The 72,089-nt window shown below is 39.8% G+C and overlaps 2 protein-coding genes across 3 annotated transcripts; both read left to right on the top strand.

Moving 5' to 3' along the window:
• Positions 1-150: 150 nt before the first annotated feature.
• GPR78 (G protein-coupled receptor 78) lies at positions 151-7,685 on the top strand. 2 transcript variants are annotated; one of them, XM_072336471.1, is made up of 3 exons: positions 151-1,670; positions 2,035-2,148; positions 5,671-7,685. In XM_072336471.1, the coding sequence occupies exons 1-3, from the start codon at positions 1,003-1,005 to the stop codon at positions 5,906-5,908; spliced, it is 1,020 nt and encodes a 339-aa protein (XP_072192572.1). In that variant the 5' UTR covers positions 151-1,002; the 3' UTR covers positions 5,909-7,685. The 2 variants fall into 2 exon arrangements, with proteins under 2 accessions (XP_072192572.1, XP_072192573.1); XM_072336472.1 differs by lacking the exon at positions 2,035-2,148 and having other exon boundaries at positions 431-1,670.
• A 17,313-nt stretch (positions 7,686-24,998) lies between these two features.
• CPZ (carboxypeptidase Z) lies at positions 24,999-59,002 on the top strand. The gene is made up of 11 exons (XM_072335387.1): positions 24,999-25,257; positions 37,442-37,465; positions 38,732-39,106; positions 39,927-40,139; positions 41,583-41,779; positions 42,735-42,896; positions 48,218-48,376; positions 51,594-51,729; positions 52,747-52,886; positions 56,052-56,151; positions 57,957-59,002. Exons 1-11 carry the CDS (start codon positions 25,170-25,172, stop codon positions 58,304-58,306), a joined length of 1,944 nt encoding a protein of 647 aa, XP_072191488.1. The 5' UTR covers positions 24,999-25,169; the 3' UTR covers positions 58,307-59,002.
• The last annotated feature ends 13,087 nt before the right edge of the window (positions 59,003-72,089 follow it).

The raw sequence follows: 72,089 nt of genomic DNA, 5'->3' as shown, positions 1-72,089 counted from the left end.
CTTTCAAAGAGTCTGAGTTGCCAAAGTGAAGTCTCTAGCTAAGCAACTTCCTTCCTGTTTTGCCGGCTGGTGGGAATGGTGTGAATATACCAAAGGGAAGCTGGAATTCCTCAAGGTGCTGTGAAGTAAAAGGCAAAAGAACACAGAGCAAGTAATCAGAGGGAAGGAAGGAACGTTCCAAGGTGCACAGACTCTAGCTTTGCTACTGGTTCCAGCATTGCCGGATACAGCTGGTGCACTTAGGGTGTGTCTCAGCACAGTACAGCGATTAAACTACCAGCAACTCGCTGTCAGCTTTGATCTTTCCTGAGCTGCGCATTAGCAGAAAGTTGGGTTTCCTGTTGCTCTCTCCTGCGGTCCGGGAGTGGATCAGACCGACTTCGCGATCCCTGCCTGAGCCTGTGCCTCGCAGCTGCTCGTCTGCGCATGAGTCGCCGCGGGAGGCTCCGCGGCTGGAGTATTTCAGGGGCTGGGCACCGGGGTAAGATGCTCAGTGCCTGAAGGAGGGGAGCGCACTGGCGGACCATGGCCATCACGCCGGCTTGAGAGGGACCCCAACCTACCGCCTGAACGACGGGAGCGCTGTCGTCGTCTCAGCTCCCGCTTCAGCACCGCGGACAGCGCACCTTGAGCTCCGTTACCGGCTTCGGCTCAGAGGCGCCGGCTCCCGCTGACCCCGCTCCCGATCCCGGGCTTCCCCGACTGCGGACCCGCTGCCCCTCTCCGCTTCCCCTCTCGCTATCAGCGTACCCCTGTCCGCTCCCCGGCAGCTCTTGCCCCCTCTTCCTCGGCCAGCTCCCAGCCCGCACCGCTGGCTCCTCTCTCCCCACTCGTCTCCTCGCTGCCCCTCTCGTCGCACCCCGCTGCCCCCGGCTCATCTCTCCGCTCCTCCGGCTCCACTCCCCCGGCAACATGCGCGGGCGGCTGCGGGCGGTGGCTGCGGTGCCGGCTCGGATGTCCCCTTCCTCCTGCCTTCGCCCACTCCATGCGACCCGCTAAGAGATGGACTTGGCAGGCGTGCTGCTGGCGTTGCTCCTCGTGTTGGTGCTGGTCGTGTCTCTGCTCTCCAACCTCCTGGTGCTGCTATGCTTCGTCTACAGTACGGAGATCCGCAAGCAGGTCGCCGGGGTTTTCCTGGTGAACTTATCCTTTTGCAACCTGCTCCTTACCATCCTGAACATGCCTTTCACCCTGCTGGGAATCCTAAGGAACCAGCAACCCCTTGGGGGCTGCATCTGCAAAGCGGTGGGTTTCCTGGAAACTTTCCTGACTTCCAACACGATGCTGAGCATGGCAGCACTCAGCATAGACAAGTGGATTGCTGTGGTGTTCCCCTTGAGCTACACCAGCAAGATGCGGTATAAGGACGCTGTGATACTCATGGGCTACTCGTGGCTCCACTCTCTCACCTTTCCCTTGGTGTCCTTGTTTTACTCGTGGGTAGATTACAACAGCGTTTATGCCTCTTGCACCTTGCTCCTGAAGGAAGAGACAGAGCGAAGAAGGTTTACAGTGTTCACAATCGTCTTTCACTCCACCAGTTTCATGCTGTCTCTGGTGATCTTATGTTTCACCTATTTAAAGGTGCTGAAAGTTGCCCGGTTCCACTGCAAGCGGATAGACATTATAACCATGCAGACTCTGGTTTTGCTGGTGGATATCCACCCCAGGTAATTCTTGCCTTTTCATATCCACCATCCCGGGGTTCTTGCAGTAGGTACTCTTGTGCAGAGCATTGCCCTGTCTTCCCAGCACCCCTTCCTGTGCTCCTTCCCAGCAAACCCTCCTGGCTCTATCTACAGCATACAGTGACAGCAGACATGCTGTGCATCTGTAGCCTGCACCATTTAAATGTCAGTCCCAGGTAGCAGGCACCCGTTTTGATGTAAATGTCACTCTGAGATCCAAGGAGCCAAGACTGCCCTGCCATGCCCTACTCCAGCACTGGGAGCAATCCTTCCCCTCTCCACCAGGCTCAGCTGTTCCCTCCTAGCTCCTTTCCTTAACCCCTCAGCTGCTCTTTTCCTTTTGCAGTGTGAAGCAGCGCTGTCTCAATGAGCAGAAAAGAAGGAGACAACGGGCTACCAAGAAAATCAGTATTTTTATAGGGTCATTCGTGATCTGTTTTGGTCCTTACATTATCACCAGGTCAGTATCTCCTGCTGGGGTGGATGAGGGGACTGTCTGAGACATCAAAGTGCCCTCTGATTATTAGGTGCTGGTGTGGTGGGGCTGGGAAAGTCTACAACTAATTTTGGACTGGCAGAGCCTGCTGGAGATGTGGGGCCATCAGAACACACACACTCGTACAAGCTCACACACATTCACATGCTGCTGCCCCTACAGCTTTGCACTCCCTGGCAGCTTCTGTCTCTACTTTTCCACACTGCAACCAGGTCTGGGTGCCTCTGCCAAGAGCAAGAGGCTTTTAGGATGAGTACCAGGAATTAATTACATGCCACTGGGAAATGAAAGCAGTTTAAAACATTCAACACCCTTCCCTCTTAGCATAACCTAAGCAATAGAGAGAAAGGCAGATCACTTTCCCTGATTAGCTCAGGTTCTAAAAAAGCACCAGGCCAAAGCCTGCAACTATTAGAAGTTGGGGTGACATAATTTAAATTTATCCAGGCTGATAATTTGGCAGATAAGCTTCATGTCTGGAAACATTAATGTCTGTGAATTTATTACTAATTATGAATCTTGGCCTTGTGATGTGGGAGTTAGCTTCCAGGAAAACCAATAATTAGTCTTTAAGAATGTATAGAAAACACTATGCTTCTTAGCTGGCCAGTTATTTGCATCCACTCTGGTGATCTGTGCCTTTTAGAATAGTCGGATGTCATTCTTATTCTCTACTTGTAAGGTCTTTGTACAATATGTGGTTATTATTTTTAAAGACTGAATATATCAGTGAGTTGGAAGTGAACGTAACTGTAACAAATTGCAGGCCCTCAGGATTTAGTCTTTGGTCTCTAAAATAAATGGGCTGAAAATTTCACAAACTACTGCTATTATTATTATTATTATTATTACTATTATAGTCACCATTCAATGGTGTTTTCAATACACTTTCTAAAAGAACAGATTTCTGACTAGGGAGATGCACTACTCTTTGCAATACCACACTGATGAAAGCTTTCTCAAATTTGTTTCCAAGTTGTCATGGTCTCCATTCACACCAGCTTACAGAATTTGGCCACTCTGGTCTCAGACAGGCATATAAATGTTGGTCATTTATGATCACGGTTGTTGTCCTTTTCTTACATGGCCAGTGGGACAAATAGAAGCCAGTACACAAACATGACAATTATTTTTAACCTTTAGGGTGACATTTCAGTCTCCATTTAGGTGTTAAAATGGTCTGCATTTTTTCTGCAGTTGAAAGGATTATTACAAATACTAACATTACATCGCAGAGTTAAAATGTTAACTGATCATTATTTAGTACATTCTGAGTCATTTTCTATTCATTTTTACCATAAGCGGGATATAATTTTATTGAACAAAGTGGATTTTGCCATCTCCACTCCATTTGAACTGTGCCAGTCTCAGCAAATTCCAGTATCACATTTTTCAGGATGGAGATGCTTCTTATAAACTTCTCAAATTATTCCTTCAAAGGTTGTAAAGTAAAAGCCACTTCCTTGCTCAGACCTCACATTTGGAAAAGGTGAGATGGATCATTTTCCTTGTGTGACAAATGAGTACAACTTGTGTCAATAAGACTGAGGATTGGTTTATGGGATGCATGTCTCAAGGTACACTCAAAATGACCAAAAGTTTCAGTAAACACAAAATGGGAAGCATCTGAGGACATCCTGGAAGCTCTTTGACCCAAAAGCAAAACAATATCCAGGCTGCACAGGATTAAAAGCAATAGCAAAAATGCTGGAGGACTTGCTCTATCAGTTCTCCATTCTTACCTATTTTTAGCAGGGTTGTGTTAAACTAATCTCAGTGATGGCAGTAGCTGAGATCTTCATTGTATGCTTGCTTTTTGGCCTGGTGACTCAGGTTGTGCTATGAGCTCAGCTTATTTCAGAGATGTGAATGAGATTTTGATTGTTAGCAATGTATTCATCTGTTCACTAAAAGCCTGCAGATTAATTTAATCTTTGCTGTCATGTTACTGAAATCAAGAAAATTATATGAAGATACATTCAGATTGATATTTATAAGGCTGACTTATTTAGTTTAGGCCTTTTATCTTGTTAAATTCTGAGTGATGTTTTTCTTCTGCGAGCTTCAAGGCAATTACATTTGGGCCCATAAAACGTTAAAAGGGACACATAACAATACAACCAGGTATACTGAACTACAGGATGGGATAAACTAAAAACCAACAACAACAATAGAAAACAACAAACAAACAAACAAACAGCAAGTGCCTTTTATTGTACGTTTATTTATTCCTCACATTCTATGTCTTATACATTCATTTCTTGGTTCAGCGTCTGTTTTGAATTTGCTGGAATTTTCCAACAAGCTTCAAACAGAAGAACAGAAGTAATCTGATTCTGAAATGCACTTGCTGCAGGAGTTGTTTTATTATCTCAAAAGAGAATGTCTCCTGATAAAGTTCAACTGCTTGTTGCAAGGTTCAGTCCTAGTGCCGCAAAGTCAGCTTTTCTATACAGGGGGATCTGAGAAACATCAAAGTTGAGCACCCTGTGAGGTGGAGGCTCTGCACATTGGGAAGAGGCCAAAAGGTTCTTCAAGCCTGGAAAAAACATCTGAGCTTGCGTTTTGAAATTGTGATGTCTTAGGGTATAGAAAAGAGTTGTTTTATCTCATGTTGTTTTCTTGCTGTTGTTTTTCCTTCTTGAATAAATATAACATAGCATATCCTTGAACATCCAAGATACTTCACAGAAGATGTATAGACAATCTTACCCTGTTCCTTCCACCTCTGTGTAGAGTTAGCCCTACATAGATGTCTGTATACCAGACACTTGCTGGCATAGTCTGAGGGTTTGTTCTCACCTCCAAGGAAAAAAATATTTAGCCTGGTTTCAGTTTCTCTACTTGTGATTAATGCACCTCTCTCAGCTGAGGTGCTGAGGCCACTAATCATCTATAAAGCACAGGCCAGGAGACGCAGGCCTGGAGACAGCTGACTGGTCATATAATGATGATAAAAATGTTGTCACCTTGTTTTCTTTGGCAAAACTAACAGTTAGCCAACTGCACACAGAAATTTTTGCAGGTAAGTAAACACTACAGAGCATGCTTACCTCAAATCTCCATGTAGGTTGGAAGACATGATAGTATGTAAAGGAGACCCCTAGTTTTCAGGAGCAACAGACAGATGCCATGAGTATTTTGACCACTGTCACTTACCAACACAAACCTCCATATTCAGAAAGAGTGGTAATAAACTGAAGTACTTTGTTATGTCTGTTTCATGGAAGCATTAACACTGAAAATGTAATTTTCCCCTAATTTCAAAGAAGGAATTTCTATTGTTTCCCAGTGGCTTTGTTAAGATAGTTCCCTTTGCCTTTATTGAAGCGAAGGAATTAATAAGTACAGAGTGCTTTTCCTGCAGGAACCTTGTGTTGTAAGAAAATAAGTGTTACTTTAATGTTTCATGAGGCATGATTTGAGCACTGGGCTCAGTGTGAATATAACACTCAAGTGTTTCCATCTCTCTTTAATGTTTAACAGGTTGATAGAGCTCCTTCCTTTTGTTACCATAAACTACTACTGGGGAATTATAAGCAAGTGCCTCACCTACAGTAAGGCTGCATCAGATCCATTTGTTTACTCACTTTTACGTCAACAGTACAAAAAAGTTCTGATCAACATCGTCAATAGGATACTTAAAAGAGATCTGTATCCATCGTCGGGGTACAACAGCTCTCTTGACACCGAAAATGATTACTGCTTGCACAGAACAAACTAACAACATGACAAGCACTCCCCTCCAAGTGAAACAGGAGATTGCCAGTGCTGGAAAGCTGCCTTTGCCCTCTCATGCTGACAGTGGTGACAGTGCCTCCAGGGGGTGGGAGCTGCATTAATGCAATGCACTTCTTTGTGGACTTTCCCAAAAGGCTCTTTCCTGGTCTGCTGCTAGTGAGATGTATGGCAAAGCCTGGTCCCTGATGGAATGGAGTAGGCTTGAGGGCTCTAAGGGAGCCTTTGGAGGCTTTAGAGAAGCTGAGAAGGAGTCTTTAATGTTTCAAGGCTGAAGACTTGATATTTCTCAGAGTGTTCCATACCAGAGGTGACAGCCCACCATCTCCTGGGCACACAAGAATCCCTGGCTTAGAAGACAAGGTTCAGAATCCTTTGTGCTGCGCATGCCCCTTGGCAGTCCTGGATCTGCCTTGTTAGTTTTGAATATTAAAAAATATGTCTTTTAATTGGTTTATTGTATTGGTGCCTCAAGTGATTGATATGGGTCAGCACTTTGAATCTGAAATTGTTATTGTTATTATTCTTTATTATCAGGCATCATGATTGTAACATAGCCTTTAGGAAGTGGTACATATATTCAGTATGCCAGTATTCTATCAAGCATAACCAAAGTCCACGTATCTGAGTTACTACTATTTAGCACTTCAGTGGTATGTGATTACAATAAATGCAGCAACAGTAACAAAGACATATATGGAGTTTAGTTAAATAGCACTGTAGTTACATCACTGAGCTAATCCTATTCAAACAAGCTTTTATTCAAGATAGCAAAAATGAGAAAAGATCAGTTAGATGGTAGAAACAACAGCTGTCACTGTGGTCAAGGAAAATTACTTCAGAAGATATAGAAGAAGAGGATACAATATGTTAATTCTTTTTAAGGAACATAAGATGTGTAAAATACTCCATGCATTTACTATATTTGGTGGATTGTAATAATATTGTATAATCTTTTATTTTCTATTGATCAATTAATCTGATTATTTTAACTAATACAAAGAGATGTCTAAGAAATATTATAACAAACCTGCTGCCAAATGCCCAGAAACACAAGGCTGCTTTATTATTATATGTATTTTTCTCATTTATTTATTTTTAAAACTAAACAGGCTTTGGAAAATAAAGTGTAGGAATTATTTTTGAATGATATTCCTTTGATGATATAAGACACAAATAAAAATATTCTATAGCATTCAATAAGTTACTATTTTCTAATCTAGTACATGAGGGGAAAATTAAATCAATTCTAAAATATATTTTAAGAAAAAAAAAAGACAGTAAAGAATACTTATTTTTTATGTAACAGTAAACTCGACCCGATTAAACACTGAGAAGTTTCTTCCTGGTCAAACTAATTATATAAGCATGTGATTAGGCACAAATATAATTTCATTTGAAGATAATGGCTCTGTTCCCATGCCAAAAATTAAGTAGATGCTCACCTGTTTTGTAAAATAAGTGTCTGAGTGGTCATGGAGAAAGGGTGGTTGACATACAGAAGAAGAACACCTTACTGCCAACCTAATGAAGTCAAGGAAAGGTGGTTCTGCATAACAAATACTGTGTTCTCTTATCTCCTGCCTTTCTGATGCTATTACTTTTTTAGCTTTTTTCTTTTTTTCGTTATGCAAGTACCTTAGGCCTTCATGCTTTGCATCTATAGATCTGCCTGTGTTTAAATTGAATGTACTATAATGGTTTTGTCTTCTTAGTAAAGTATTTGTACTCTCTCCAATTTTGTGTAAATACAATATTTCCCGAAAAAAAAAAAAAAAAATGTTGTGAGTGTAATCTTTCCAGTTTTACTATCTTCCTGTTGCCTCCACATGCCTCCCTACTCCATCACACTGCTACATACCTGATGCTTCCCTCTTTCATGTCAACTTTAACACTAGGATCAAACACCTCTGCAAAAATATCTGTTCTTTTAGAGACAGTTTTTTGCCAAAAGTTTTGGTAGTCTACAGTAATTCCTCATGAGGAAATATGAGTTCAGTGATACCTAAAATTTTTAGCTAATCTTTGGTTTTCTGAACACTTCTTTCACTTTAAGAAAGGAATATGTCACATAAAGACACTGCCAAGACACACAAATGATAAAAGCCTTTCTTCTTCAGCATCAACAAACAAACAAGACGGTGAAAATGTAATAATTAAATTTTAAAGCTATTATAGCGATAAACTTCTAAAGCACTTAAACTAAAGCCACATTTTAAAGGTATAAACCTGAAATAAGCCTTGAGAAGAGAAGGCTCCAAAGAAACCTGTTAACAGCCTTTGGGAATTTAAACGGGGGCTATAAGATAGAAGAGGACAGACTCTTTATAAGGGTCTGTTGAGACAGAACAAAGGGAAGTGGTCTGATACTAAAAGAGGGGAGACTTAGACTGGATATAAGAAAAAAAAGATAGAGGCATTGGCACAGATTACCCAGAGAGGTGATGGATACCCTATCTCTAGAGACATTCAAGTTCAGACTGGATGAACCTCTGAATGCCTGATGAACCTTTCCCTGTCCCTGTTCATTGATGGAGAGTTGGAATAGATGACCTTTAAGATTCCCTTTCAACTCAATCAATTCTATGATAGTAAAGCTGCAGCATCTGCTGATAAATTAATTAACAAAGCTGATTTGTGTTAGTTTAGGTTGTTGGCATACACACAGTCTACAATACAACTGAGTCTTGCAAAGCACTGAACATTTCTGGAGGTGCTTATGTCCAACTGAAGAACAAAAAGATCTTAAGTCTGTGTTGGGTATTGCAGAATGTCTTTTATATTTAGTTTCCACAAAGAATTATGAGGCTGAGGTCTACAGTATGTTCCAGAATAAAATAAAAGGCATCTGAAGCTAAGGAAATGTGAGAAGAGCTGTAGTTCTTTTTCTAGCTTTCCCTCTTAATGTTGATTTGAAGATAATTTTATGTGCATTAGCAGAAAGCACGTTCCTCTGCTCAGTATGCACATCTGGCTCTGCAGGTAAATTTTTCTTTCTTTCTTCTGCTTGCCACCTTCTCTCTGCTGCATTCCAGAGAAGGGCTTGCTCTCCTTTCCTTACTGATTACAAAGCATTGATTGAGAGACCTTGGTTTCCTCTTTCTGACTTCCTGATGCAAGAGAAATTCCTATTAGTTTGGTGCCCCATTCATCATGTTCTTGGTTACTCTGAGGTAGGAGGAGGTAAAGGGAAAATATATTGTGCTCCAAAGGGATTGATGTTGTGGATTTTGTCCTACTGATATTTTGGATAAAGCAGCCATCGGATACCATTGCTCTAACAGTCATGAAGAACAGAGTTGCCTCTCCAAAGATAACAGGAATTTATTGTTTTATTATTGTATTTGCTTAGATCTATTTTGTATTGCAGGTAAACTCTGAGACTGTCAATGAGGCTGAGGTTTTGAGTCAGTAGGAATGAAGCAGCACTTAAACTGATTCCCAAAACATGTAGGCATGATCTGGATCCCAGTCTGCTCAGTCATAGCAAGATGGATGTTCCTCACTTTAAGTGCAATACGAAAACTGGTTCTCTTGGACTGCATGAAACTGAGAACTTATGTGACTCTGAGATGAGCTGGTGACAAAGATCTCAGGTCTGTTAAATTTTACTCCATAGTTTCTTTAACCCCACTGCAGAGCAGGCAAGTTCTTCCTGGATAAATAAATACCTAACAAACATTTCCAAATAATGTTCAGAATTCAGTAATTACTGAAAATGTATTTACTTTATAAATAATTTATAGATACTCACATATTTTATTATGTAATTGTGATTCTGAACTAAATTTCAGAGCTAATGTTAGGATTATTACGTAATCAAACACGTGATAATCAAACATCTTTCACAACTTCTTATAGGAATACTAATCTTGGTCCTCGTGACTGTGGGTTGCAAGCTTTTTGAGAAATTCAGCAGCATTGACTGTTGTCGGACAAGATGTTCAAACTCACCCTGTAAAGTGCTTAAATATATATATGTTTATACTTACAGAGAATGGAAACATTCTGCATAAGCAGCAAGGCTTGACTAGATCACATGATGGGCATATTTTATGCTTATGCATTTAAGTCTTTGGAAGTTATTTTGTTTGTTTTCCCAAAATAATTATGTGCCACTCTGCATGCAGAACTGAACAAGCAACTCTGTCCCAAAAGCACATAGCATATTTTGAGATTGTGGATTGCAAATATCTCGTTTAGCCTAGTTCAGGAGGACACCTGGTTTGTAAGAGGTGTTAATTACACGAGTAAATTAGAGATTCTGTTTGTTTTTTTTTTTTTTATTTTTGGAAAGGAGATCCAATTAATATTTAATGGCTCCACTGGAGACACAGCAGAGTTGACCTTAAGAAAGGTTGTAAATATATGAGCAACTCTCTCTGCCAGAAGCTTTGGAGAGTGAAATGTCACCTAGCAAAATATGTGCAAACACCTTCTTGGAGCTGAAGTTGCTTCTCTCTGTGGGTTATAGATGTCAAGCAGGCTAAGTAACCGCCCCCATTTCTGCATATGCCTGATTCTTTTCTCTCTACCAGGAAGTTGTTTATTTTTTTCTCCAGGACATGTAGGTGCATGAAGGTCTCTAAGGCTGCATAATGAAAAGAGCAGAGAATACCTAGTTTCCTTAAAGTGAGAAATAAATAAAATGTGAGTCACTCCCATCTAGGCTTCTCATAGATTCCATGCAAATGAAACATATTGCAAAGCATGTGCGTTAAATGTCACAAGGTTCATACAGTGAAAGGTACTTCTGAGTGACGAGAACTTTGCTCACTCAGTGAAGCTTTTTAGACTGCTTTCAGAAATGCTATGAACATTAACCAAAGCTTCTTCATCTTCAAAGCCTTTGAAGCTGTCCCTCACCACATCCTTCTCTCTGAATTGGAGAGGTGTAGATTTGAAGGATGGACTGTTTGGTGGATTAAGAATCAGTTGGCAAGACACAGCCAAAGGGCTGTAATCAATGGTTCTGTGTCAGGGTGGAGGCCAGTCACAAATGGTGTCCTTCAGGGTTTGGTCTTGGGACCAGTGCTCTTTAACATCTTTATCAATGACAAAGACAATGGAATTGAATTCACCCTCAGCAAGTTTGCAGATGACACCAAGCTGAGTGGTGCAGTCAATACACTGGAGGGGAGGGAAGTCATCCAGAGAGACCTGGATAGGCTGGAGAACTGGGCCCATGTGAACCTATGAGGTTCACAAGGCCAAGCACAAGGTGCTGTGCTTGGGCTGGGGCAATCCCAGGTGTTTATACAGACTGGGAGAGGAACTCCTTGAGAGCAGCCCTGAGGACTTGGGGCTCCTGGGGGATGGGAAGATGGACATGAACCAGCAGTGTGCACTTGCAGCCCAGAAGGCTAACTGTGTTCTGGGCTGCACTGAAAGAGGAGTGGCCAGCAAGGAGAAGGAGGTGATTGTCCCCCTCTACTCAACTCTTGTGAGGCCCCATCTGGAGAACTGCATCCACACCTGGGGCCTCCAGAACAAAATGATGCAGAGCTCTTGGAATGAGTCCAGAGGACCACTATGACGATCAGCAGGCTGGAGCATCTCTCCTACAAGGAAAGGTTGAAGGAACTAGGCTTGTTCAGCTTGGAAAAGAGGAGGCTCTAGGGAGACCTCATTGTGGCCTTCCAGTACTTAAAGGGAGCATATAAGCAGGAGGGGTGTCATAGTTTTGTGGTGCTGCTGTCAATATTCCACATTATAACATCATGTGCAGTATGGATCATCCATACTCCAGTTCCGTAGAATGGTAGCATCCCAGGTGCTCAGCTCTCGGAGAAGAACTACACATCCCAGAGGATGCCGCGGCCAGAGATAAGTCACGGGAGGAGGACATTTATAATCTCGCTCCCAGGCTGGAACTCTCTCTCTCTCTCGGACTCTCAGGGAGTGAGAAGCATTCCTGCCGTGTCGCCTAGACTTCACAGTAGGCCTCTCGGTTTTCGGGGACTCTCTCTCTTTGTTTTGTTCAATTAATTAGCCTCAATCATTGTATTCCGATATCATATTTAGTAAAATAAGTTTTCCTCCTTAGATTGCTGCCACTGTTTTATTTTCCCTTCCTTTCCGGGGCCCCGGGAGGGGAGGGGAGGCCCTACGGGGCAGCTGCCCTGTCACGGATACAGGTAAATCTAGATAATCTGTGACAGATTATTGGTGGAGAATGCGGGCAGATTGCCAGCAAAAGTGGGCATAATTTGGGCAAAAGTGGGCAAAAACTGCAAAAGCTTCTGTTTTTCCTGCTGTCCTTTTAGTTTTTTACAGAGCTACGAGTTTTTTTTTCCTTTAAGGAGCTATCTAAAGTTTACGTTTCTGCGCCTGGGAGCTTGACCTTGAAATTCCAGGCGAACTGTCAACATTCAGGAGTAGCTGTACACTCTGAGCATTGCTATCTTGCTTTCGTGAAGAAAACAAAGAGATTCTCTTGCTCTCTCAGAGCACAGCTAGCTGGCTTTGACTTTCACAGTGTCTGCTAATTACTACCAGCTATGAATCTACTCTCCATTCCAGCTGCTCTGTTTAAGGGATTGAAAGCAATTATGATCTTCTCAACATATTGGCCATTTGTCCATCCCATGATTTTTTGCTGTGGAATTATGTATATATATAACCTAATAAGGGCACTGATGGAGACACCTGCCTGGTATTTATATGTGATATGGTATAATTTGAATGTTGGCACTTACATCCCAGATGGAATGGTCAATTTTTCAAGCACTTGCTTCCCAGATGGAATAGACAATTTTACAGACACCAAGATTCTCAATCCAGTGTACAGGCTGTACTCTCAGATTGTCACACACTTTTCAATAGCTGAGTTAGTGCTCATACTCCTGGTCATGTTATTAGCATCAATGAATGTATTCCAATACATTCGTTCTATACGGAAGTCTTCTCTAAAACCAGAGAATGCTGACTGGCAGGGAATATGGAAAGGTTTAGGAAAGATCTTAGAAGCGTGGGGACCCGCAGTGTCGTGGGATTTCACTCTTGAACACCTGAGGGACCCTGAGAAATTAAGTGAGTGCTTGGGTCAGAAATCTAAGGAGGTAAACATTATTTGGGGTTTGGCTTACGCATACCGTGCTCTGTATAATACTATTCTGGAGAGAGAGAGTTTCCGATCTGAGATTCAAGCCAAAAAAGGAAAATCCCAAGTCAACTCTGATCAGTCACAGGAGGCACCAGTAACAATGTCAGTTGCCCCTGTGGAAGGCAAGAAATGGAAACGGGTGTCCATGCGTCTAGAACGAAGAGAAGGAGAAGCAGAGGAGGCAGCAGAAGAACCAGGCCCCTCGTCTGGATCGGCACCGAAAAAGGCAAAAAGAAAAACCAAGAGGCATGAAGAAGAGACTGATGATGAGGAGGAAATTACTTATCGTCGACCTCTGAAGCTGACTGAAATCCAAGGCTCAAGAAAGGAGTTTACACGGCGTCAAAATGAAGGTGTCCTTGCCTGGTTGCTTCGCTGCTGGGACAGTGGGGCCAACAGCTTGTCCCTAGATGGTAACGAAGCTCGCCAACTAGGAAGTATTGCCCAAGACCCAGGTGTCGACAGAGGAATTAGCAGAAGATCGGATGGAGATGCCACTCTCTGGGAGCGACTGTTAGAAGCCGTGAGAGAAAGGTACCCCTACAAGGATGCTTTGAAGCCTAAAATTATTAGGTGGGATACCATCCAGAAAGGTATCCAGTACCTGAGGGAAATGGCCATGATGGAAATGTTGTACAACCCTGGTCCAAACTGTATTGGAACAGGGTGGTGCTCCTGAGCACCTGCAGTACATTGATGACATTGTTGTGTGGGGTGATACAGCAGAGGAAGTTTTCACAAAAGGAGAGAAGATTATCCAAATTCTTCTACAAGCTGGTTTTGCTATTAAGCAAAGCAAAGTAAAAGGGCCTGCCCAAGAAATTCAGTTTCTAGGTATAAAGTGGCAGGATGGACGTCGTCACATCCCAACAGATGTGATTGACAAAATCACTGCCATGTCTCCACCAACTAACAAGAAAGAGACACAGTCCTTCCTGGGTGTAGTGGGCTTTTGGAGGATGCACATTCCAAACTACAGCCTCATTGTAAGCCCCCTTTATCATGTAACGCGGAAGAAGAATGAATTTGCATGGGGCCCTGAGCAGCAGCAGGCTTTTGAGCAGATAAAACAAGAGATAGCCCGTGCCGTGGCCTTGGGGCCAGTACGAACGGGACAGGATGTAAAGAACATCCTCTACACTGCTGCTGGAGAGAAAGGTCCCACTTGGAGTTTGTGGCAAAGGGCCTCAGGAGAGACCCGAGGCCGACCCCTGGGATTTTGGAGTCGAGCGTATAAGGGGTCTGAAGAGTGCTACACTCCAACTGAGAAGGAGATCTTAGCCGCATATGAGGGGGTTCGGGCTGCTTCCGAAGTAGTTGGTACTGAAACGCAGCTCCTTCTGGCACCTCGGCTACCAGTGCTGAACTGGATGTTCAAAGGACAGGTTCCCTCCACCCATCATGCTACCGATGTCACCTGGAGCAAGTGGATTACATTGATTACACAACGAGCGCGGATGGGGAACCTCAACCGTCCAGGAATTTTAGAGGTGATCATGGACTGGCCTGAAGGTAAAAGGTTTGGAACATCACCAACAGAAGAGGTGTCACGTGCTAAAGAAGCCCCACCATACAACGAGCTACCAGAAAATGAAAAGAAATATGCCCTGTTCACTGATGGATCATGTCGTATTGTAGGAAAGCATCGCAAATGGAAGGCTGCTGTGTGGAGCCCCACACGACAGGTTGCGGAGGCCACTGAAGGTAAGGGAGAATCAAGTCAGTTTGCAGAGGTAAAAGCTGTCCAGCTGGCCTTAGATGTTGCTGAACGGGAGAAGTGGCCAATGCTTTATCTTTATACTGACTCATGGATGGTGGCAAATGCCTTATGGGGGTGGTTACAGCAGTGGGAACAGAAGAACTGGCAGCGGAGGGGTAAACCTGTTTGGGCTGCTGAACTTTGGAAAGACATTGCTGCCCGAACAAAACGTATGGTTGTAAAGGTGCGTCACGTGGATGCACACATGCCCAAGAGTCGGGCTACTGAAGAACAACAAAACAACCTTCAGGTAGATAAAGCTGCCAGAATTGAGGTGGCTCAAATAGACTTGGACTGGCAAAATAAAGGTGAACTATTTCTGGCTCGATGGGCCCATGAGACCTCGGGCCATCAAGGAAGAGATGCAACATATAAGTGGGCCAGAGACCGAGGGGTGGACTTAACTATGGGCGCTATTGCACAGGTTATTCATGACTGTGAAACATGTGCCATAATTAAACAAGCCAAGAGGATGAAACCTCTCTGGGAGGAAAGGCGATGGCAAAAGTACAAATATGGGGAAGCGTGGCAGGTTGATTATATCACCTTGCCACGATCTCGCAGTGGTAAATGCTATGTGCTTACCATGGTGGAGGCAACTACTGGGTGGCTTGAAACATACGCAGTACCCCATGCTACCGCCCGAAACACCATACTGGGTCTTGAGAAACAAGTCCTGTGGCGGCATGGCACCCCAGAAAGAATTGAATCTGATAATGGGACACATTTCAAAAATTCCCTTATAAATACTTGGGCCAAAGATCATGGCATTGAATGGATTTATCATATTCCCTACCATGCACCAGCTTCTGGTAAAATTGAACGATATAATGGGTTGTTGAAAACAATGTTGAAAGCAATGGGTGGTGGAACATTTAAGCACTGGGAAAAGCACCTGGCAGAAGCCACTTGGTTGGTCAATACAAGAGGATCTGTTAATCGTGATGGTCCTAGCCAATCTAGCCCCCTACACACAATAGAAGGAGATAAGGTCCCTGTTGTACATGTAAGGAACATGTTGGGAAAAGCTGTTTGGGTCCTTCCAGCCTCCGGAAAAGGAAAACCTGTCCGTGGAACTGTTTTTGCCCAGGGACCTGGGTGCACTTGGTGGGTAATGCAGAAGGATGGGGATGTTCAATGTGTACCACAAGGGAATTTGATGCTGGGGGAGTGCAGTCAATAATTCTATGTATCTATGTATATATTTGCATGTGTAGTGTGTTTTAGTTATTATAATTATACATTTAATTATGTTACATTTAAATGTACTATTTAGCTATCATAGTTTTATATACGTGTATATATGTATATATATATTAACCATGATGTAATAATGTAGAATAAGGGGTGGAATGTCATAGTTTTGTGGTGCTGCTGTCAATATTCCACATTATAACATCATGTGCAGTATGGATCATCCATACTCCAGTTCCGTAGAATGGTAGCATCCCAGGTGCTCAGCTCTCGGAGAAGAACTACACATCCCAGAGGACGCCGCGGCCAGAGATAAGTCACGGGAGGAGGACATTTATAATCTCGCTCCCAGGCTGGAACTCTCTCTCTCTCTCGGACTCTCAGGGAGTGAGAAGCATTCCTGCCGTGTCGCCTAGACTTCACAGTAGGCCTCTCGGTTTTCGGGGACTCTCTCTCTTTGTTTTGTTCAATTAATTAGCCTCAATCATTGTATTCCGATATCATATTTAGTAAAATAAGTTTTCCTCCTTAGATTGCTGCCACTGTTTTATTTTCCCTTCCTTTCCGGGGCCCCGGGAGGGGAGGGGAGGCCCTACAGGGCAGCTGCCCTGTCACGGATACAGGTAAATCTAGATAATCTGTGACAAGGGGGTATGACTTTTTATATGGGTTAATAGTGATAGGACAAGGGGGAATTTTTTTTAAACTAATACAGGTGAGGTTAAGGTTAGATAATAGGTGGATGTTTTTCACTCAGAGGGTGGTGAAGCACTGGAACAGGTTGCATAGAGAAGCTGTGTATGCCCCGTCCCTTGGGGTGTTCTATGATTCTGAGATTCATCTCTGAGTCCATTCTACTATCAAATATAGCAAGCTGCTGAGTAGCTTACTGCAGACAATTAAAGCTTTCCAAACAATAACTAAGTACTCTCTGTGACATAACTGAATAATTTTGTTATGCATGCTTCATCCATTTCACTGAATCTTTCCATCTGCACACAACATCTACATAGATTGTGTCCAGAAAATTCAAAGTAAGCTCTCTGACGTATGTTGAAATTTCCAAATTTCCTTTTGTACACCAAATAGATTGAAATCTTGAAACAGTTCTCTAGAGCTCTGCTTCTCATGCCTAACCCTGAAGTGTCTTCAGATAACACAGTCTCTCACATTTTGACTCCTTTTTCCAGTACAAGGCTTCACACTCTTAATTGTGTTCAAGTGAAGCTTGACCCTAAGTGGCAGCCTCATTACCACTTTTTATACGCTTTTATAGTTCCTGTCTTTATGTATCCAACCACTCTGATCCCCTTTCTTGCAGCTGTCAGCCCAGAGGAACATGATGAGAATGGTTTTCTGAAACCCAGTAAATAGCTCAGTGTCCTTATTCCATGGCATGAGGCTGGATATTGGGCTAGGGTGAGCATCTCCACAAGAATATTTAAGCATGCTTTAGGTTTACTGCTTCACACTTGTTCTTATTTCTGTTAAAACAAAATGTTCATTTGCAATTCTTGGCCCATGTTTTATGAATGATTGCGTATCACACCTTATAGGTCCATTTCATAGACTGCCTTTTACTCCGAATCTTGATTTTCAGCTAATCACGCTATTTTTGTTGTTACTGATGAAGTCTGATTTAGGCATTTAAAATATCTCTTTGGGATCCTTACAAAGTAGTCCAAATACTTCATTATCTTTTTGTTCTTACTCTTCCTGGAAGGCAGGGAAGTACTAGAATGGCACTTCTTAGGAGATCTAAGGCACAGATGAAAGATCATTTAGCCAAGAAAGAGTCGTATTACTTGAAATGTACTGTGGAAGATACTTAGGTGAATAACACTTCCATCCTGAATTGTTTGTAGGTATATTGCTCAGAGTTTCTGGGACATTTAAAAATATGATTGTAGTTATGGCCAACACTGACAGTGGAGATGAATTCAAAGAAAGGTATTGCTACTTAGAATGCAAGAACAGGATCCATGCATCTGTATAGTGTGTACAAAGGATAAACAGCACTCCAGACATCTAGCAGTATCATGCAACTCTAAAAATCCTTTTTCATAAGCTTTCTTATAGCTCTTTGAGTATCCTCTCTGATGGATTGCTGGGCTTACTGAGAAGCTTACTGAGAAGGGAATACTGGATGGAAATGCAACACACTCAATGAAAGGACATATACTAGATTCCTCTGGGCTTGTTCTACAGTGGCTAAATATCTGTTATTACCCTACCAGCTTAATAACCTCTCCTTCTAGTGCTGATTCTCTCAGGTTCAGTCTTTAGAGCGTTAGTCACCTTTTGGCTTTCAATTATACATAATATGAACCAGAGAGTTGGATCACCATACCTTTTACCTTGAAATTTCACATGCTGCAGTTGCATTGATTTGATGAGTTTTGAGGGTAGCGGTTGCTTGGCAACTTGAAGCTAAACAGGTCCAGCATAGGGTCGAGTATGTAAATGGCTTTCTCTTAGCTATAGCAAGGTTTCTTGACACCCTGACATCTTTCTCACAGCAGAAAGCTGGAGGTTGGACTTGCCTCCTGGTGCAGTGTAGTTAATTCAAGGAAGAAAAAGTAGTTATTGAGAGCCATGCCTAGCAAAATGATCAGTAGGAAGACTGGGGAATTCAGCTTCTGCAGGAATTTCTCTGGATTCCTATGTGCGAAGGTATTCCATTTGTCAGGGCCTTCCTTTAAACCCGATTAATCAACATTTTGAGTCATGTCAGCATTTTAGGTGAGTCAGTTTCTCTCTTTTTCCCTAATCAAAGTTAAGCACAGAGAAATACAGATCCCAGCTGTCATAGAGAGCTCATTGTCACCACTGTGATCAGGAAACAGAAAGAATATGGCTAAGACCACTAAGGACAGTAATGACAGTAGACTGAAAGAATGAATAAAGAACTGCTCCCACGGTGTTAAGTTTGATGTGTGTGTGATGCAGCACTTTTTGTATCTGTACAAATGTACAGTTGTGTATCAGGTCTTTAACCAAGCAGCATCATAATGTTAGTATCACTACATGAATTTTCACTGACAGAGGTTTAATCTGAAATACTGCCCTTCTGAAAAGCAGGAAGAAAGATTTGACTAATTAATAGAACCAATCCCAGAGTTTAACCCATGGCTGGAATTTTTCTCACTGTAGCATACGGCTGGTATTACACACCCTGTAGCCTTTATTTTACTCCTCCTGATTGTCCTGTATTTGTTCTCTTCACAGAATCACAGAATCACAGAATGACCCGGGTTGGAAGAGATCTCACGGATCATGAAGCTCCAACCCCCTGCCTGGCAGGGCCATCAAACTTTCATGTTTACTAGATAAGGTTGCCCAGGGCCCCATCCAACCTGGCCTTAAACACCTCCAGGGACAGGGCATCCACAATGTCCCTGGGCAGCCTGTTCCAGGACCTCATCACTCTTCTAGTAAAGAACTTCCCCCTAACATCCAACCTAAACCCTCTTCACCCTTCATAACTGTAAGTTGGACTGTCCTATACAAATTACTTTTCAGAAGTACTTTACATACTTGAAACACTTGTAGACTCTTTCTGAGTATGCAATTAATCATTAGTTGGCCCAGACAAGCCCATAGCTCAAATTATTTCTCATGGTGAGTCAATGCTTAACCCCCTCATTCTATTTGTTATTTATCTCCAAATTCCTTCCAATTTGTTATTGCTTTTCCTGAAATTAAAACACTTGTGCTTTTAATATCAGTGGATGCAGAATAATGTGGCAGAAGGGTGGAAGAAAGCAATGCTGTGCTGGACTGTAGTTGAACCCTGGAATGAGTCATACAGGAAAGCCCGGAGCCAGTGACGTCCACAGATACACTTACAGGCTGCATCAAATACAGATATCCACATCTGGGAACCAATAAGTTTCTTACAAATAATTTAGGGAGCTGAGTTAGTGCATACAGGCCTGGTTGAAAGCTTGTGGTTTATACCCATGTAGACTTGGAGCAATAGGAAGAACAACTTTGAAGTCATCTTGCTTTCTCTAGAGAGGGCAGGCTGTCTGGGATGCATCTGTGGGGCTGAGTATCATACTGCTGAATGTGCTGGGTCCTGCACAATCCTGGTCTCCAAGCTGAATTCTCCACCTTTTTCAGTATTTTCATTCACCTGTTCCTTTGGACTTTGAAGATCTGCTGAGTCACCCACAAAGAACAGTTTGAACATGAAAAGTGGAGGTTAGAAATAATGTTTTTCAAAGTTTGTCTGATAAAACATAGGCCTCGCAATGGCCAGTGGTTTTATGTTCATCCAGAGAGGCTCCCTGTGGTTTCCACCACTGTTTGTAGATTCTTTGAGTGAAGAAAATGAAAACTGAAGTCCCTTACCTGTTAGAGAAGACCCCATATTTGGGGAAGTTTCTGCAGCACCATGTGGCCATGCCACTTTAAAAACCGGGAGTATTGCATACAAAACAAATCTTAAAACACTTCTAAAAATGATCATGACTCAGATTTTTAGTTAGATGTATGCTATCAATACATTAAAATGAATGTGTATTTTAGGTACCTAAATACCTTTAAAGCCATCCAGTTTTGACTACATTTTCAACCTATTTCTCCAAGCATTCTGTGATGTCTGGGATTGGATTTCTTACATTTGAATCAGGATTTCTAAATGTGAAGCTGGAAGTCTCAGAGTTTTCAATTGAATATGAACTGAAATGGATGCTGGTCCAAGTTTAGCACCCATGTTTTGTGTATTTATTTACTTTGAATTTGCTGGGTGTCTGTCTTCAAGAAATCAGGATCTGTTAAGTGTTTCCCCATCGGGTATCTGAAAACTGAAATACTCTGTCACTTTCTCAAAGCTTCCAGCACCTCTGAGAATATGCAAAGTAAACCTCGGAGGACTTCTTTAGAATGTTTTGGCATTAATGTTTTGTGAGACAAGGAAGAGAGACAAAGTGAAATGAGTCTCAAAATAGGACTGTCAAGTTCTTTTCTGGAAAAGCTGGTATTAATTTTTAATACTCCATCTGTGATCAGAAGAAAAAGACCTTTAGTTCTCAGCACAGATCTTTTTTGAGCACACTTATTTTTCCTTGTAGTCATTATATATTCAGATCTGTGATTCATGGACTTGACTTTATTATTTTTCTTGCTTAATGAGAGTCAGAAAGAGTCACCTTTGGGTCTCATCTTGAACAAAGACCACAAAAAAGAATTAGCAGCAATCCTTTTCTACTTTACATTTGGGAGTAATAAAAGATCCTTTGAGAAGATAACAGAATCCTCATGTCAGTTCTATCATTTTTAATGATAAAGCTTAAATAATGTGCCCTGACAGTGGGGTTTGGTGATTGGTGCATCCTATTTTGCACATCCTTTCCTGCATACTGGATCATATTTATTATTCTAGTTTCTTTGTGGTCTTGTTCTAACATCTGCTGCCATGCTTCCTTCCAGTTTTTGTATCACTTGGGCCTTTGATCATGGCTGAGTTTTAACTAGGCATCATTTTTTACCTGTCATCAAAAGAAACTTCTTCAGTTGTTCCATTTCTTACCACTTATTCCAAGTGAATCCAGAAATTACATGAAAGGCATATTTGAATACAGGCACGTCTTCAGTTGAACTGCCTAGGAAGACAAGGTCTCCTGTTTTAATTGCATTCCTCTGTATTATGATAGGATCAGTTCTGTGGATTACCTGGAAGTGTTACAAGGAACTAATTTTGTGGGTCACTGACTTAGTTAATCTGTGACAAGTCAGACAGAGTATGAAAACAGGCTTTAAACACCCCTGGCAGTACTTTTAATGAATTTAAATGAGTTACATTTTTTCAAGAGCACTTTTTTCTTCTTACACTCATTATATTTAATCAAGGAGGAAAGAAATATCTGTAACCATTATATTAATAGGGTAAGAAACACTCAGTGCTTGCTTTGTTTTCCAGCATATGATAAAATCTGGAGGAAAAGCATTTAGCAAATTGTGCTAAAGTGACATAAATTAAAAGAAAAGTTCAATTTTAGAGCCATTACAAGAAATTCAGCAGAAGGAGCTAAATCTAGACTGGTTCACTCCGGAGCGATCTACCAGAGGTCTGTTCTTTCTCCCCTAAAGTGCTGGTACAAATGCGGACTTGGCTGATAATGATTAAAAATAACTGTTGGAGGCTAAAGAGAATTCATGGAGTATTTGAGGCATGGAGAAAGCTTTAATCTGCAAGCCACTCTTAGGGTACAATAGAGGAGAACAAGAAAATTCATATGTGGTCTTTTTCTTTGCTCTCTTCTTCTGTCTCATCTACTGTTCTACATCCAGCAAGTGTCAATGAATGTCACAGAGTGCCATTTTTCTCCCGCACGGAGGAATTCAATTCCATGCCTTTGCTCCATACACACTTCTATGTGAGGTGCCATTTTGTCAGATTTCCCATCTGCTGCTGTATGTCACACATCAATGTGTCACACATGGGAAGATTCAGCCTCTACTGCCACATCACCAGCATCTGCTTCTGGCATCTTGTGTCAAAATAATAAAGTAGGAGGCATTACTTTTGGAGCATCCCTCATTGATAGTCCCAAAGGACATAGAAAATAAAATAAAATAAAATAAAATAAAATAAAATAAAATAAAATAAAATAAAATAAAATAAAATAAAATAAAATAAAATAAAATAAAATAAAATAAAATAAAATATTCCACAGTATTATTCTGTTTAACAATTGTGAAACTCAGACTATCCTTTGTATTCCCACAGTAAAATAGACATTTCCCTTAGCTACAAACTAACTTGCACATGTGTCAATGACATTAGGGAACAAATGTTTTTCCTTCCTTTAACTTAGCATCTAGAAGCCCTGGTGGGTCTTTCCGATGTTTCTCCTGTAGCTTAAACCACAGTCATGTAACAAGGGCGTATAAGGTCTTGCAACTACTGATAGAAAAAGGCAAAGGTCATGGGGTTTTTTGCTTGTCATTTAAGTTCTTGTGTCTTCATGGAAAGCTGATAGTTCTCTCCCTGTCTGTCCTGAGAGCAGATTCCCCTTTTAGCCCTGACTGAAGGGGAAAGGAGAAAAACAGGAGATATCTTTCTGCAATAGAAATGTAAGAATATCCTGAATGGATGTAACTACTGTAAAGTCTATTAAAACTAGATCTGGGCCCATTTTCCCTTTCACATGACATGGATGTACAAACAGATAAATTCTAACAGGAATTTCAAGAGTATCTTTCCCTTCTGCTCAACTCTATTTCTTTTTATAAGGAAGACAAAAAGATTTAAAAATAAATAAATAAATAAATAAAAATAAATACTTTTGCATGATTATATTTTGGTTTGGATACAGCTGCAGAAGGACAAAAAATAGGTTGACATCTATTCCTGTCATCAATGTTGCTGATACTCCAAGACCACTGAGTAGTTCTAAATAGTGCCAGCAAGAGATCTGAGGTGACCCATGGGAGTGAGGGTACCATGTTTCTGTTGTTTGTAGAGTGGTAGCTTTGGTCCTCAAAGCTCTGCACTGAGGCCAAGTGGTCCTGACCCACAGCAAGATTAATTAGGCTGAACATATTGCTATGACGACACAGTCTCTTCCTTGTTTCAGAGTGGACCCTCGGCTGTATCTGAGCACATCAAGTATGTCTGTGTCAGATGGGTCCTCAGAGCAGCTTGACTGCAGGTTGGTGGGGAGCTGGGCAGAGGTAAAGTACATCCTACCCTTGGACATCCTTCAGTGTTGGTTCCAGTGAGAGACCAATCATGCTGTTGTATTGTTGGAGGAAAAAGGCAGCCAAGTTATATTCTTCTCCTTAGAAGTTCATTTTTTGAACCCTAATGGGCTTTGGTGTTGTTTGCTCCCAGGAAAGCCTCTGGCAGTCTCTGGATCCAGTTGGAAATACTGGAGGCAAGAAAAACTAAGCTCCTTAATCCTTCCAGCAGCATAACCCTTCCAAATATGATGAGACATCATCTAATTTTCAAGAAGCATAGAGCTTTCTCCTGGCCTGTCAGCCTGTTTTGCGTCTTCCTCTGCATGGAGATTCAACTGATTACATTATCATACAGCACCATAACTCCCTGCCGATCCCTCTAATAGTGCTCAGCAGAAGTCAGTGCTCTGACTGTAAGGTGAGGTTCTCTGCTCCTATGTGTAAGCAGGTATTTGTCCCTAAGGGAATGTGCAATGCAAGGATAGACAGGGTTCTTTATTCAGTTTATTCTATTTTTTTTTAAGAAAAAATTAGCTTTTCCTGCTTTACATTTGAGAGGGGAAATACATACATATTTTTTTCCATGCATAGGGTTTTAAAAGAAAATTCATCTTACTAAAGTAAACTGTTCCACCGTACTTGTTTGATATGTATGCAATGCATATTTCTGTTTAAAAATAATAATAATAAAATAAGGTAAATTCAACACAGAGAAACTGCCCAGTTAAATCGTGTATTTTTCAACATATTACTTAGCTTTTGTGAAGTTATTACAGAACCACAGCTATTACAGAATCACATATACTTTTAAGAATAGGTTGAATTCTTAATCTGTTTATGTAAACTGGCTCTCATCTTAAGCAACTGGCAAGCCCAGGTGGAGCCTGGAGGAGGATTCCAATGGCTGCTTTGTGGGTTCTCATGTTTGTGTGCTCCTTGGATCCCCTATGCTGTCATATCGTGTTTTAAACTTGCAGTTTAAGCTGCTTATGAAACACCATTGCTTGGGAAGAAAGTTGCTTTTGATTACGTGTGTGTGTGCGTGTGTGTATGTGTCTTTTCCCTATGTTTTCTCCAGGCAGTCGCCCTCAGCTCAGTGTGACCGGCTTTACTGCTGCTCGCCTCTCCCTTGGGAAAACCGCTGCATGAAGACCGAAGCGAGTGTCCACGTCCCCACGATGCGAGGATTCCCTTCACCCCCACTGCTACCGAAATGACAGACCGGGCTGCACCAGGGAGACAGTCGGGAGGCAGAGGGGAGGGAGAGCTCATCCCTCCTCCCTCTCTGCCTCAAAGCCTTTTGCTTTCCAAGCTCAAATGCTAGCTGAAATCTGATGCCTGGACTGCATATGCAGTGAGACGTGGGCATGCCCTCGCAGTGCACCGATTTCCTCCGTGCCTTGGAGAGCGAGAGCCGTGCTGAGGCTCCAAGCGGAGGAACCGCTCCATCAGGCAGCGAGTGCCACATCACTGCACCGCCTGCACAAGGGCTCCAGCATGGTTCCGAGCCTGCTGCTCCTCCTCACCGGGCTGTTTAGGGCCACAGAGCCAGCACCCCGCTGTGAACCCGGCCAGGAGACCCTAGGTAAGGCTAACCACCCTAAAAGCCCCTTTTCCCCTTTTTCCTTCTCCTGGAGGTGAGCAAAGGGCTCTGATTTCAGGGCATGGAAGGTGGATGTCACCCTTCCCTAGAGATGGGGAGATGGGCTCTTCGAGAATCTGCAGATATCTCTGTGATGAAACTGGAGCTGTGCTGAGAAAGCATGGATAGAAATTAAAAAACTAAATAAAATTAAAAAAAAAAAAAAAAAAAAAGCTTGTGAAGTCAGGCAACGTAATGTTTCCCCACCATTATCTCTTAGGGCCATGTGTTTTTCTGTCAGTTTTGAGTTCCCAGTCAATAGGATCCCCTTTGGCATCTGGGGAATGCCATGGGCTCTCCTCATCTCTGGCCTTGCCTTCTAGGAATCTGGCAGTTAGATTGCACGAAGGTGAACTTTCGACCTTGTGTGTTTTTCAGCTTACTAAAATCTCCTTTCGTTCAGCTTTAGGTCACTTTTTTTTTTCATTTCTAAGTCCAAAGTATGAAAAGAATTATGAGGATTTGAGAGCTGGAGGGTGTGTCATAGCTTGCTATAAGCAATATGGAATTTGTGTAAATTGATTGGCTGGAAGGACAGATTTGCCCATTAGAATAAAGGTAAGACAGGAACACACTGCTGAATGGGTTGAAAGCTCAGTTTAGTCAACTAGTTCAGTAACTAGTTGACTAATAAATAAAATGTTGAGTATCTTTTAAAAATATGTGGTGGCTTTTCTTTACCAAATGGACTTAATTTAGATTTCTTTTATGTGAGGACTCTGCAGAGCAATTCCAGTGTAGTGACAAGCTCTATTCTAGGAAAACAGTAAAGGAGAGGAAAGCTGCTTTCAGAGAGCTCAAATTCACAATGAGTTATTTTACAGGAATACAGGAAAGGGTAAAAAACCCGAAGGTGACCTTATCGTTACCCAAGGAAGTGCAGCTATATTTTGGTTCTTAAATATAAGCCATGATCCGTTAGTGACAATGAACTGCTACACAACACAACTCATGTGCCATGCAGTGTATATAATTTGAGAGTACTGTTCCCACGAACATCAAAGTGAGGTCTACCACAGCCTGAAGGGATTTTATTTTTGGATAAAGCTGCACAAAGAGAAGTGTTGTAGACTATTTGCAGCCAATTACAGGAAGAGGCTGTGTGGTTTGCAGCATTCCCTTTCTCAGAGAGCTCTGATTCTGCTCCAGCTGAACAAAGATGTGCTGTGGGGTGTTATTAATCCTGGCAACCATAAAAGCAGGGATAATTGAGGGGTAATTGTGGCAGAATCTGTTTGCAGTTGTGGTGTCTTTAGGGGAGGGCAGGTAGTAGAAATACACCTTGCACGTGGAAGGAATGGCCCTAAAGGATGGCTGATGGCAAGGAAAGTGGGCTGTTGGGCATTAAAATATGTTGTGCAGTAACATTCTTGGACCAGGAATTAAGAGTCAACCTGTGAATCCAGAGACCTGCTAGGTTTCTTCTTCCTTTTCCAGGGAAGTAGCATCATGTCAGGCAACATGAAAACAGAGGGAACTGCAGCGCTGAACATGTTCAATATCCAGCTTCAGCTGTAGTGCTGGGTCTCTTCTTTTAGGATCCCTCACACCAAGTGTAGATTTTGGCAGAACTCTGTGTCCACAGCCACAATGCTCTAAGCTGCTGATGCAGGAGAGGAAGCTAGGGGAAGCAGTGCTGCTGCCTTCCTCTCAGCAAGGCTGGGGCTGGGTTTGGAGGATTCTCAGTAATGTTTATTCTTCTGCAACTTATTCTTTCTTTTCCAATAAGAAATCAAAACAAAGCTAAAAGTAAAAAGATCCTGATGAAATGCTGTGTGCCCTTGTGTTTAGTAAAATAAGGACATGATTACTGTCACCCTACACCAGGACTGTCACCAACATATGGCACAAGCATCAGACTGTGTGGGGATCCTCCTGATTATCAGCTGAGAACCGTGCCATGGAGAGAGGGCAGATCCACTCTCTGCTGTGTGCCATCACTACAAAGAGCCAGGAAGCTACGGACTCTCTGAGCAATAGGATGCTCTGTTGCCCTGCTGAGAGGCATCTCTTCCAGACTTTGATGTGTTTCACTGGCCATTGAGCTTGCAGTTTGCTTAAGCAAAGTATAGCTTGGCAAGTTGTCCTGAAAAGTGACCAGGCCTTGGCACAGGGAGCCAATCACATAGGTTTCTGTTTTATCTGAGCACCACATGCACTGAATACTGGTGTATTCTGGTCATAATGAGTTAAATGCAGCACTGTGAGGAAAAAAAAAAAAAAAAAAAAAAAAAAAGAAAGAAAAGAAAACAAACCATGGAGACACATGTCTCAAAGCACTGAAAGCAGCTGGCTTCCCTCACAGGGACAGGGACAGCTGGGAGCAGGTCCCACACTGAGGCTGGGTGTTGTGAGCTTCTATGTGGGCTCCAGGTGCAGCCTTCTGGGCAGGCAATGGGGCTGCGGGCTTTGGAGGAGAAAGGGGGAACAGCTAGGTTTCAGCTTCCTAGCTGAAAGGTGCTATAGAATCATAGAAACACAAGGTTGGAAAGGATCTACAGGATCATCTAGCCAACCATCCTCCCATTCCCATTATAACCACAGCTACTAAACCATATCTCATAGCTCCTCATCCACACACCTCTTAAACACTGCTAGAGTTGCTTATAGATGAAATTACATGAAGAATGCTTGTAAGAACTGGAGCTGTTGTACCTGTTTGTTTCTCATGTGCTCCCAGCCTCTTCAGGAGGGTCGCTGATCCTAACCACTAGAAGTAGGGAGTAGGAGGTAGATCACCTTGAGTGATCATTTTGTAGACATTCAGACTGAAAAAAAAAAGCATTGAATGAAGCACAGTGTTTTTCTCCTCCCCCTTCTCAGCCTTCTCATAGTTTGTCTTGTTTTACTGCAAAGTGACAAAGGGAGAAGTTATTGCCTTCCACAAGCTTCAGGCTGGCCCTAGTTTCATGAGACCTGAGTGTTTTAGTTCCGCTGCTGTGCACATTTCTACTGCTTGTTTCCATGCCTGCACATGCAGAGCTTATCCAGCTGCTCTCCACAGGATTGTACACTTCCTCCTGCATTTCTTGTCCCACCGTGGACAGAACCAGACCAGAAATGTGGCCATGGAACCCATGTGGGAGATCCCAAGATCTTGGAATCTCACTGCCGTGTCCAAATTGGACGTGTCCAAGTCCTGTCAAAACAAAGGAATGCAGAACTACATCATGTATGCTCACAGGACAAGAAATTCCAGCTCTCGTAAACTTGGTTTTCATCACCAAGTCTTGTGAGCTGTTTGGATTCCCACCAGTGGCTCTAGTATTTTTACACAGTTATTATTTCTGCAACACTGGTTTTGGCAACAGTTAACATGGGAAGTGGGTCAGAAACCACCACTTATGAAGGCAAAGTGAGTATATATTGAAAGTATACTTGGTGGATATATTCCTTTACTGCTGAAATAACTTCTGTATGATTTTCATCTGAATGCAGTTTTTTCTTTGGAATACTCGTTTATGTAATTTTGAAGTGCGAATGTCTAAATACAAGTCAAAATCCAAACAAAAACGTCCATTGCCATAAGATATATCTAGGCTGTTAGACTCAGTAGCACTGATGATGGATCTCCTTTAGAAGTTATTGACATGGCCTTTCCCAACACAGTTAATTTAGAGTTGAATGGAGTGCCAGCTGGCTAACAGCAACCATGATTCCCTGTGGATGGCCCAGGCCATATGAGAGCCATCCCATTCTCAAATCTGAAGCAAATATTACACAAGTTCTTCTCTGAACCAGGAGAGGCTGAATATGTAGATGTGAAAGGAAGTCACCTGCCTTCTTGTGAACATGGTGCTTGATGCTGACAGGCTACATCCTGGTCTATTTGCAGGGCTCCTCATCATGACTTCTGTGACTGCTAAATCTCATTTGGAGAAACAACATTCTAGTTGGATGTAGCTGTCACATGTGAATGGAATTTAGTAGCTTAACATTGTTCTGCCCATGAAATTTCAATCCATTTGTTTATCCTATTGCAGTTCCATTGATTTAATTGGTGCTGTTTCAGTTTTACAGGGTTATAAGAGGACAACCAATTTGGGAGACAATATGAGGCTAAACCATGGATTTAAAAATCCTAATGCTATTATGATTTTGGTCAAGAATGTTGAATTAACTATCCATCTTTTGTAGCATTAGAAAGTACCACATTTGGCTGAAGTTCAACTACTTGCAGAGGAGCCAGGTGTGATGTTAATTACAATGTCTCATGCATCTAAACTAATGAAGAGACAAGGCTGTTCTAGGGGGCTGTATAGACTGTGCTTAAAGAGTGTGGAATGACATTTTGGCAAATGCTTTGGAAAGATAAATTGAGGTTTTTATCTTGAGTTTTATCAGATGTGAGGCTCTGTCCTGTGGTATTCAACAAGAGCTGGACTTACTGAAAGGTAAGCCTCTGACTCTGGTAGATGAAAGCACTTAGAGAGTGCTGTATCATTAGAAAGTGGGAACTGAGCTTTATAGAATATGCATTCACAAAGTAAAGCTATGGAGATGTCATGGATCCACATTACCAGCCTACTAGCTGGTTTCACCTTTTTTCAGTCACTCTGATGATAATTTGATCCCTTCAAAGGTAGCACATTTTCGGACCTCTTCAACCTTCTCACCATATTAGTTGTTTTAACACCAGCATATTCCAGATCTGAACAATTTTCTCCAACTTTCACAAGCCACACACAAAGAAAAGGTCCCTATATATGGTCAGATTGTCTTGGAATAGCAAATGCATATTCAGCATCTGCTGCTGTTGTTGTTTTCTTGTGTTTTCTTTTCCCAGCTGTAGATTTTGCCTTGCAACAAAATTTGCTGAAGCCAAAATAAGGCATTTAGCAGGTTTCCTTCTGGGGTTATTTTTCTGCTTGGAATTTTCAGCTGGGAGGACTCTCTGGAGCAGCAATCACCAGCCAGAGATATATCTAGATGGCATAGGAAATCTGATTGCCACAAGCACAGAGACAGTTGGTAGGGATGGACAGCCAGAAAGCAGTAATCTTCCTCAGCTTGTTTAAGGTTCCTACAATCAAAACCTTATTTGAGTTTCATCCGGACAACTCTTGAGGTAGATTTTGAGTTGCTGCTGAGTGGTAAGTTTCTGTGTGCATCTTCACAGATCTTGCATGGCAGTCTGCAGATTATATGAACTCCCATCTCCCATGGCAAGCCTTCAGCATCCTGTCATACGTCCTAGCCTTGTGAGAGAAGTAGGCCTGGAGGAGCTAGTTGCAGCATCATTGCTATAGGGACACCCCCAATAGCTCAATAAAAATGGTTGCTTAATTGAACTCTAAGAAGCAGGTGGATTAGAAAGAAGGTGGGTTAATAACAAACGTTGACTTGACTTCTCCTGCTGTGATCTTACACTCAAAGTGAATGCAGATTAGTCATTAATCTCTTTCAAGTTCTTTCAGGCTTCTTCACATGGGTGTTGAAAATAGGCTTGTATCAACCCACACTCACTGAGATCCTAGGAAGCATGTCTGCCCATTTCTCCCTGGGACTCCTTCTGAGCCAGAGGAGTTGGCTTTGAATTTTAGTTAATTGCCATTTGCAGGTAGAGGTAATGTACTGGATGTGTTTGAATGCAAACTAGACAATTGGAGGAAGCAAGTAAGGAAAAGGGTTAGCATTTTCACATATAGTTCTTCTCAGGCAGCATCCAGATATTAGCTTATATGTGTCATTTTGTAGAAATGCAGGTGCATAGAATGACTAGATAGAGAGCACTTACAGAATGGGCAAAGAAAGTGGAGCAGGGAAAGATAGATCTATCTCTCTGCCAGCTTATTTAAAGGGAACTAATGAATTTCAGTCTCCTGAAATGTCTACCTAGGCATTTGTGTCAATCATCACTGTCAATGACATTTGACTATGATACAGGGAGTTCACATGATGTGGTGCAAGTGTTACAGGACTGGTATTCTCCTTGCCCAACACATCTCACCCCTCTCCATCTTAGATCCTAATGCTACTGGTTTCAGTTTAGCACTCCCTAGGAGCTGCCTCAGGTACATCACAGAATCATCATCATAGAATCATTTGAGTTGGAAGGGACCTTTAAAGGTCATCTAGTCCAACTCCCATGCAGTGAACAGAGACACCTACAGCTCAGTCAACTTGCTCAGAGTCCAGTCCAGCCTGACCTTGAATGTCTCCAAGGACAGGGCATCTTACCACACCTAGACAACCTGTTCCAGAGCCTCACCACCCTTATTGTAAAAAAAAACTTTTATCCTTATATCCAATGTAAATCTCCCCTCTTTTTGTTTGAAACCATTTCTCCTTGTCTTGTCAAAACAGATCATGAAAAGGAGTCTGTCCTGTTCTTTCTCATAGCCCCTCCTTTAGCTACTGAAAGGAGCAAATACATCTCTCCCCTGGGGAAATTACAGTAATTGCTGGAGTGGAAGATAAATGTTAGGAATACAGCCCTCACCACACAAAGTCTCTGGTGTATCTAGAAAGAGGAATTAACCACGTGGGCTGCTTTTTTTTTACTTCCAACTCCTTCACTTTTCCTGGAAATCCTTTTCTGTGGCTTGGAATCTTCACTTTTGATCCTGTTCATGTGCCTTAGATATACAGTTATATTCCTTCTGTGCTTTCTGCTTGACCATTTACACCCTACCCATACTATTCAGTTGTCTCATTTCACTGCCATTAGTTTAGTTCTCCAAATTATCCTCCACCCATTAATACTTCACCATGTTTCCTGCTTTTTCCTTGTGCTGTAGACAGGAGTGAGTTCTAGAGGTGGTCAGTGCTTTGCTGTTTGCAGGTGGTATTGCAAAATGATACAGCCCAGCAGTGATTGCACATTACCACTGATATTAAGTTTTGCATCTTTAGCATTAAAAAGGTAGATGATCATTGCAAGGACTGACTCAATCAGACATGTAGAAGCACAGAGAAAGTAATTCTAACATAATCTGAAATTGAAATACTCTATTTGGAAAAGGAGAGTTTTAACTATAAACAGGCTAAAATGAATACATATGTCTTCCTATTTAAAATAGTAAGAAACCCAGAAAAGTGGTAGGGGGTGTGCTGCTCTGTACAAAATAAGTCATCTAATCTTGTTCAGTCTGTCAGTCATTACAATGCAATTGTGTAAGCCTTACTGAATGATTTAGATATTTTGAATTTATGATCACCCTTGAGCTTATTCCTCTAGTGCCTAAGTCTCCTATTGGCTTTGCTTTTGAAAAGGCAACAGGCCAAGCCATGGCACTGGAGGTAGCTATTGAGATCTATTGTCTGTGTTAGGGTTAATCGCAGCAGCTTGCTGCTTTCAGTGCTGAATCATCAAGGGGAAAAAATGTAATCTTGGCAGTAAAATATGTATGTGCTGCATTGTAGATTTTCAAGCTTGCTTTTGCAAATTAAAACCAGAAGTGTATGTTATAGAGAGGGCTCAGAAAGCTTGAAATGGCTTTTCTGGTCTTCAGTAAGTGACTTTATCCATAATCTTAAATAGCAACTGTGCTACTGAGAGGGTTTTTGTGCCTCTGGTGGAAAAGCTAAAGTAGAAAATTAGTCATAAAAAATTGAAAAGATTGTTCTGAATAAGGAAGAAAAAGGTCTCTTTGTAGCAACCTGTCCACAAATGGGACTATGAGGAGGCTGCACTGTCTTCCTCTGAGCCCAGGAAAGGTTCTGCTCAAAGAACGGAAAAGCATTAGGCTTTCTCAAGCACACAAGAATCAGCAGCTGAAGTCTGCCAAGTTAATCTGGAGGCCTAAGAAACTGTCTGTATATTATTGTCTGTTGTTACTCACAAGAAAAAGAGAAAGAGGGAGGCTGAGCTCTTCTGGCTAGCATTGCTGAAACAAGCTGCAATTTATTTACTGGTCATTTCTGTGCACAGGGACCCAGACCTCATGGGTGCAGGGCTGCAGGAGAGATTGTGCAGCTCTAGGGTTGGGCTCTGTGAGACGGTCAGGAGGCTCTGACCCAGCTACGTGCATCCACACTTCTTCATATAAGTACAGGCACTGGAGAATTATCTTTGGCCCTCACAGAGCCACACCCTCCCAAACAAATGCAAGCATTGGCATTAGAAAATGCAGGAAATGTCCAAAGAGCACATCAGTATACACTGAAAACTTGCTCTATACCAGACCTTTTCTCTCTTGTTTGGATGTATAGTAACTCCTAATAACCTGGAAGATCAGCCTGCTCTCTTGTGTGTGTTTACATGACAGCCTCGGCTGATGTATGGTTCACATAGCAGCTTGTATGGGGCTGTGGTGGACCGAAGTTCTGTAGACTGGGCAGAGCTGGCTTCTGAAATGACAGCAGTTACATAGATGTCTCTGGCAGAGGGAGACAGGGAGAAAAAGCTGTGGTATAGAATCATAGAATCATAGAATTACTCAGGTTGGAAAAGACCTTGAAGATCCTTGTGTGTATAGTACACATACATGGTGTTTAGAATTATAGAATTGTTAAGGTTAGAAAAGACTACTGAGATCACCTAGTGCAATCATCCACACACCCCCATCTCCATGTTTCTTGAACACCTCCAGTGACAGTGACTCTATCACCTGCCTGGGCAGCCTGTTACAATACCTCACCTCTCTTATGAGAAGAAGTTTTTCCTAATATCCAACCAGAATATCCCCTGCTATTACTTCTCATTCTATTATTAGTTACCTGGGAAGGGAGGTAATGCCTAACCTGCACCTTGATAAAACCTCCTTTCAGGTAGCTGTAAAGAGTGATAAGGTCCCTGAGCATCCTAATCTTCCAGAGCTATGTTTAAGCATAGCTCTAGGTTTAGGACCAAGGAGGAAAGAGTCAATTTTGCTGCTTGTCAACGAGTGAGACTTGATTGTTTCTAGCTCATGAGGAGCACTGCAGGCCTAAAGTAGTGGGAAACAGAATTTAAGCATGGATTTATCATAAAAAGCTTCATCTATTGTTGAAAAATTGCCCCTGCTTATCACATTCTGATATAAACAGCTTCAGTTGCCACAGGTAAGGTACATGTTTACATGGATTTGGTTTCTGCATCCGAAAACTAAATCTATCTTCTTCAATCAGTGTTTTTAATAATGGATAATAGCCATATTACTTCACAGATTTCCCCCCTGTATAAATATGATAAAATCAACCAGGTGTAGAAACTAAGTAGTAGACAACCTGAAACCAGAGATATCTTTGTTTGCTGTATTAATGTCTATTCCTGATCACAACGCAGACCTCTCATGAACTCAGCTGCAGGATATGACTTAGCAGAGTTTTACACATCTGTTCCATCAGATATCCACTCCTTTACAGCACCTTTCTCTCTGGCCAGCTGGGCAGAAAGCAGCGTCTGCTAAAGGCAGCAAGGCTGCTTGAAGAGCAAGAGCATTGGAAGGCAGCAGCAGCAGCACCATGCCCAGACCCTGCCTGGCTGCATTTTCCCTTCAATTTCCTCTGCTTATTCCCTCTTGTTGCCAGAATACCTTTCTGCTCCAGCTGAATAAGCACAATATTGGGATACCATTGAAAATATGTTTGTGCCACGTATGAAACTGACTGATGGGTATAGCACTCCTGTGCAGTAATGGCGGTATGGAAAACTGTGTATGACTCAGTATCATTATTTGATCATCATATACCAGGGAGACAAACAAAAAGGGCATTTGTAGCAGGTCTCAGAGCCTTCCAAGAGGGAAAGGGTGTTACCTTGAGAAAATGTGAAGAGCTGTATGTAGAAAGACTGTTCCCAGATGAATCCATGAGGAACTACACTCAGTGCACACATTCTTTCAGTTTATAATTAGATCAGCTACAGTGCAGTCATTTCTTAGCCTCCCTTCAATGTATTAATTCAAGGTATTTAATTTCACAGAGGAACATGAGTAAGCATGGTGATGATGCATTGATTGTTGGACTTGGTAATCATAGAGGTATTTTCCAACCTTGATGATTCTTTGATTCTGAGTGATCATTCCTTTCTCCTTCCCATCTAGCATTGTACAAAAAACTCTTCTCTGATTATCCCCATGTGTAAGACAAAATGTAGGACCTGGCTGAGCTGAGGCTTTTTTAGGTGTGCTTTAACCTTAGTAAGGGATAATGCCAAAGTAGGGGAAACATATTGAAATCCTGTGACACAAAGCACTATTGATGAACCAGGTATTGTGTATTGCACTAGCATAATGAACCAAGCCAGGCAAAGTGTTTTTATGGATACATTTATGTTTTTTTTCCAGCTTGCTAGTTACTAGAATTTGTTGCTGTTGGAGATGGGCTGTTTCTGCTTGGTCTGATCCTTCATTTATTTTATGAGGAAATGTGGATCGATGACAGTTCATAATATAGAACTAGATTCATTTCCAATTAAAAGTCTGCCTCCAACATAAAATTCCAGGCTTAATTTTGTTCTTGTTAAAATGATTTTATTTTGGCTAAGAAGTGATCAACTGATTAGCAACACATATGCACATGATTACATTTAAACAAATTTGCTGTGAGGAGAATTTTAAACTTTCCTTAATAAGAAAACAGAAAACAAAGCTCAATTCACTCAGCAAAAAGTGTAGGTGTCTATGTTTAAAGTGACAGTTAGAACAAATAACAACATAGATTCCCCAAGATATTACAAGACCCTTCAGCATTGGAAAAGCTCAAACTTAATGGCTTGGCTTCTATGAAGCACTGATGAAAACAACTTAGTAGCAGTATTTTTCTTTAGTTGCCAGAAACAGAGAAGGACAGTATAGAATTGTTGGCTACAGGAACAAAAGAAGACTCCCCTGGGTCATCAAATAGAGTTACTCAGAATGAAAAGAGCTTGTTTATTTGACCTAGTAAATAGAAAGCTAAGAGGATCTGACTGCTCTCCATAAACACAGAGAGAAGGCATGCACAAGGGAGTGCAAAGAGCTATTTAAGCTGAAGGACAATGCTGGCACAAAAATACATGGATATAAACTGGCCATGACTACTTTTAGGCAGAAAATTAAAAGGCAATTTCTAGCTATTAGAGGAGTGAGCTTTTGGGAAAGCTTTCCTGTGAGAGCAGTTAGGAGGCAAATAATTAGTTTCAAGATGTTATTAAATGGATTATAAAATGCAGTATCTAGAGATAGGATCAAGTCAGATGGGAAAGAAATATATCTTCTTACAACCAGCAAAAGCTTATTTTTTCCATGGGAAATTTATATACACAGGATTATGTAGGACCAACGGATCTGTCAGATGAAGATCCATAAAGCCTGTTAATATTTACATGAAGACTCCTGTAGTATTTTAGACTAAATCAGGTTCCTGAATTTCCAAATTTTCCTAGGCACATAAATTAGAGTTTTAAGCATGTCCAGAAATGTTGACTGGTTGTCAAGATTGCACAAGTCAGTGTCTTTTTAAATTTAGTCCCTGTTTCTTACACAATTACAATTGTATGTATTGTCAAGTCCTCCCTTCTTAAATTGGCCCTAAGACTGACTGGATGATGTTCTTGTTGGGTTATGCCCTGTGCCTGCTCATTGCAATCTGTTCTGTCTTCTTATTAAACTTTACTTCCAATTATTTTCTTATTTGAGAATCTCTCTTTCTTTATTGATTTGGGTGAAGCGGGCTCCACATTCCAGCAGCTGTTGTAGAAATACATGTCAGAGGGGCTCCCGTCTCTGGGGAGCAGCAAGTAGAGAGAATTGTGCGTGTTTGTGTGTATAGTTAACAGTGAATATCAAACTACATTGGCAGGATAACAGGACAAGAAGTCTGGGAACTGGGCATTTAAGAAATTGTGATCCTGGAATGGATACTGGAAAAACCAGGGGTCTCAGATTTGGCTACTGAGAGACCAGAAGGTCCAAGCCAACTACTGAGGAGATCATAGAGCTTGGGTCTTTGTACCAATGAGACCCTGGAGGTGGGCAAACTACAAGATAAATAGACTAGTGTGTGTGTCAGCATATGAGCCACTGATGTACCAGCAGATTCAGGGATCAGCTACTAAGTAGACCAAGCCTAGCTACTGGAAAATCATATGTCTGTTTGTGTGTATTTGTTTGTGTATATAGAGAAGCAGCAGTTCCAGTGGGACTACCAGGTTGAGCAGTTCCTACTGTGAGGTGAGATATGTGTTGCTGACCTAATGCTATTTTATCTTCTTTATTTGCAGGTCAATGCCAAACTGCACAGAAAGGTACGATGTGACTTTGCTTGCTCTCCTTGTAAAATCACAGCATCTTAAGTATCTCTTTATCATTTCCTGAAAAGTTTTCTAACATGGATGCTGTAGTAGGTTTAGCTCCTACAGAGATGATCTCTCTCACACAGAGGAGAATTTTGCCATTCTGACAATTGTATCATTTTTTGTCATTCAGAGACATTAGCAAGATAAAGGTGCTAAAACTTGGGTCCAGTACTATAATACCCAGAAATTTTATGATGAGACATCTCTTCATTACTTCTTTTTTACTTTTGAGTTGGCTGAAAGTGCTAGCAGCATTTTTCCTTCCTAACACCTCTTATCTTGATTTCTTAAAGTATATTAAATTGCATGTCTGTAAGCCAAGTCACAGAATAACTTTTGAATGCTTTGGGCAATTTCAGTCAAACTTCTCAGAGAGGCTGAAGTTTCAGAGAGATTAAAATCTGTCAGATTTTGGTGGCCAGGCAAAAAAAGATATATTTTTTCCAGTACCTTCCCCTCGAAGGAAAGAAGTCAATGTAATCTCACACATTATTAGTGAATCCATACTCAGAGGCAAGGACGGGGAAGAGAACATATTGTAATCACACCTTTTTAGGATCCTGTGTTTTTACCACATTAGAGCGTGAGGTAGTTTTTCCTTTAGAAAACGAATTTTGTTAATTTTATAAGTATGTTTGTTTCCAATGTATTTATTAAATGAATTCCTATATGGGCCAGGCACTCCTGTGTTGGTGAATGTCAGTGGATGTCACGTTTTCTGCATGGAGGAATTCAGTGACACACATCTTCTTCATACACACTGGCACACTGGGCAGCATTTTGTCAGACTGCTCCTCTGCTGCCATCTGTCACACAGCAACAAAATTTAATGGAATATTGTTGGGAAGGTTCAACCTCTACTGTCATACAACCAACATCTGCTTCTGATGTGTTGTGGGCCAACATAATAAACCAGAGGCATTACTTTTGGAGCATCCTTCAATCAAAATATCATTTGAATTCTGAATGACATTTACTTGTGTCAGACGGTTCACTGTCAGTCTCTGGCCTAAGAATACTTCTCATTTTTTCTGTAAATGGTTTTAGATGTTAATTCATTTGAGAGTATTGCAAACTGCCTCCAGTCTACCTGTGAATAAGAACAGAAGAATGTTCTTTAAATGTGTTATTTGTTATATTGTCATTGAACTCTTCAGAGTACTGATAATAGAAGCCATTTTTCATATGTTCCCCCCCCTTTTTTTTTTTTCATAGCAAAATGTGTGGACATCTCCTTAAGCTCTTGTACAGATGTTACCTATACTCAAACGATGTATCCTAATTTCCTGGATCATAAGTCTCGAGAAGTGATTGAGTACAGCTCTGAGTATATTCTCATAAGCGTGCTGCACAACTTGCTGCAAGGAGAATGCAATCCAGATCTCAGGCTCCTGGGTTGCTCAGTGCTGGCCCCACAGTGTGAAAAGGACAAAGTTATAAAGCCTTGCAGGCATGTCTGTGAAAACCTGAAAAAAAATTGCCTCTCTGCTTTTGATGCAATAGACATGGCCTGGCCCTACTTCTTAGACTGTGATCGTTTTTTTGCTGGGGAAGAAGAAGGATGTTTTGACCCACTGGCAAAGCTGCGAGGTAAGGAAAGAAAGGAAAGAAGCTATGTTAACACATCTTACTCAACTTGATTGAAAAGTTCTCATCTCAGTCAGCTTAATGTGCCTACAGCACAACACTTCCAAGCTTGTCATATTTATAAACACTTGCAAGGTGTGATTCATTTTGTTCTACCTATTTTAACCACTTAATTAAGCTGTGCTCAAGAAGTACCCATTCCTCTCTCTTGCATACAAAGATCAAGATAAGCAGCTCAGTGCTAGATACTTGGAATACTAACACATATTTAGATAAATCTTGTCCTCTGTTCCAGCATTTTGGGCAGCAGTCTATATATTTGAAACATCTTATTTTCTAAAAACATTTTATTTTTAATTTAAAAACTGAAGGTTTTATGTGAAGGTGCACATAAATTTACAGTGACCTGACAAGCTCAGTTTAGTTATCTCATTAATGACAGTTGTAGAGTTTTGTTTAGATGAAGATCCAGACTGTTCAATATAGCTGAATTTCATCAAAAATGAATTTGATCCATCAGATTCAAAAGGAAAAATCTGTATATTTATGACTAAAGTTTGCTAAGTATGCCAAAGACTATATTACAATTGGATATTGCACAATGTATGTGTCAGTGTGCATATGCATTACTATATTTTTTTTCAAGAAATATATGCCAAAGTAAACAGCGTAGGATGTAGTACACAGAACTAAGGCTTTGACTGCAGATTCATTTTCTGTAATTCTACTATCGAAAAACGTATTTTGTGGAAAAGCATAGGTATTCATGCAATCCTCTGAGCATGACAGCTTTTAAATGCTGTCTTACATTTTTTCTTTGCAGGTGAAGTAAATTTTGAAGAAGATTTGCCTTCAGACTTGCCAGCTACTTTTATTCAGTTCAAGCATCATTCATATTCCCAAATGGTGAGCACATTGAAGAAGACTGCTTCTAGATGCTCCCATATTGCAACAACTTACAGCATAGGTCGCAGTTTTGAAGGAAAAGACCTTTTTGTCATTGAGTTTTCAACCAAGCCTGGTCACCATGAACTACGTGAGTTTTATCAGTGTTGATTGGGTTGCTTAAGGGAAATCCAATAGACTATTCATCCTCTTTAACAGGATGTTACTTAAAATGTAATAAGTTTTTATTGAAAAACATTGTATTCTCAAATTACAATGGTAGGAGATGATTTGCTGCAGTAATTATTGCCCAATTGCATTTTCCTGAATTATTTGTTCCTATATATATAGCCATATACATAGGCACATTGTATGACTATTATTTATTTATGCCCAGTTTGCAAGAATTTTGGAGAGATCTCCAGCATCCAGGTAGATGTTGCAGCACTGAGCTACATCTAAATAGATTTTTGGGCTTATTACCTGAGGTAAAGCTTCTTTGTCATCTGTATGCTATGCCCCTGGGGAGGCAGACAGGGCATCTGAGCCTGGTGTCTGCTTTGTTTTCTCTCACCCACACTAACTTGCATGATGTGGAGATATTCTGGGATGCCTTTGAACTTCAGCAAAATCCCAGAAGAAATCATTAACAGGGCAAAGTTCTAAACTCCTATCTGTTTGCCTATTGTTCTTCTCTTATAGAAGTTTCAGGAGTCTTTTCTAGGTGATACTCTGTTTGCCAGGATAATACAAAGCCTATGAAGCCGGATTTAAAGTAAAAACTGTGATATAGCATGATAAAAGATGGTAGTTTAACACATCACCTAGCATTTCCTTCTAAATCTATTGCTCCGTATTTTTCAGGACATGTAATTTTGATAGCCTTATCAGGCTGGCACAATAGCTCTGTGCCAGCCCTGCTTCCACGTCCAGTGCTAGGGGCTGGATGGGATCAAAGATTAAGATGAAGGGCTAGACAGGAAAGGATGCATCTATTTTCTACTTTCCATTAGTCTCTAACAAAGGGTGGAAACTGAGAAAATAGCTGCAGAGAATTGTGAGGATATGTGTTACTAATAGTTCTGTTCCAAATCTGTTTAGCCTAAAAGCCACTTTTAATGCATTATCTAACTTATGTTCCAAATACGTGGGTAATATATTACACATCTGCAGGTCATTTCTAAGATGTGTGACAATACAAGGCATTGAAGCTGCCGAAGCTAAGTGAGAGTGCCAGGGGTGTGTTTTGTTCTTTTTCTACCAGCTTGACATTTGCAGCATCACAACTAATGAGTCTCATTTTGCCTTAAAAAACAAAACAAAACAAAAACCTTAGAGCAATGATTGCCCCTTATTGTATGTGATCATGAAAGTATGGATCCTGTTTCACACATCCAGAAAGCTATTTAAATCATTGCTGGACTGACTTGTAAGGGAGAGTAATTCATCTGGAGTTGGTGTACTGTTTATGGTGATGTGTGCATTAAATTACTGTAAATAAAACTTTCGTCAGTAAGCTGTCTGTGTTACTCTTCTTTTGGAAGCCATCCGGGTATAATCAAATTAAAGCATCTCATTGCTTCATATTCCACAGTCAAGCCAGAATTTAAGTACATTGGCAATATGCATGGAAATGAAGTTGTGGGAAAAGAACTGCTGATATACCTTGCCCAGTATCTGTGTTCAGAGTATCTTCTTGGGAACCCTCGCATCCAAACTTTGATCAATAACACCAGAATTCATCTCCTGCCTTCACTCAACCCAGATGGGTATGAACTGGCTGCAGAAGAGGTAAGAGAATTTTTATAAAGAAATGTTCAGTGTTTCCTGTTTCTAAAATTCCCCCTAGGAAAATACAAACTTTAAGTAAAGCAGCAAGTATGGGACAGAGTGCTAATAACCAGCAGCTGGGCTCCCAGGCTGCTATGGGCGTAGGTTTCTTTCTGAAGACAGTGTGAACAGACCTTCAAAGCAACCAGAACCATGTTTGCCATTTTTCCTCCCTGCATGCATTGACGTGGGAATGACTGTGCTACTTTTTCACACATTTCACAGTCTCTGTTATCAGTTCTAGAACAGGATGCCCACTGACTCACTTTAATGACTTTTAAACTAATTTGTAAAGAAACATAATCTAATACTGTGGAATAGGCATTATTCCTCTTGTAGACTAGCAGATGTAATAAAATGTTAATGTCGTCTGTACTTGACAGCTTTCAGAAATCAGCTGATGTCTGAAAGAGAAATATGAAAGCAACACTTCTGATAGATGTTACCTGGCATTTGTCTTCTTTACCTCACTTCTACTGATAGCATAGTTAGCATGAAACATGAAAACAGGATTTTTTTGAGTTGCTCAAGTGGTGAGCTCTACCTATTAGAATGACAATGGCGGTATTGCATTCTACCTGAACTTTTCTTTGAGCAAGAGCTGTAATGTTGTGTTTCTTTTTTCTTTTCTTCTCTTCTAACCCACTCTGCATGTTGCTCTATGTTGAGTAAGAAACTGCTGTGCTCCTCTCATGAGTCACATCACTGGTGAGTGAAATAGCTCTCGTATGCTAGCAAGGGCAATCTCGGGGATAAGAAATGATTAAGTGTGGCTTTTTTCTTTTGACTGCATATACATTTTTAGCTTATCTCTGATGTATTTTAAAATATATCTTTACTAGTTATAAAATGAAATTTTAAGCACCTCCTTTTCTCATGAAGTTATACTGAACTGGGCTTCCATGTTACATCTTAGGGTGCTGGTTACAATGGATGGGTGATTGGCCGGCAGACAGCTCAGAACTTGGACCTGAACAGAAATTTCCCTGATCTGACTTCAGAAGCTTACAGAAGAGCTGGGATTCGTGGGGCCCGCCTGGACCATATCCCCATTCCACAATCCTACTGGTGGGGTAAGGTATGAATTACAGATTTTATAAATCTCATATACTACAGAGCAGTTCAGAAATCAAGAACCTGAGGTTGATTGGTCTTAGGTTATTCTCTGGTAATAAGATTTTATATGTTGGACTAAACTTGACATGTTCAGAATTGTCATGAAAAATCCTGGTGTGGGTGTGGCCAAGAGGCTGGTGTCAGAAATTCGTTGATAATTTGGATGATGCTATTATAAATTAAGAATCATAACAGTTAGGAGAGGTCACAGGCATGTAACAATTCACTGTTAGTGATTTAAACTGAGGTAGTATGTTGAAAAGCTTTTTTATGCACTTTCGTGGGTTGCATTAAAAAGAGCAGGGCCGGCAGGTAGGGGAAGTCATGTGGCATATGCTTTCCACAAAAACACTGGTTATACGTGATTACAAACTGCTGGAGTAATGGGAAAATCCAGTTGGGCAGCAGTGGTATTGGAATGAAGAGTTGCTGCCACCTCTAGACTTGGGGAGAAGAATGGAAACACCACTGCAGGACCTTGCACTTATCCTCACTAAGTGATACCCAGGGTTGTTTCGGCAGCTGTGTTGTGTTAGCAAAAGATCTGAGACAGCACACTGTGAACTTCTACTTTTCTACAGGTGTTCTTGTATAAGGGCTGTACTACATCCCAAGGAAATCTCTAATGCTCCCCCAACATTTGGTAATCCATTTTGCGGTAGTGAAATATGGATAAAAGCACCTCACTTCCTTAGGATAATATAGATATGATGATGAAAGGCTATGAGGAACTTAATGGTGCACTTTATATCAAATCATTGATTTTCAACATAACTCATCTCAAGAAGTTTATTCTTCTTTATGCTTGTTACTGTACAGATCCCAGCTCATGTCACTGGATTTCTGAAGAATAAAAGGTCACGGGCATAATAATTTCCAACTTTTTCCTGAACAATGACTGATAACACTGAAGTGTAGTTTTCAGAACCTCAGATGGGAAGGAAGAGTTGAGAGTGTGTGAAGCAGAAACAGAGGTCAAATGAAAACAGCTGACAAAATGTATTTTCGGATAGATGTCTACAGAGGGAATTGTTTCAGGTCATTCCACTTGTGCTTTGTAGATTTCTCATGGCTTACCTTGTCTCGTGAAGGATTTGCTTTCCCATATAGGACTTAGGCTCAGAGCCATCCCTGTTCTCTTTTAAGGAAACTCTTTCCCTCCCTTTAAAGTCAGAGCTTTGACTAGGAATGCCTGTGTTTCACAGTAAATCTCTGAACACAGCTCACTTCTATATATCTGTTATTTCCAAATGGCAATCCAGGATTATCGAGTTAGTTGCGAACCTGCCTTCATTTACAGCACAAAGTATTAATTACCCAGAACCTGCTCAGCAATAATAATATTATATCACAACAGTCATTATAAATATATATGTCTAGCTTACTGGGAGTAGCTATGCTACTTTAATCCCACTTGCAGAAGCTGTCTCTCTTGGTGAGAACTTCCTGCTGGTTTCCTGGTTTGAGAGCAAACAATGCCTTGTTCTCGATCTTGTCAAGGTTGGCTTTCCATGCAATTGCAGTTCTGTTGTCTGCCAAGCTTTTTGATCCATATCTATATGTGTGCTTCCCTGGAGTTAGATGCTTGCAAGGATTTGTTTCCAGCCTTATGGAACATCCTTAGGGATGTTGTGTATCATCAGAGCAGTTTACAGAGGGCTAATTTGGAGACAGGCTAACATTTCTCCTGCAAATACCTCTACTGTCATGGCCATTTCTGCCCCTGGTCACCAACATGTGTCTGTCACCCCAGACCAGGAAGCCTTGGCACCAACCCACCCTCTGTCTGATGTCTGCCTTAGCGTGGACAGGCCCTGAGGAATAAACACAGTTCTACTCCTGCAGGCTTGTCCTTGCTTAGGAATATGAATTAGAAATAAGTTGATGGTTCAGTGACTCATTCCTCATACTACTAAAGGACTCAGGAGACCTCTAGGTACTTTCCTGAACCCAAAATGGGTCCTGACCTAAACAATACCCAAAGCATCTTTGCAGAACAAAGGAGATAACTGATTTGTCTGTGGCCTGAATGGCACCACAGAATCTCCTTGATAACTGTAGTTATGCCTGGTTCAGAAGCATAGTGGTGAGCAGTCTCACCACCTTAGGTTCCTCTCCTGCACTGACGGTAGTCACAGAGCAGCCAAAGCACCTCTCCCATAAGAAGCTTCAATTCTGTCAGGCGGACAAATCCATGGCTCCTACAGAAGTCAGCTTTGTGTATGCAAAAGCATTAGGTCATGCTTTTCAACACCAGCCTCTCAGCTTTCATTTACTTAATAGTGTTTATTACCTGCCTTATTAAAGTAATTATGTGGGTATTGCAGGACATTGTATAAAGATCAGAAACTGGAAAGTGTGGTCCGAGCCAATCTCACAGTCTCAGGAGGGCTCTGACCTCCCTCTAGACCTTACGGTACAGTGGTTTTTGTTCCCTGGTATTTTATGTTATTGAAATACAGGGTCTGAGGGCTAGGTCTGAGAGACTTTGGGCTTCATTTGAAATGAATCCAGTTAAATTGGCTTGAATCTTAACAGGATTTGGAGGTCTGTGCCAGCGGAGGCCAGCAGAGCATTTAGAAAAATGAAGTTTGTTGTTTCTAAAAGGGGATGTGGGGAAAAAAAGCCTTTGAAAGCTATAGACACAGTAACTAATTACAGTATAATTGATAAAAATGAGATTCGGGTTTTAAAAGGTAGTGCCCATTCACTGTAATTATGGTCAAATAATTCAGCTGTTTTCTAATTATATCTCAAATTGTTCTTGTGAGATGAATACCTTAAGATTGATTTCCTCTGACTGAGAAACAAGAACCTTGGTGAAAAAGAAATGAAAAACAAACACAGAATCCACATTATAGTAAAAACCTACAAACAGTCAAAGGACAGAGTGAGACAGAATCTGATATCATCCAAAGGATCTGAAACAAGATAAAAAGGGATGGACACATTTCAAAGCCTTAGTTGTGGATCACAGAGTTGATGAAATGCAATTAGGATAAAAACCATGACACTGAAATTACTGTTTTTCCACAGCGTTTGGTTCTACAAGACACTGGCTATGTGACGCAGCAGTGCCTTGCAGCTTATGCAGGTGTCTAGTGAGCAAGTCTAAGCAGAAGAGAGCAGAATATCAGAGCTCTCTGAGTCAAAATTCTAATTTCACCCTTGCCCACTGAATGACAGAAACAGCTAAAATCTTAGCGAGACCTATGAGCACTGTTTGGAAGCAGGGATGATTCTCAGGGTACATCCTCCCTGGCTGGGCATCTGCATGTGGTGCAGGGAGTACCCTCTCCTGGAGTGCTCTCTATTTGACTTTCAGAATGATTTTACAGGCCATTCCCTTTCTGGAAACTAACCTTTATAGTTATACAAAAAACATGATTTATGTTTCTGGTGTGCAGAGTGCTTCTGGTCGTGGACAAGTAGCACAACCTAGCCTGTGTCCATATGTTAGCTGCAACTCAAACATTTCTTAATCATAAAATTATAGAATTAGAGAATCATAAAGATTGGAAAAGGCGACTAAGATCATCAAGTCCGACCATCTGCCCATTAATGATTTACCTTGTAGCACTATCATGTACTTCATGTTCCAACTAGTTCCCAAATACAAGGTACAAACTTTTCAAACAGCTCAGCGAATGCACCCCAATCATATGCAGATAAATGTAAAACTGTGACTGGATGTATGAAGGGAATAGATGTAGAAAAGTGTGATTTCCTAGTGTGCCTGTTAATATACCAGCATATGTAAAACTGTATTTAGATGTGTCTCATCCAGAAGTTATACCTGTGCAGGGACTGATGCAAAGAAAACAGGAATTACTCTTACTGTGAACCTAATGTTTTGATCTTTAGGGTGTTATTTATTCATTTATTTTCTGTATCTACTGTGTTTTGAGCTATATAGCACAACCATTAGAGGCACTTGGCTCTCTGGCACTAGATATTAGCCCCTCCAGGGTCCTGGCTGGACAAGTTCCTAATAGTGCACAGATAGTGCAGAATAACATGCAGCATAGGCAGCCCTGCAGAAATGCCGCAGTAAATCTAGTGTAACAAATCTTGCACTTATATATATATATATATATTTAAACTTGCATATATGCATTTCTGCAAAGCAGAGTCTGGACCGACAATGTTCTTTTCCCCTGATATCCTCACAAGTTGCAAAGAAAACAGTCTCACCTCCAAGAGCACCGACTGGTGTCTGGGCTTGCGGGGACCAGCCACCAGGTGACACTGTTACCCCGAAGAATTCACCAGCGCCGAAGAGGGTCCGTGAAATCTCTCAGCACGGAGATGGTCGAAGACCCGCGTGTACGCGGTGTCCCCGAGGTCCGATCCCCACTCACCGGCTGTTGTCACCTCTCATGCACAGTCAGAAAGACGAACTTTGTGACCTATTTGCAGCAGTTCCCTACAAGTGAACTGAAGTTGTTGTTGTGTGTTATATCTGTTAGTTTCCTTTTATTTGCAGAGCTAAGGTCAGTGTATATATGAGATGTTATTTCCAACAAGTGCTGTGCATTACAAACTGATCCTTGTATCCCATCCAAAGTCAGCCCTGCTGTTTCAGAAATTAAACTAGAAAAGAGACCTGGTTTGCAAATAATAGTAAAGCACCGCGACAAATAACGGCGTCATCACTTTGAACTGCTGAAAGTGCCGCTGCAATGAAAAAGTATTCTTTGGCAAAGTTTCTGGCTTTTTGTTTTTGGTTGGTGTTCTGGTTGTTTTCTTTGTTTGTTTTGTTTTGTGTTGTGTTTTGTTGGGTTTTTTTGTTTGTTTGTTTGTTTTTTGTTTGTTTTTGTTTTGTTTTGTTTTTCATCAGTTTTTTCCACTGTGTTTGCTTCTGGTTTATAGGGATGTAAAAACAGTACGTGTCATGTCATCAATTTTTTATAGTAAGGGCAGTGAGGCACTAGAACAGGTTGCCCATAGAGGTGCTGGATGCTCTGTCCTTGAAGATATTCAAGGTCAGGCTGGACAGGGCTCTTAGCAACCTAACCTAGCTGTAGGTGTCCCTGTTTGTTACAGGGGAGTAGGACTAGATCACCTTTGAGGGTTCTTTCCAACCCAAAGATGCTATGATTCTATGATCTGTCCCCTTGAGCAAAATGACACTTTTCCCCCATTAATCAGTGGAATGGAAGAGGTGAAGAGTCTCATCATTCTTCTTGACACATTCTTCTTCACAGGACTTTATCCTGCTCAAGACCAAATCCCTTCAGAGCTGATCAATCAGTCATGGCTATTTTTCCTTCTGGTTTTCAGGTAGCACCTGAGACTAAAGCAGTCATGAAGTGGATGAGGTCCATCCCATTTGTGCTCTCTGCCAGCCTCCATGGGGGTGAATTAGTTGTGACTTATCCTTATGACTATTCAAGGCATCCTATGGAAGAAAAAGAGTTCTCCCCTACACCTGATGAGAAGGTAAGATGATTTTTGTACAGTAGGTATATTGATATGGTTTCCTTATGCAGAACTTGAATTTGCTCTGTCAAGCTGTGCTGTTTAGCACTTTGTATCTGTTGTAGTTTTCATGGAAATAAATAGGACGTATTCTCCAAAGGAAAAAAGAAAAATAAAAACAAACAAACAAACAAGGATTTATGCATTAAGTAATTCATGCAATCACTTTATGTGCTCTAAAAATATTGATGTGTAAAAATTTACTCATGTTTTATGAAGCCAAACATGCTTCCAGGTGAGTCAGGTTAAGAAAAGTAAGGATGTCACTATATAAGGGGTGAAAGCTCTGCTGTTTTTACCACTCTTTTCCTAGAATGATAGAAGTAAGTCTCATCAGAAGTGTTGTGTTGAAATCTGTAGTAACAAAAAGGCTGCCTGCCATATGGTGGCAGTCTTGTAACATTTATTCCAGAAGAGTAGGAATGGTTTTCCCCTCTCAGGTTCCTCATCTGGGAATCGCTGTAAATCTTCTGTAAAATTTTTTGCTGTCTTTCCTATTTCCCTTTGATTTCCTCAATCTAGTATTCATTGCTGACAAGCCCACTAGGAGAAGAGCCAGCTCTTTATCCTTCTAGTGTGTGTTAAAAGTGTCCCTGGCCTCTTAAGCAAATGTGGTTCCTTACCCAGCTTACAGCAATTGAAAATCATCAGAAGTTGGTCTTTGACTGGAGATATCCCTTATCACTGAGCACATTTCTGGGACGAATCTTTTCTAAAGTGACAGTTCTCATTAGCAACTATTAAATATTTCTCACTATTTAACATTCTCTATATCAATTCGTTTCTTCTGGGTGGTGTGAAGTGTACTGACTGTGTGTGCATAACGGTGATCTAGCAGTGAAATAGATCAGGCACTGCACAGTAAAAAACACATGTAACAAATGTCTGGTGGGTGGCACTGAACACTACCAAAGCTCTTGGTGAGAAGCTACAAAGTCTAGTGGATGTCACAAACACATCCATGTACAAGTATGTTCCCTCACCTGGCCTAGAGGTGTCATCTTGCACAGAGATGGTGCAAGGCTATGGCCACACATGCTTCATCCAGCAGTTCACATGTGGGAATGAAGGACATCATCTCCATTCAGAGACAGCATGTATATTTTGTATAATATGATTCATAACTATGTAGAGCTCCATCCTTTGGGATGCAAGACACAGAACCTCATGCTGAGATGGCTTCATAGCCAGTAGCAGCAAAGCCTGGGAAACTAGTTACAAACTTGGATGTTTAGAATATATTGGGGGGTTCAGGGAGAGGGAAAAGGGTGGGGCTTGGAATATGCTCCACTTAAACCAACTTTTTCAATGAGTCATCTCAGGAACTTTAATAAAATTACCAGCATCACTTAGCTTTTGCTTGGGAAGTTATAAAATGTGTACCTGTGAAGTGACTTGCATTTAAGTAATGTAATCTGCTGCTGCTGGGGAACTGGCAACCTGAAATATTGCAGCATGTTTTAGCTGCTATATGTTAGCTGTATCCCTTGTTCTGAACACTGATCTGCCAAATGCACCATGCAAGGGGAAGAGACGCAAATTTGCACCCTTGTCTACAGCCCTGGGCGAAATGCTGCAATACAGACAATGTCCAGAATTTCAAAAGTCAAATTCTACAAAGCACATTCAAACTATATCTCCTTGAAATCCTTGAGATCTTCCAGCAAAAGCTGGAAGGGTGCTGCAACTTACATATGTCTCTCATGGTGTATGTTTGGCAGTATGGAGATCCTCTTGGCAGTGACAGATTTCAAGCCTCTTTAACCCGCATCACTAACTAGGCTTCTAACTGCTGAGTCTCAAAACTGACCCATGCCTTTATGCCATGTTCTTGCATCTGTTTCAGATAACCTAATCCAGAACCTTCCATATTTTGGCCTGCTGTTTCCAGCAAACTGTTGTTGCTTTGTGTTAGTGGCACTGACCCTGTGACCACTGGGGTGGAAAAGTGCACACTAAAATGGAGTCAAGTTCGCTCCTTTTGCTGAATGGAAACTCTTCCTTTCTCCCACTTAAAAAACCCAACCTGTGTCAACCAGTGAGATCAATGTTGGCATGTAACAGCATGTACCCCATTTTACCAACTGGACATCATGCTTCCAAAATTTCTCATCATCATCTCCCTTTATGTTCTTTTATATTATGCACTCTTTTGTATAAACATGGAATTATTTTGAGGTCTGTGGCCAGTCACAGCATCTCTGGCCATCAGAAAGATTTTGGCAAATTTTCTTCACATAAATCCTAGAATAGTTTGGGTTGGAAATGACCTAAGATTGTACACACCCAGTTCCTTGCATGTTCTTTTAAGAACTATGCAGTGCAACCCACAAAGCTGATCTGATCTGGTGGCTTATTATCACTGCTGTCATTTCAGGACAAAAATCTGGAATTGTAGTTTTTGTAGATGAGATTTGAATCAAAAAAAAAAAAAAAAATAGATGGGAATATTTGTGTTAGAATTTGGAATAAGAATTGGAGAAAAAATGATAGAAAACTGATTCAAAGAAATGGCTTCCCCAGATCATTGCTGCTTCTTCTGTCTTCACTTCATGTACCTATCACTTTTTCTTTCTGGGTGATGACTCAGCTGCTCTTTATCACTATTAACACTCTTAAGAGATCGGTGGTGACACACTCCATCTCTACATCCTATCCTTCCATTTTTAGGAATGGTTTCTGCCCCGTGAAGAAGCAACTGTCATTGAGATCAAACTGGCAGGTTGTCCTGTGAGAATGATAAGTGCAAAGCAAATTGACACTGTCTATTTTAATCACCAGCAGCTGATGCAAAGATCTGGTTGGGCTGAGGCTGGTGTAGGTGTTTCTGAAGCAATAAAAATAGCAATAGCTAGAACACAGTGGGGAGAGCTGATTTCAGCCATTAAACCCAGAATTTAGACCAACCAAGCAACCTCACTATGTCTGCTTCAGATAGATTAAATCCAAGTGTTATAAAATCAACAGGTACTTAGTACTGGCTAAATATATTGGATTGCAGGGGAGCACCTTAGAGAAGAAAGCAAGTGAAAGCTTTCTGGCAGAACACAGAGGTTCTCACTCTCCATCTGCTTCAGTTGCTCACTGTCTGGGCTCACAACAGCAAGAGTTTCTAGCAGCAACAGCCATGACTGAAGGCTAACATGTTTACTGTTTATTTCAAACCTTTTTTTTTCAGATGTTCAAAATGCTGGCAAAAGCTTATGCTGATGCACATCCAGTCATCTCAGACCGATCCGAACATCGCTGTGGTGGAAATTTTGTAAAACGTGGAGGTATTATAAATGGTGCTGAGTGGTACAGCTTCACTGGAGGTAAAACCACTTTACCATCATTTCAAGAGAGGTACAACCTCTATACGACCTTAAAGAGACATAAGGGTTTGACAGAAATAATTTTATTCATTTCAGTTTTCTTTAAGTCTAATCCTTGCAGAAAGTTTCCTGTAAGTGACTTAAATAGTGATATGTATGTAGGTAGCATCTATTTCCAGCTGCCAAGGGATATATTTAACCCTGATAAAATCTAGAAATGTTACCAGGCTATACAAGTCACATTTGTTACTGTATATAAGATTCCTCTGGTTTTAAAATCTGAAAAGTAGAAATAAGTGCTTGATGCTGTGCTGTCATACTGTAGTACCATGGGTTTGATTTCACCTTTTGGATTTGTACTCTTCTTCTTGAAAATATTGCTTTTTCAAGTTGTTTAAATAAACATTTTTTGTAATGAAAATCAACAGCAGAAACAAACTTCTGACTAATTTGTGCTTAAGTTGATAATTTGATTTTCTCAATAGTATTATTCTTTTTTTTCCCCTCATAGTTACTATTGTTCATACCATTTTCACAGGCACTTCAATCATGTCTTGAAATTGAACTCGGATGGTTCTCAAAATCATTGCATTGAAAGTGGGCATTCAGAAAGATTTGAGGCATGAGTGAGAATCAAGTTTAAGTATCCTAGACTTACATTCTTTTGAAAATTATTTCCAGTGCCTTTTGTGCAGAAACATTTCTGACTGTTCTAGTGGCAAAAGGTCATCTCTTTCCTGAAGACCTTTGGCAAATCATGTCTAATATAGCTGATTATCTAATTACTGTGATTAGCCAATTCTTATATTTCTATTGCTGTTTCCTGGCCAGGTGAACAATACTTGAAATAATGTTTCTTCACTGGAAAGCAATGTCACAGTCATTAGTTAACATTCTGAATTTATTGAATAATTTCTACCTATTGGCCATTGCCTTCAGCCAACTGCAACAGGAAAATTCCAGTTTGGAGTTAAATGGGTTCTTCTTCATCTCTTCTTTTTCTTTCTGAATCTGTAGGTATGGCGGATTTTAACTACCTTCATACAAATTGCTTTGAAATTACTGTGGAGGTAGGATGTGAAAAATTTCCTTTGGAGGAAGAATTGTTTACAATCTGGCATGAAAACAGAGATGCCCTTCTGAACTACATGGAGATGGTATGACTCTACTTTTTCAGACCTGAGTGCTTATGGTTTTTCTTCTTATTTTCTTTGTCAATATTTCTCTCATTACTGCTTCCCTGGTTAGTTATTACTGAGACAGCACTAAATCAGTCATCACATTCCACCTGCAGCACAGGGCCTCCACTTGTCTGATAGGGCTTACAGATAATATTTGCCTTGTCTTGCAGGAAAGGTGAAGATAGAGAACTTTAAAAGAATGAAAAAGTGAAAATTCTATACTTTGTGCAACATTATAAATCAACTGTTCTAACTTTAATGCTAGGAAAAAAAATAAATAAATAAAATAAAGAAAAATACAAATCAGCCTTTCTCCTGAAGAATAAACCAAGATACCTGTTTTCCAGAAAGCTTCTTGGAACTTTTCACTGTCATATTCCACATTCGTGGCACAAACTCTGCTGTACAGCAACAGGAGATACAGATTCAGTTGGAATGGGGAGGTTCTTAGTATCTTGCAAGAAATATTGTTTCCACAGTTCTAAGCTCAATTTCTGTATGAAAATAGTTTAAAAGGTTTGAGGCCTCATTTTCTAAAGGGACAACTATATGCCTGTAAGCATTAAAGCAAGCCATTAAAAAGTCATTTTTAATAACAAGCTTGAGCTCAGCAAAAACAAATACCTCACTGACAATAAGTAAGTGAACACAGAAACAGAAGTTGCTTCTCTTTCTCTCAGCCATTAGTAGATTAGATTTCTGTCATGCCTTATGTTGATAGAGTACACAGTAATTTAAAATAGTTAGGAGTGTTTTTATTGCCTTTCTAAGCAACCTCTTGCTACTTGTGGTAAGTATCATCATTCAATAAAGTCTACAGTACAGACCACCAAACTCATTTCATTTTACAGCTGTCTGATGAAAATGAGTTTTAGTGAATCCAAATGGAGCTGGGTTAAATCCATATATATTGCAGTTGAAGCCTTCAAGATGTAAAGATTTTTATAGTGTGTGAGATACTGTAGAAGTCTGTGCCGGAAAAGCTTTTTGAGTAAATGCAGGACAGTAAGCAAAACAACTTTGTAGATAAGGATGACTGAATTACTCCCGATAAGGATTAAGTCTGCCATAACCAATTCTAACTTTTCTTATTCTGACACATACCAGGCTGGTTGGTGTGTGTACAGATCTCCTTGACTTAACACACTGAAGTAGTATTCATTTTCACATACACTTATCTCTTCTCCCCATTGGAAGTTGTACCAAAAAGCACTCTGGATTGCTCTCTGCTCTCTACGTGGCACAGACCTGAGACAAAACCAAAACCAGTGTATTTAATAAAGGAAACCAAATCAACATCATTAAAGGAATTTCATATTTGTCATTTTTATTCTCTCCTCTTGTAATTGCAAAATTATTATTGAAGTTGGATGAGGTCATACTACTTTAAGTATGTCTACAGTGTAAATTCAATTTGACTCAGAGATGACTCTTCTGACCAGATTTACCCACTATCCATATGATAAATCCTCAAGTCCAATGCTGAAAAGTAAATTGCAGTTCTTCATCATAATCTTTTTTAAGGGACAGTTTTGAAGTCCTTAGACTGAGTTGTTTCTAAATCCATCAGTGAATTGCTCCACTCAGTATAGAAAGGCTACATTAAAATGGCAGTACAATCATCTCGTCTTTAATAAAAACCTGCTGTCATTTGACTATACTAAATATTTTTCAAGCTTGGTATTAAAAAGTTACCAGAAAGTTAGATATTCAACGGCATATTTTTAAACATCTATTTTTCACTATATTTTTTTCCATTGCTTTGATATATTTTTTTGATACTCCTTAAAGTCGGGGAGAAAAATAAGTAAAGAACAGCACAAGTTAATCATACCAATTCACGGGAAAAACAGGAATGGAGTCAGTTTTCAATTCAAAGTTCGTACAGAGTTTCCAGTAGAAACTATTTCCATTTCCATTTTTGAAAGCTGCAAAAGAAAGATCCTTAAATAAAGTGAGCTGTTTGTGCACCTCCTCGTTTGACAGAATTCACATTGCTCTTTAGTATGTCACCAAACACATTTCTCATCAGCTCAAGCAGCTGTGCTTGTAGAGAAGAGAAAAAGGATATTATACACACTGCTATCATGACAGTCTGACATGTAGTGATGTGTAGTCAGCATGGAGATGATGAGACCAAAGTGGCCAAAAATTTTCCTGAAATAGTCTTATTCACTCATATTAAATAAAAATATAACAGTTCCATAACTGTATTCAGCGTTATATATTGATTAATATTTATAAATGTGTGTTGAAAATGATTTTAAAATATTGCATTAAGAATTACATAGGATATAAGGATTGCACAAAGAATTGCATATTTAATATTAACACAGAGTTAAATATAGCACTTTACAAAGATTTATCCTTCTTCTGATTTCTCCTTACTTAGAATTCATGTTATTATTTTATTTGTATGTTTTCACTCTAAAATAATTTACCACAAGACAGTTGTGCAGTTTTGGATCTTTATGCACTTTGGTGTCCTTTATGAAGAAGTGGATGGAAATGAAAACTATCTATCTATTAACAAAAAAGAACTGGTTTCTTTGTAAAGCTTTATTAACTCATTCTGCTGCCAGCATGGCAGTATATTGTTTATGTGTAGTATCATCTAAAAACTAAGAATTATGTGAGATTTTGATTTACTTCTCACATCTTTTAATGCAGTACTTTGAGTAAAGGGCCACTGCTCTATGCTGACTCGATTCTGCTTATAGCAACTATGATTCCTTTACACTGTGTGTAGAGCATGAGATTTTTTTTTTTTTTTACAGCTTTAACTTTTTGTTTCTTTCCAGTTCTGGGTTTAGGGTAGGCAATCAGCAACAGTTTTTAAATGCTGTGGTTGTATCATAAGATGCCACTCATCTGTCCAGCTGAGGGACCCTCACTGCAATGCACAGCAATATGCCTAGCCTGGGAGAGCACTTGTTCTCTTCTCCCTTTTCATTAGCTCTCTCCAAGAAGATATTGCTGCTCTTGAGATCTCAATGTAGATGTGATCAGAAGAGTTATTAGCATCCAAGATCCTCTGTAATAGATCAAATCTCTTGAAATCTGTTTCCTTTCGACATGGGTAGAATATTTAGATGTGGTGCTGTGATCAGTGACCTATGTATCTTTGCTTTGCTTTTCCAGGTTCATCGAGGAATAAAAGGAATTGTGTCTGATAAATTTGGCAACCCAATTAAAAATGCTAGAATTTCAGTCAGAGGCATCCAGCATGATATCACCACAGGTAATATTTTTGTTTCAGACTTTTTCCTGGGACAGAGTGAAAGCACTGAGAAATGAACCTGCGAAGTCTTGTCATATCTGATGGAAATGTCACCTTATTGAGAAATCAAGACTCAGCTGTGAGTTTGTTTTGAGAAAGGCTAGAGAGAGCAAATATCAAGCTGGCTGTTCAGTCTGTCATGTCTCTGGGATGACACAGTTGTTGCAGTTAAAACTTCCACATGAAGCTGTCAGCCAGCCATCAAAAACAATGTGAACTAGAGAAATACAGAAATCCACCTGGAAGTACATATTTCATGTTTGGAGAAATATAGCAATATCTGTGCTGGGGGGCAAAGTCTACTCTGTCCATCTTGTATTCATGGAAAATAGATGAGATGTTCTAAGCATGAGATATAGAATGTATGGTAGGATCTACATTGGCTTTAGCAGCTGGAATAAGTGCAGTGTTTGAAAGGCAAGTAACCTTTCTTTGTATCTGAAAAACAGCATAAATATATGCAATCTGTGAACAATGTTTATATAGAATGCAAAGCAACATAGAATTTTGAATTATGTTCAGTGTCACCAGCTGATAACCATAAATCAAGGCATGTACAATTGCTAATTTTCACAGTCCTAAAGTTCTGAGCATTGGAATAAATGCTTTCATTTCGTTATTGATTTCAATAGGAATAGGATAGACCATAGGAGCGCAAAACAGGAGATGTGAATGGTAACATTTTTCCTATAATGATAGCTGTTGAATCAATTTGGAAAGCTACAGTGACTTATAATGCAGTGGATGCTTTCCAGCTTTTGGAAAAGAAAAAAAAGAAAAAAAAAAGACACTCATCACAAATAAAACAAAACAAAAAGCCTTAACATTAGAAAGGATACAACAGTGGAGATGATGCAGACTCAATTGATGGGAGACTCTGGCATGAAATAGGGTCTCTTTCAAAGGTCTTCCCAGACAATGGCTTCACATTGGCAATGGACACTTAAAGAATTAAGGGTTGAATAAAAAATGTGTTTACACTGAAGTAAAATGGAGCATTTGCTCTTGTGTTAGGTGGGGTTAAAAATGTCATATAATTAAAACATCTTTAAATTTCAGTGTCAAAAAAAGGACTGAAAAATTCCATGGGAAAATAACATTAATGCAACATTAACTGAGTTATGAAACATATTATTCAAAATAAAGGAAATACAAAATGGAGAATAAATATCGCATTTTAAAACTCCCTGCTTTTTGCCTGCAGGGAGTAACCTTCAGCTGGAGGAAATTTACACTCACTTTATACTAATGGCAATTTATACCATCTGCAGCTCCAACTCCATGGTCTTATGCACTATAACATCTGCAAAGTAGTAGAATGTAATATAATAAAAAGAAGGATTTCTTACCTCTTTAGACATGCTATATTTATGTATATATTGCAGCTTGGATTCTCCTTTCACTTTCTTAAGTTTCACGTAATTTTTAATTCATTTGGTTTCTTTGGAGTTATTCCTTGTACCCATAGAAAAGCAGTAAGGAGGAAAGCTTCCCAGTTAGTGAAATTTAGCATGTGATTTTTCTTCCTTAAGTTCTCAAAGGCCAGACTTTCAAAGGCAGAGTATATTTTTGTCCTTCAAATGCTTCTGTCTGAACTTTTTTCAAAATTTGTGTTGACTTGTTTCTAAAGTCCTTTAAATGCCTGCTCCCTAAATGTTTTCGCATCTGTGAATGCATGTATTCACAAGCACACATGAGTATGAGTATGTATCTGTAAAGAATGGAAGACCAAATAAGCTCTGTCTTGTGCCTTTCCCTTTCCAAAGCTGCTGATGGAGACTACTGGCGACTCCTGCCTCCAGGGACATATGTAATCACTGCCCAAGCCATGGGCTACACCAAGGTGATGAAAAGGGTCACCCTTCCCATCAAGATGAAACAGGCTGGACGAGTTGACTTTGTCCTGAGACCCGTTGAGGTTTGGCCTAACAAGCTTCTCCGCCGGCCCATGGAGGACATGAATGACCAATATGACCCCCTGGAACTCTATGACCCCCATGCTCAACATGCACAGGCTCGGGGAGGGTCACAACACATCAGGGAGAAGCCCTGGTGGTGGTCCTACTTCAGCTCTCTAGGCCTGCATAAACCTCTCTGGCTGCTTAAACAGCATTGAATGGTGCCATCGTGCTCTGCTCATCTTGTTCTGCTGCCCTTCCACCCAGCTCCATGCATCCTGATTGCTCTTAGCAGTATTTAAATCTGTGTCATTTGAAAGTACAATGTTAATTCAAGCCTTCTTTTGTTTTCCCTTTGCACACAAGTGGGTCTGTTCAAGTGTTTTTATATATTAAAAGCAATGGTGCACACCCATTCAAGAGCCAGGTTTTATGCAGTCTTTTTCTTAGTAATGTGCTGTACTTCTGCCCATGTAGTTAATCATCACATTCATTATTTATTAGGTTCTAAGTACCTGCAGGAATATATTCCTGATCCTTTAATGCATTTTTTGTACATGCCTTAACACATTAATGACCATGTACTAAAAACAATTTTCAGAAATCTCTTCTCTTTTTACATTGTATTAGTATATTAAGTTCCATTCATTAGCTCTTCTAGTATAGCTCACAATTATTTTTTTAATCCATCATGTGACATTAGTATTGATTTTGGACTGAAAAAAAAAAAATAAAAATAAAAATCATTAGGAATATGGAAGTAAATCTGTACCTGAATAAGTAGCACATTCAGTAGGATGGGCTGCTCACAGACAGGTCAGTATCAGCGAGGAATCATTAAATAATTTTTTCCCAAATACTGTTTCAGAAATTATCCTTTGAAGACATGTGTAATAAAAGAAGTGTTAAATACTCAGTCTTATTTCTTTGAACTCTCTTGCATCAGTAAACGCACAGAATCAAGAAAAATGCTTGGAAAGTTGATTCTGTTCCAATAAGTCTGAAAATCCAGTCATTACGATATATAGATGTTAATATAATTTGAAGTTTTCTAATTTAATACGTAAAGCAAAACACAGAAATATATGCTCAGTGATGGAAGTACACACAACCTATGGTGTGAGAAAGTACATGAAGTAATTAGTTGAATATGACACATTATGCTGAGGATATTAATATCACACAGCCTTTAGTCCACGGGATAATTAATGGAATAATCAAATCAGTCGTTAAGTTCTTTCCGAGAGAGTTAAATAGGTAAGTAATAGTACTGCAAAATGCTATCCTCTCTCAGAAATGTTTTTTTTGCATATCCATTATTTTGATGAAACATTTAGACATGTTCTTCCTTTTGGCTTGCAGTGGGGAATGAGCTTCATGCACTTACAGTAATTCCTCATCTGAATGCCACAGTGTACAGTCAAGGTGTTTGTTTGGAGCTGACATACTTCCTGCAGGAACTGCTGTATTAGTTGTCTGGATTGCCCTCTGATTTCTAAAAACTTGTTTCCTTATCTTAGATTTAAAAAAAATCCCATATTATATGAGTATTAAATGCCATGTGTGTGTATCTTAAGCTATAATTGCCTAAGAAGACCCAGGAGATGAATGCCATTAATTCTGAAGCCGGACACTGTGCATGCCTGAGTGCCTTATTCCCTGCTGTAACCTGATAGGAGTTCAGAATCTGTTAGTCCGGTGTTTAAAGGTTTGCAGGACTGGAGTCTGTTTAAAAATGAAAGAAAACCAATTAATAGCATTAACAGAAATAATTATGTGAACCAAATGTACTGCATACACAAATTAACATTCCTTTCCTAGGCTTACTAAACCAAAGAAATTCTGAATCCTAACTGTTTCACAGAGAAACTAGCAAGAGCTATACGTCCAGACTGTATTTCCTGTAATAGGTATTATGACTGTTTACTATGGTCATTGTTTTCAAAGACACTATCCTGTGAAAAAATTGGTAAAACTAACAAAATCAGAACAATATGCCAAATTGCTGGCTATTAGCTGTTCTTTTTATGTATGTAACGTCTTGCACACTTAGAAAGATGCTTTCTATTAGTATATCCCATATTCTCATAAGACTATTTGGAATTTTTTCAAGTAATCACAGTACACCCAAGCCAGATGAAATATAAAACAGAATGGCTGTGCAGAAAATCCATTCCTTTCCATGAGTCCCATGTTGAAATAGCAGATGGCAATCAAAACTGTGGAAAGATGATTTTCTGGGAAAATTGTAAAGAAGCGCTATGAGAGAGTGTAAAAAGCAGCTCTTCTGGACTACTATAGCTCTAATGTGAAACTGGGAGAATAGAACAAGAGTAGCTTCCCTGCATCTCTCTGCTTCATCCATAAAAAGAGGTGTTCAGCAGAAAAACAAATTGAGATAAGACTTCTTGTTCACATACAGCAACCTGTAGAGATGGGATTTGTAAAACTGCATTTGAGCAATTATGAGGGTTCTGGGAAAAGGTATGCCTCAGTCTTCTGGAAATACTTCATTTGCCAAGAGACAAAATCTTCAGATCTCAGCTCCTTGGAGATGGAAAAGACTTCCAGCATTCTCTTGGTGCCTCTCAAACAAGTTTTGCTTGGGTTTGGGATGTCTTTATCAATGCTTTGAAGATACAAAAAGAAAAAAGAAAAAAGAAATCATTGGTCAAAACCAGCCTTGCAGACTCAGCTTGGCCTTTTTCCAGAGGACTACATGTTTAGCAGTTGGACTGCTTTCAAGAATTACAGTGTGTGTTCATGAGACTCCCTCTCCTTTTAAGTCAGAGACTACATAACTTTTTCAATTACCTTCCAACCACATATTGAACAGTATTGACATATGTTTTTTGTAACATCCTCCTTAATAATTAATTTCCTAGTCTCCATGTTTGAGGGCATCTTCTCAGCCGTGGAGCCAAACTGTTTCTGCAGAAAGCAATAACATTAATAAATGCTCTAACCTGCCAACTATCCAGACCTCATCAGTCTGCCAGCAATAAATCTTCCCAACAAGTCAAAATATGTAAATCTAAGTGGTACAATTACAGACACAAAGAGTAAAGAGGAAGATCTCTATATGTCACATATACAAATTACTTTTCATTCTTACTGCAGAAAACATCATGAACATCTACAGAAAACATCAGGAGATAAATCACAAGTTGGTGTGTATATGATTATACCAAAAAAGCCATGGGTCTCTGTTCCACTCATAGGAGACTTTTTAGGTCAAAAATATTAACAGAAAACTAAAGGAAAAAAGCTTGCAGTTGTTGACATTTTCTTCTGTTTTAACAAAATGATGTTTCATTCTTGGGCCACCCACACATAAGAAGGAACATCATCCTCGCAACAGAAAAGAAAGTGTTTTGAGCTGATTTCTTAGAAACACAACTTGTGTCAAAATCACCATCAACTAAAGATTCCTGTTAACATTCTTTTATACTGCTTATCCCATTCTTCTCCTTTCAACATCTCAGTTTAACAGCAAAATGAAAGCACTTTAGAGCAGTATTGCAGTCTTCTTGGAAGTCCTGTAACCAGCTGTCAAGCAGGGTTTGGCAGACCAGTGTCATTTCTTTGAGCCCATCATTCTAGCATTTCTCTGCAATTCAGACAACAAGCTAGAGATACCTTTAACAGCCATCCAGCTCTGAGTGTGTGGGGGAACACCAGAAGAGTTTTTCTGTAGAGCTTTCTGTGTGGCCATGTCCATTTTCTGGATCTAGGTTTATTTGGATGAATAAATGATGAATGAAGGGAGATTCCTCCCAGTTTGACTCCCAGGAGCCACCAGTGACACACCAGTAGAGAAGTGATTATGCTCATGTTGTCATGACAGTGTAGTGAAAGAGAGAACACCATCAGTAAGTATATCACTGTAGTACTGAGACTGACCAAGTCCCATAATGGCCAGAGTTTGGAATCATGTCATCATTTTCACTCTCATACCATTCCAAGGTATGAATAGTTCATAAATCCAGGTGGAAAAGTGTAGTCATATCCCCAAAGAGGCAGATAAATAAAATTAAAGATATGGGATTCACTGAATATTTACATTTTTGACAGGTGTTTGCTGCGGAAGTGACTTTTGGAACTGAATTATGTAAAGAGATTAACTTTTTAAAAAAATAATTTAAAAATTTACTTATATATCTTTGAGACAGATCTGTTATGCTGATGTATAGGTTTCAACTTCTAGAGGATGCGAAAGCAGAAAAAATAAATCATTAACATGCATTGGTAGCTAAACTTCGTTAGCATTATTTTAAATAATGGGAGTAGAGTCTTTTATAATTAAACACTCCTTTAAGGAGTCATATCGCCTTCTAACAGTAGGGGAAAAATTCACTAATACAAGAGAATAGCGGTATTATTGCTGACATTGTCTTTAGTTTTCTTCCTTCAAAATGCAATTTAAGTAAAGTACTGTTGGTACACTCAGTAATGTAATGTACACTCATGTCTTTCAGTTTTCTTAGTCACAAGATACATACTGGTTTGTTTGTTTTTTTTATTATTATTGCAATTAGTACCAATGTTTCTGTTTACTGAATCTGATTGAGCATTTTGAGAGGTTTTCTGCTCAAAAATACCACTCTTTCAGTGTTATTGCCAAGAAAGAAAGTTCTGTTTCAATGAAGTCAGGATATTTCATTTTTTCACAATACATACAGAAACACAATTCTAAAATGTCAATTTCCTAAAGAATTTAAATGTAATTTTGTATCTTGCAGCCACTTACTTACATTCTTAAGAATATATTTTTAATTACTCTCCTTCCCTCTGAGGAACTGCTTAAAAAAGAAGTTTATTTTTCTTTTCAAACTCATTAATAATTGTTATTATGTATAATCCGATAAAAAATATCAATATACAGTATTTGCTTTATTCTTACTATTATTTTGTCAGGGAAAAGGTTTTCTTGACACAGTGCAAAATCTGTTAATTTCTCATTAAAAAATCACCAAGGAGCCTCAGACATGTCAGTGTATTTCATGCTATGCAACATATGCCTGGGTAATAACATCTGTGCTACAGTTACGTGTGTAAAAATGCCGGTAGTGTTACAGTAATTGGAAATTAAACCTTAAACAGGTGAAGGGGTAAATTTACAAGAAACACTGTAACATAATGGGAACGCCTGCCCAGGGAGGTGATGGTCTCACAGTCCCTGGGGTTGTTCAAGAAAAGTAAAGATGTGACTCTGAGAGATGTGTTTAGCAGACATGGTGGGAATGGGTTGGGATTGGACCATATGATCTCAGTATTCTTTTCCAACCAAAATGATTCTGTAACTCTCTAATTGTCATTTTTGGCACAGAAGTTCAGTAATTGAAAGCCAAATCCCTGCTTAACTTTAAAGGCTTTGTTATGGCTACTGATGCACCATAGCTATTTTAGTTTTGCTGCTCCATTTGCCCAGCACTGCAGTAAGACAAATGCCGTGACTGTTTCACACCGTGCCATGTGAATTTCCCAATTATTTTTGCTTGTTGCTTCCCTCTGCTGCTGAGCACAAGCAGCAGCTGCAGGGTGCAGAGGCTCCACACTACATTGCCCATTCAGGGCAGTGGCTGTTCCACACAGCTCTCCTTTCCACTGTTCGCTTTGGATCAGGGTAGTTCAGACAGAATTCCTACTCCTGCTTCTCTCCAGTGCTTCTTTTTCCCTACTAACAATACTTATTAATTTCAATTATAATGATTACTTGCAATCAAATACATCCAAATGCACTGAAGCAGTGTCTGTAACTCCATTCCCTGGAACATTCATCATATACTTTAAACACTTCATTGGAAACTGTCTCTTGCTTTTCCTTCATTTTAGTGTCCAAATGACATTGTGGCACAATGAATTTTTCAGGAGTGATGTGCCCTATATATTATGAACAGATATTTAACATGGAATTTAAATTCTCCTCTGAAGAAAGGCCTTAGAAAATAAGATGTTACAATGATGAGGATGAAATCTGGTAATGAATCTGCTCCAGAAAGTTTGATATGACTCGTGCTGGGCTGCTGGCTTTTGGAAAGCTGGCTAGTGACTAATCAAAGAGGGTGTTTAAGAGTATGCATGAAGTGACAGAGTGAGGATTAAGATGGCCTGCTGTAAAAAAAAACTCTAACTTTCCAGTCTACCTCACTTTATAAAGGGTTGACCACATGGAAACAAGTAGTGATTCTTTAGTATGCTTTTCTGTTCAATTTTGCTCCAGCTGGTGATCAGTAGGCTAACTACAAGAGCCCTGTACGTCTTTTTCACTCAGGTACATTCAGTGCTTACCATAGCATTCTCTCCTCAAGTACAAAACAGTATTAGTTCAGATCCAATAGGAGCCAGCAACTTTAAAATGAGAATTTCAATTGGAGCTACATATGTAACAGCTAACATGTATGATACCAATGATGTATGATTAATGACAAGCAGACTGGTGAAGTCCATGCAAGTTAGATTAATAAAAAATGACTTCAGAATGCACTGCTTTATTCCTCTTTAACAAGAATAAAGATAACATTTGTCATCAGAAAATAAAATTTCATAGATAGAAATCACAGACAAGTATGCAGCAGTATATTCCAGAAAGTGATGCACTGCTAACTAAAGCAAAAATAGGACTGCGTAGCTCAGACACTGACATTAACTAACATTTTATGTCTGTAATATTTCGGCTAAATATATGCTTGAACCACATAACCCAGTATTCAAATGAACAGTATTAAGTCATCCTCTGGATGCCTCAGTTAACTGTAATGCTGGTCACAAATGTAATTTTAAAATCATCCATAAATCTACTAAAAAAAACAAAAAACAAAAAACAAACCACCAAGTATAAACCTATACTCTACAGAAAGAGTAAACCTCTGAGAAACAAATATGGACATGTGCAAAGAAAGAAATATAGGCAACTTGTTATTTTATACTTGAATATGATTGAGGGAAAAGGTGATTTCTGAAAACAGTAGAAGGTTATTGAAGGACTGAATGACATACTTGCTGCTCAGTCTTGGAAAATTCTCCTGCTAAGTCTTATCAGAGAAAGAGAATATAGAATCACAGAACTCCCAATTGGAAGGGGTTGACAGGGATCACTGAGTCAAACTCCTGGCCCTGCACAGTGCCACCCAAAATCCAAACCCTGTGTCTGAGAGCAGTGTCCAAATGTTCCTTGAGCTCCAGCAGCTCACTGCCCTGGGGAGACTGCTCCATACCCACCTCCTTCTTATGCAGACCCTTCCGCTAACCACCACTCAAACCTCCCTTGATACAGCATGGTACCATGTCCCACTGCCAGGTCTGGAATAGCACTGAGGCAGGTCCTCGTCTGTCTCTGTGACTTTGTGCCTACAACAGAAGTACTCTTTAGAATTAAGAAATAGCATGATTTTTTATTAACTCACAATATGCATCTCTTTGGGTTTAGTTAGTTAGTTAGTTTGTTTGTTTCTTTTTCTAAACCACATGGACAAACCTCTAAATGAAAAACTAGACTAGAAAAACAGTTTTATATTTACTAAACAAAAATGTTACAGATCGTAACTCCAAAAACTAGACTGTTCATTTTGAACATTTTTTAAGATTCACAAACGCCTACATGAATCCATGCATGTGAATGCAGATGTATGTTTATATAAAGTACCTATATGAACATCAATGGCTTATAAATAAACCACATAATATACTATTCATTATTTTCTATTGCCATCAAAAATATAACAGAGCCACCAGGAATAAAAAAAAATAATATTGCTTTTATTTAAATTGGCTGTGATTTTTGAAGACATGGTAAATATACCTTGTTTCAAGTCAAGTAATGAAGGCTTCAAAAGCAGGTGAATCATGAAACATGGTTTTCTCTGTTGCTATATTGATTCTAAATTGAATGAAGCACTGATATGGCCAGAATATGAGTAATATGAATATGTGTATTTCTAGAAGAAAAAAAAAATAAAAAAATAAAAAAATTTACTGCTATAGAAGAGTTTAGTTAGCTATGTTGATTTTATCCATATAAAACATCAAACTCTGGCAGTTTACAAGGTGCAGTTCTTCAGTAACAAAACTGGCAATGAAATCAAAGGTGAAACATGAGTACTTTAAAGCAGCAGTAAGGCTTAGAGGTTAGGGCTTCTAGAAAGCAAACAGAGATACGGCAACCTAAAATGACCCTATCATGTGGCTAAATTAATGCTCTAGGCAATGCTGCTAATTTCCAATAGGAAATAAGGAAATTGGAGGATTCCTTTGACAAAAATATCTATTCTTCACTAATGTTAGGAAAGTAAGGAAGAAAGGAGAAACTTACATATAAAAATAAAATTTAAAAAAAAATAGAACACAGACAAGTAGTCCTATAGTAAATCAGACATTGCTGTCAAAATTGCTAAGAATAGTTTTGTTCTATTTGCATAGTGGATATGTGAAAACCCATCTCTAGCCATCAGGCCATTTCATTCCAAGTGTAGGAATTAGAATAGCTCTGATTTTAAAATCTCAGAACCTTCGCTCATCTACTCCAATCTTTGTACCACAAGTCCATGGTTACTTTGCTTCTGATGTTAATGCTCACTTAAATGTCCGCTTGTTGGATTGCTCAAAAGCGTCAGTCTTTGCATGCTCAGGGGTAAGGCTCCTATTTCTGTCTCTGCTGGGATTCACAAATTGGATTTTCCTATGACTACCTCCCTTGAAAGGCTTGGTCCATTCAGCACTCAGGTTGCTCATCTGTGTCAGTTTTCATTTAAATCTCAGCTAGAGAAAGCAGAGCCCTGTCTTCAATAGCCCTGTGATAATAATTTAGCTGCTATATGTTACACTTGTCCCTCCATAAAAAGAGCTTCATTCCCTTATTTTCCCACTAACTAGACTGTTTTCTAATCACTAAGACATTCTAGGTAGGCTACTTGACATTTCTTAAGTTTTCTCTGTTTTCAGAAAGGAAAAAAAAAAAAAGACAAAAAAAAAAAAAAAAAAAAAAAAAAGACAAAAAGACAAAATAATCCTGTATCGTGGCTCTCTGTTTTCAAAAGATTTTTCACTCTTCATGAAGTACATTGAATACACTTATCAGACTGGACGTGTGAGGTGCTGGAATACCTTCAGAGGGATTAATCTCACCAGACTTTGATGTAAATGCAGGCAACCAAAATAATAGTTGTAAATCCTGAATATAGTAAATGAATGGAATTAGGCATTTTCAAGATGCTGTCTATCTAATCTAGAGATCAACTTCTTGTCTTAGACATGTTTGGCCTAAAACTGCACACATTTCACAACGTATGCTATGAAGTGACTAACTTAGATGTAAACATCTTCATAACAGTCCTACTAGCTGAGTCCCAGGTAGGGAATAAATTGTCTTACAGACTGAGATATATTAGAGATAGTTAGAAAAATTAGATAGGTAAATAAATCTGCTAGATATTATAAAGGTCATCTGCCCTAAAATTATCTGCTTATTAAAGTTGTTGGTATAATCATGAGCATCTATGTAACTTTATATATAATCCAGAAGATAAATTCATGTTCAAAAGTGTCATGCTACTGCTTAAATTCCTCTAAGGAAGGAGAGGTGCCTTAAGGAATGCATCTTTGCATGGGGTAGTGTTCAAGGAGTCTTCTGCTTTCCTCTGACTTCTGCTGTTATCCATCCTCCACCCATTCTGGTGCCAAAGGGAAAAATGAGAGGAAAAATATAGCTTTGGAGAGTTCAGTCCAGCTATTGTTAAATAACTTTAGTGCCCAAATACACTTGGCTCAAAGCTGGTAACTCACAACCACTCAGAACACATAGTAATGTCCAGTAAAGCCACACCATTAAATGCATCCTCCACCCTAAATGATGACTGAAAATCTGTTGTATTGAAGGGTAATTTCAGAGATTTGACACAAGACAGATTTCTTCTATTTTATCCATGTTAAAAACACAAAAGGGTGGTGCAAGCATGCCCCTGGCACTTTGGTTTATAAAAATAAATGTTATGGTTAAGTGGATGGGAAATGCAATAAGCAGTTAAGAACCAAATGGGAAATATCTCCTTGTTGAGAATTTATTTAATTATTTATTTACTTATTGTAGTCTTTATTTTCTTTTTGCAAAGAACTGCAGTCAACCTCACAGTGCATAAACTAAGACAAGGGACCACACAACCCTTTGGGCACATGTTAGTAATCATTACGAGAACCCAAGAGTATTTGCTAAGATGCCTTAACAATTGACTAAAGTAGCTAAGCTGCTTTATTGTGCTAGAAAGAGAATTGATTTCCGATTCCAATTACAAAAACAATGCAGAATATTTATTTTTTCCTTTTATCATTTAGATCTGAATTCTTCTGTCCTTAATGACTCTATGTAATTCATTTCACTCTGGAAAAATTACTATCTTCTTTTGTGACCGCACAATGGCTTCCAGAGATGAATTAGCAAGGCATGTATTCTGGTAGCATCACAAAGCTATAATAGCACAGAAGAGCAGCAGAGAGTACTGATAACTCTACCATCTCAGGAAACCAGGGATCCCAGTGTCTTCTTGGTTTGTCTTGATGCTCCCATAAAGATCCCGCAGGCCTAAGAAGTGCTAAACTCACTAGAAAGTCAGCTTAGTGAGAGTCCTAGAAGTATATCTTACATTTGAGATTTTAATTGCAATTGACCGAAAGTCAAGAAAAAGAAAAAAAAGAAAAAAAAATAAAACAGAAGGTAAGAAAATGGGGGAATACATATAATTACATAAGCACCCTGTAAGGGCATCAAGGTCTTCTCCAGCAGAAACCAACCTAGTACTCTTTCAAATGCAAACATATTTATCCTATACTCCTGGGTTGAACAACCATTTCCTTCTGGGTCCAAATGTGCTCATCTGCTGAGAATCTACTATCTACTGAGAATGGTAGTATGTTTAGGCTGTGGTTCGACTCAGTGATCTTTAAGGTCTTTTCCAACCTGAGTGATTCTATGATTCTATGTGTTTTAAACTGTTCTGCCAGTCCTACAAATAAAAAGTCAGAATGAGTTCCCTTCCATTTACAAGCAGTGATAAATGCAGTAGAAGCTACTTAATTAGTCTATGATAAATTGCATGCACAATTAATTGTGATGATTGCCTAGGAGGCAAAAACCAACTCAAGACAGTCTGATGACTCTAAACAACTGACTAATGGTACACTTTAGATAGCACTGGAGAGTCTCTTCCTATATTCTTGTTGCAGTTGTTGGTAGCTGAGTCACAATTGTTAACAGCCAGGGACGTATTTGCTTGAACCAGCTTTGCCTCAATTTGACCTTCTGTTCATTTTATGCTGGTTAAATTAATCAATATTATATTAATACAGTGTTTCCTTATGTCTTACTGGTAGCAGTGCATGGTTATACAGTGGACTTAAAATACAATTAATGAAATATTAAATGAGTGCAATGGGCTTCGTTAGCCCTCAGAGTTGCAGGTGGGAATTGGGAGGAAAGACATTAAAGGTACAGGAGCTACTTGAATGTTAAATCATTTTGGGGTTAAGAGCTATGCTCCATAAATTTATGAATGGCACCTGTGAAGTATGGCTATTGCAAGCAGAGTTGTACCAGTTTGGGTGAAAAAAGTTGTTTTAAGATGCTTTGTTAAAGCAGTGACAAAGACCATGCAGAATTTGCTCTTTCAGTCTGAAAACAGAAAATGACTTCGCAGGGTAAAGTCAGGTCCCAAATGTGCCATGTGCCTGTTTGCAGTTTGTTTACTTTATACATGATTGAGTTTAGTGCTCATCTTGGCTTCTTTTACATAATGATGTTATGATAACCACATAATTAATGTTTTTAGTGTTTAGCGGATAAATGAGATATGGAAAGAGAGAAAAAAAAATAGATGTATAAATAGAAATGGTTTTGACATGCTCAGTGGGAGCTACATTTTATTCTATGATAATTCTGTAATATAACCTTCACAGTATTTAGTATCAGCTTACAGTGATAATAAAGCAAAGTGAAAGCAATCCTTCTGTCTATTTGTTCCCTCACACATTCCCTTTATCCTAGAAAGTAATTTCCAAAGCTTCATATAAATTCAGCAGGAAATAATTATGAAATGGTACATGATTGAACAGGCAACACATTTCAGTTTATCTAAGAAGTAATTGAAGAGTCTCATGAAAATCTTGTGGAAAGCCTATTCTCAAAAGTCTTTCAATTCGTTCTCAGTCCTCCTACTCCTGCAGGCATCTAAGGAACTTGTACTGTTTCCTTTTATTTAGAAAGTTAACCTCTCTGCAAACACATCTAGAGCCAAAACACATGGAGAAAATAGTCTCTGACTACACGAAGAATTATGAAGTAAAGGTGAAGAATATGAGCACTGTGGGGGGAAGAGGAGGTCAATTAGAAATTTGTCCCTTTTTTAAATATTTGCCCATCATAGGTTAGATTGGGCAATATTCTTCCTAGGTCAGGATCATGGAAATGTGTCTCCAGTGATTTGACATCAGCCTCCCTCCCGGGATTGACTTTTGTCAGGAATTCTTATAGATCTTAGAGATGTTTCAAGTTGCAAATATTCAGATAAAGAACTCCATATATTCACAAAAATCTCCTACTGACAACTGTAGTAAAGCAAAAAGGTGGTGTCTCCTATTAAGAAAGTGCCTTACAGGAATAATTTTGAAGTGGAATTGCACGTTATTAAAGCAGACAGATCTAATGGTGAAGTAAACCGCATTTGGCAGCAAGAACATTTACTTAAAATGTCATTAAAGAATTTGGGCTGTATGCTACCAAGTATTTTGTAACTTCCTCTACTGACTTCTTGGCCTCTCCTTTTCTTTCAAGTCTGTTGAGTAACATGAGGTGGTTGATGAATGTTGGAACTGAGGAAGTCTGGCTTCTCACTTCTATTTGTCTAAGAGTTTGCTGGTTTTGACACCTAAGAAGAACGAAGCTCTATCCCAGTCCATGTTCCATTTTGTGCCTTTAGAGCTTTCCTATGGATTTCATTTCAGAGAGGTTTTACAATCTGAAACAAAAAAGAAAGATTTTACTATAATTATTTCCTTAGCAGAAATAGTTTTGCAAATTATTTTTTAATAATGGGTGCCTGTTTTTATATTTTAGAAAAATTGACATCTCTTCCAGTTTACTTCTGACAAATTTACATCAGTTTTGCTGTATTTTTTCACTAAGTTGTACAGAGAAGTTTGCAAGAGGTGTTACTATCCACTTAGACACCACAGGACCTTTAAGTAAGTAAGCCACATGAGTTACATTTCATCAAACACTACATGTCAACATAGAATCATAGAATGATAGAACAGAATAGATTCTATTGTTCTTTTATTATTTTTTTTTTTATTATTTCATAAACTGCTAAAGGTTTCTTGCTGCTATATTGCTGAACACTGATAAATAGCCTCACATAGATGAAATTTGAAAGTTACAAAGTAATTCAAAAGAAGAAAAGATTTTCCTCCAGTGTACCAAATCTAAGCAGAAGGAAGTATACTGTGTGTATATACATATATACTTCCACTGGGTATTGTAGGGCTTTACAAGGCTTAGCGCTATGCTAACCACTCCTTGAATTTAAGGTCTGAAGCCAGACATCTTCATGAATACCTGTGAACTGATATTCATGATCTCTACTTACAGTAGTTAAATTACTTCATCTACCAGAGGCAGTGCCTAACTTTTAATTATGGGCTTGCTCAGCTCCTTAATGAGTGCTGAAGGCACAAGTTGCTTCTTCTAGCAGCTGTAGGACTTTATCCAGTGCCTCCAGATCCTTACAATCAGAGCTTCCATAAGGCCAAATTTTTCAAAGTCATACTGGGATTTGGTGCTGAACTCATCCCAGTTCTCCCAGGAAATGGCTGGAGTTAACATTCTGGAGGCTATCTGTCCTCTGGGAGGCTCCATGTGGGCATAAAGAAGGGATAAAAACTGTCTGACTGTCCTCCCTAGGAGGAGTTCAGTTCATCTCACTTTTGATTAAAGTATTTTTAGGGTTGTGATACCAG

Source organism: Excalfactoria chinensis, chromosome 4 (genome assembly GCF_039878825.1).
Source record: "Excalfactoria chinensis isolate bCotChi1 chromosome 4, bCotChi1.hap2, whole genome shotgun sequence".
Lineage (NCBI taxonomy): Eukaryota > Metazoa > Chordata > Aves > Galliformes > Phasianidae > Excalfactoria > Excalfactoria chinensis.
Note: the sequence above shows the minus strand (reverse complement) of the source record. Positions and strands in the feature narration are given on the sequence as shown.

Coding starts and splice junctions, on each gene's coding strand:
- CPZ (XM_072335387.1), top strand. CDS start 25,170: ATGGTTCCGAGCCTGCTGCTCCTCCTCACCGGGCTGTTTAGGGCCACA. Junction 41,780..42,734: donor ATGAACTGGCTGCAGAAGAG/GTAAGAGAATTT, acceptor GTTACATCTTAG/GGTGCTGGTTACAATGGATG. Junction 48,377..51,593: donor CCCCTACACCTGATGAGAAG/GTAAGATGATTT, acceptor TTTTTTTTTCAG/ATGTTCAAAATGCTGGCAAA.
- GPR78 (XM_072336471.1), top strand. CDS start 1,003: ATGGACTTGGCAGGCGTGCTGCTGGCGTTGCTCCTCGTGTTGGTGCTG. Junction 1,671..2,034: donor CTGGTGGATATCCACCCCAG/GTAATTCTTGCC, acceptor TTCCTTTTGCAG/TGTGAAGCAGCGCTGTCTCA. Junction 2,149..5,670: donor GGTCCTTACATTATCACCAG/GTCAGTATCTCC, acceptor AATGTTTAACAG/GTTGATAGAGCTCCTTCCTT.